General features: G+C 39.9%; 1 protein-coding gene across 2 annotated transcripts; it reads left to right on the top strand.

Annotated features, from left to right (window-relative positions):
* Window positions 1-38,723: 38,723 nt before the first annotated feature.
* Window positions 38,724-71,421, top strand: sybu.S (syntabulin S homeolog). 2 transcript variants are annotated; one of them, NM_001093953.1, is given in 9 exon segments: window positions 38,834-38,890; window positions 39,198-39,274; window positions 51,772-51,946; window positions 54,735-54,932; window positions 60,580-60,685; window positions 65,322-65,375; window positions 66,329-66,532; window positions 67,570-67,719; window positions 69,530-71,400. In NM_001093953.1, coding segments are annotated over 8 exon segments (1,965 nt in total). In that variant the 5' UTR covers window positions 38,834-38,890; window positions 39,198-39,250; the 3' UTR covers window positions 70,584-71,400.
* Window positions 71,422-72,089: the final 668 nt, after the last annotated feature.

The raw sequence follows: 72,089 nt of genomic DNA, 5'->3' as shown, positions 1-72,089 counted from the left end.
TTGAAAGATAAGCAATTATAAAATTCACTTGGCTGAACAAAACATTTTCCTATCTTATAAAATATCAAGAAAGAGTATAAAATAATATTTTATTTCGGGATGTACTGAAACCCTCATGATAAATGTTTATCACATGGAGATTAGAGAACACAATGGCCACTCCAGATAAATGTTCCGCTTGTTTACATGGTTGTTTCCTATCTCCTGGGGAAATTGAATCCCAAAGTGAAACAAATTCAAAAGCACGAGAGACTGTAGTTAATGGGATATTATATAGACCGGAAATCATTTTTGAAAATAGTAAGGGCTGTTGAGTTTAAAGCATAGTCAAGTGTCTTTAAAAGAGTTGTTCAACTTTGAATTAACGTGTAATATTATGTAGGTATTGAAATTCAGAGAAAATATTAGGGATGTACCGAATCCAGGATTCGGTTCAGGATTTGCCTTTTTCAGCAGGATTCGGATTCGGCCGAATCCTTCATGCTCGGCCGAACCGAATCAGCATCCTAATATGCATATGCAAATTAGGTGTGGGGAGGAGAATCCTGTGACTTTTTGTCAAAAAACAAAGAAGTAAAAAATGTTTTCCCCTTCCCACCCCTAATTTGCTTATGTAAATTAGGATTCAGATTCGGTTAGGTATTCGGCCGAATCTTTTGTAAAGGATTCGGCGGTTCAGCCGGATCCAAAATAGTGGATTCGGTGCATCCCTAGAAATTATACCGTTAGCTTTCATTTTTTAATACTTGTGGTTTTTGAGTTATTTAGCATTTTATTCCACAGCTCTCCAGGTTGCAGAGTGTCTGTCCTTGGGGAAAATTACTATGGTCTGTGTCAGGGCAAGTGGGTGTTACTATCATATATCACTGAATGAAGTAGAGTCCGCTGCAGCAGTTGCTATGGCCTACTATCGGTAGAAACTCCCTACCTTGTCAAATTGCCAGGCAGAAAAATACTTAAAATTAAGTTAATTGTTAGTATAACATGTCAATACTTAAAATAAACACCAAGGGGCAGATTTATCAAAGGTTGAATTTCAAAGTTATGTGATTTTTTTTTTTTAACTCTAATAAATTTGAATGTACTCAAATCTGAGGTTATTCATGAAAAAACTCGACTCCTTACATTCTATCAAATATGAATGACCCAAATCTTGATTTATTCTTGCTGCTAAAAACAAAAGTGGGGGTCATTTATAAATTGTGGGCAGTGCATATTTATTCGCAAATGGTTGTATTGCCCATGTTTTTTTCCCTGAATATTGCCCTACTGTGCCCGTCTTTCTGGTTTTGCAAATTTGCATTACGCAAAAATATCCACAAATGGCTCACAAATGAGATGGGTGTTCACTTGAGTGCGGGCACAGTGCAAGTTCATTATGTGCAAAAATAGCATTGACAGTAATTAAGATCTTTCTTAGCCACCAAAGTTGTGGCGTAACTTAAACGCACATAAATATTTGCAATTTGCGATTCTGGCATATTTAAAAAGCCCTTATGGACATTCTCAGAGCGAATAGAAATTTTCAAATTTGTCTGCACATTAAATACACCACTCTTATCCAGCTTTATAAATATAACCACACGCCAGGCAAATATATTCACTGTGCGAATCATTCTGAGCCCCAGTGCCTTCAATTCTGCCTTTATAATTTGATTTTCCCTGTTTATCTTTCTTCCATTGAATTTGACCAATGCATAGATAAGTACAGTACAGTGCATTCAGAAAAGGCATCAATACGTCGAATGGAAAATGAAACATTCAACAAGCTGATATTTGCAACACTTAAGGGCATACTTGATATATCAAAGAGAAACTAGAGCTTGTACATATTCATCAAAAGGTGAAACCAGAGCAAATCCCCTCCGTCCCTCAGGGTCATAATTATGGAGCTGTGACAAAAGCAGAGCACAAATACAACTCATAGCGCCATGTTTAATACCTGGGGTTTTCCGGAAAAAGGATCATTCGGTAATCTGGATCTTCAAGTCTCCTCAAGTCTGCTAGAAAATCATTTAAAAATTAAATTAAAACTACCTCAGCAGGAATGGTCACTAATATGGAATACTGTCTCCAGGATATCCCCTAATACTGCCATTAGAGAATCCACATATAAAGTGCTGATGCGTTGGCACCTTACACCGGCAAGGAAACATCGTTTTGATCCTTCCACTCCCGATTCTTGCTTCAGGGGTTGTACAGCAGTTGGGGATTATTTGCATATCTGGTGGACATGTCCTGTAGCACAACAATATTGGGCAGAGATTTATAACTTAATTGACCGAGTATTTCACACACATATAGTCCCCGAAGCTACTACGGCTCTTTTAGCCTGCCCGTCCAAGTCCCTTACGAAACTCCAGAATACTTTGATGAGACAAATCTTAGCTGCTGCACGAACCAATTTAGCGAAACACTGGCTACAATACACTATTGATACTCATGTTGTCATTGCAAAAATTACTCAAACACAGAATATGTTATATTTATCGGCTTTATTGGAAGACAGGGTAGAGAGACATATGCAAATTTGGGCCCCATGGGATTCGTTTCTGCAACCTTGAGCAAAACAATAAGTTTAATGTATGTTATACTACATGGAATTGTACTGATGTGTTCTACTTTCAATGTTCTATACTGGAAAAGATATTTACGTTATCCTCTGTCAATGTATCTATTTTTTGAAAAATAAAAGAGATTTTAAAAAAAAATTAAATTAAAACAATAGGTTGGGTTTGCTGCCAATAAGGATTAATTTTAGCTTAGTATAAGGTACTGTTTTTTATTATTACAGAGAAAAAGGAAATCATATTAAAAAATTTGGATCATGTCAATAAAATGGAGTCTGTGGGAGACAGCCTTTCCGTAATTTGGAGCTTTCTTGATAACAGGCTTCCGGATAATGGATCCCATACCTGTACACTTATTTCCCTACTTCTGGGCTGTAGTGGACCCGGGAAGCTAGTCCTACTAATACTCCTCGGTGGAGCTTCAGTCTGCTCACTAAATAACTGTTCCTATCTAACCGTAGAGCGAGCTATTAAAGATTATATCCTACCGCTGACCTACCTAGATTGCACTGGACTCTTCCTGCCTGCTCAGAGGTCATACTTTGACATAGGAAAATGAGCTTACTTCTCTTCTAGGCAAAGGACCCCCATTAAAGGAACTGTAACACCAAAAAATGTAAGTGTTTTAAAGTAATGAAAATATCATGTAGTGTTGCCCTGCACTGGTAAAACTGATCTGTTTGCTTCAGAAACACTACTATCTGTGTGTAACCTGAGCCTTTTCTCCTTTGAATGGCCACCCCCATTGCTACACAGCACCTTATTTATATAAACAAAAGTATTGTTTCTTAAGAAAATACAACAGTGTGCAGGGCAACACTGCATTATATTTTCATTACTTTAAAACACTTTTTTTTGACGTTACTGTTCCTTTAACTGTTTAAACTTATACCAAGGCCCACTTAGATGGCTAAAACTTAGGGGACTATCTAATTAAAGGGGAAACTAATTTACCAGTCACCTACATACATTCCATTGCAATTTACAGAACTTGTGCAGCTTTGTTTCCATACACATACAAATCCATTGGTGACTGTACAGTATAAAATTTCCCATGTTTTTTGCACACGGTACAACTATTTCCTGCAGGGCAAACACTTGGATCTTACTCTGTATGAAGAGCTTCCTTCTAGCATAGGTCTTCCCTAGAATATTCTCTAGCTTGTGTGTCATTTCAAAGTATTTGATAATTTGGGCCCCTGCTGTGCTTATGAGGCCTGACAGAGGGATATAAAGGAGGAATTGTTTACAAAAGTCAGTGAAGAGTTCAATGATCAAAAAACAGACACAGGCCCCAATGTCTTTCTTGCTTTGAGCACATATTGGTGCAGTTGATTTGGGAATGCAAGGGCCTGCACTCTTTGGATGAATACAACACTGCCTGTGTCCTGCAGCTTTGTATTCATGAGGGTAGATATTGTATATAGACAAACCTCATTCCCATCCCTAACTTGCATGTCATTCAGATGCACAAGTTAGAGAGCCATGTTGGCAGTAGGGTGCTCCCTGGCAGTTTGGAGAGACCCTCCTCCTGACCAGGTCCAAGGACGGTTAAAGGAGAAGGAAAGCTACCAAGCAGTTTATTATTAACCACAATAGTGCAAGCTATAACACTATATTTATTCTGCAGAATAACTGATTAAACAGTTATAGAAGCTCTCTGTTTTTTTAGGATAACAGCTGCCATATTAGCTTGGTGTGACATAACTTCCTGCCGGAAGGGGAGGAGGGAAAATGGAGAGGGAGTGAAGAGCAAACTGAGCATGCTCAAGCCCTAGACCTGGAGGTTTAAGTTAAAAACAGGAAGTCTGATACAGAAGCCCATGAGTACACAATAGAAGGAAAGAAATGTGGTGTTTCTTTTGACAGAGGACTCAGAGTAGCATTGCTTTGAGGGTTTACTAGTGTATTTTTATAGACTTTTCTGATAAAGCTTACTTAATTTTAGCCTTTCCATGGGGCAGTGCATAGCTGTATCCCAGGGCAACTCCATCTCATTCAGTGGGCACTGCCAATTAGATTCCTACCAAACCCCAGTATGTTGGATGGAGCATGATGGCACCCCTAGCAGTGTTTCTTTGTTGAAAAGAATCTCAATCGACATACAGAGTAGGGTCAACAGGCAGACAATCATATTGATGCCAAGCGACACCCAGCTCTTTACAAGACGATTTCCTAACATCTGGGAAATATTATTTGGAAAAGTAGTCATTTTTTTGACACAATTTACAATCTCAGAGGAGACATCAGCACATTTGGGGGGTGAGAAGCCCTAAGAAAATATTGTAGGAAACTAATATGGAATGTGTTAGTAAATCAGTCCCTAAAAATGCATTTTTACATATAAAGCTGTACAATGGATGATAATGTAAAGGTTTGCTAAAATGGATTTTACCATAAAGGCCTTAGGTGCTTCTGACAGGCTACTATTTAGCTCCCCTCGGGCAGCAAGCACTGGCCTGGGGTTATGAAAAGAACTCGTTAAAAACTGCATGTTCTATGTATTCCTAAGAAGCATGAAATTGTTAGATAGAAATAAAAGCAATTTAAGCAATTTTTCCTTTAACCTATCCCTGCTGGCTCTGTGGGATCTCTCTATATGCCTAGAACAGGATCATCTGGCCTGATGTGTGGCCTTCAGTAATGCTGGACTTGATATTGGCCTATGATAAATACATTTAAAAGAGAAAGAAAGTTCTTTTTTTGCTTGGGGGTGCCTTCTTCTTTCTGCAAGTGCTGTCAAAAGAAACACAGCATTTCTTTCCTTCTATTGTGTACACATGAGCTTCTGTATCAGACTTCCTGTTTTCAGCTTAAACCTCCAGGGCTAGGGCTTGAGCATGCTCAGTTTGCTTCTCTCCCCTCTCCCTTTTCTCTCCTCCCCTCCCTGCTGTAATCTGAGCCCAGAACTATGAGTGAGCAGGGAGAGACTCTTGCAGGAAGTGATGTCACACCAAGCTAATATGATAGCTGCTATCTTAAGCAAACAGAGAGGGCTTCTATAGGTATGCCCATGCGCATACCTTCCAACATTTTGGAAATAAAAAGAGGGACAAAAAAGTTGCAGCACACAGCGCGGTGCAATTTTTTTGTCCATACCCATTTTATAAAATTTGGCAGGTTATAAAAGTTTGGACATATTTCTGTGTTTTTTTTTCAGTTATTACAGTTTTGCTAATGAAGGTGAATTGCCCTTTAAGCTGTGAGTCTAACTTCTCCCAAGGGACCTGTTATCTTATATTGTTACAATTACTTAATTGTAACAAAAGTATCTTATCTGAACCTTGAGGATGTTCTGGGCTCTCTGCCAAAAGCCAATTAAGTTAGAAACTTTGTTTCTTTTTCTGGCTGTTCAGTGCAGAGAAAAACTGGACTTTCCAGTACAAATGAGGGACTGCGGGTTGAGCTGTCAAAAGCTGTCCCTCTGAAAATGGGACAGTTGGGAGGTATGCATGCTCAGAACTTTAACGAAGAAGTCAGCTATTTTGTTCTACTGCACATGCGTCTCCCCCGGGAAAGAAGGCCAGAAAAAAATCGCTCCATGGTGCTCACTAGTATAACCCCGGACCGGTGCAGTTTTCTGCTGATAGGAGCACCGGCCTGGGTTTTCAGGTAAGTAAATACAATCACTTGGGGGTGCCTAACATTTGGCATCCCCAAGTAAATACAGCCTTTTCTTCTCCTTTAAGAGTCTAGGAATGTCTTCATATTGGAGTCAAATTAGCATTCCTTATAAAGAGAAAGCATTTCTCCATGACCATGTGCAACCATAATTATTCTCCCTGACGGGCTACTTTTTGGTGTATTCATGGATTATTATTATTAACATGTATTTATATAGCGCCAACATATTGCGTAGCACTGTAAGGTAAATGTGATTATACAACTAAATCACATGAATTACATACATAGAACATATGGAGTTACATACATCACAATCAATACTGGTACAAAAAGGTGAAGAAGGCCGTGTGCATAGGCATACACTCTAAAGGGGAGGGAGTAATACACAAGGTGTGGGAGTGGGTGTTGCGTTTGGTAGTTAAAGTGGACCTGTCACCCAGACACAAAAATATGTGTAATAAAAGTCCTTTTCTAATTAAACATGAAATCCAATTTCTATTTTTTATGAAAGCATTCATAGCTGTTGTAAACACATTTAGAAATCTCAGCTGTCAATCAAATATTGTCTGCCACTCCTCTATGCCCTGGGCATAGAGGCGGGGCAGACAATTACTTTCACTTTCCATTCATTACTTCCTAGATGTCACTGCTCTCCCCACAATCCCCAATTCTCTTTACCATTTAATTGTGTAACCAGGGCATGTGAATGGACATCGGGTCCCTCATTCTGGTGCACAAACAAGATTCTGAGATGATGCAAGGCTTTCCTTAAAAGCAGTGTCCACAAAATGGCTGCTGCCTGCTTGCTATCATTTTGAATTCCCAGACTGAAGGAAACAAGATTCAAATAATTTATATAGTGTAATTAAAGTTCATTTTGCTTGACTAATGTGATAAAATAGGATTTGGAATAATTTTTTTGGGTGACGGGTCCCCTTTAAGCAGAGTGAGGGTAGGCTTCACGAAAGAAGTGCGTTTTAAGAGATTTCTTGAAAGCAGAAAGGATGGGAGAAAGTCGGACAGACCGTGGGAGAGAGTTCCAGAGGAGGGGTGCAGCCCTTGCAAAGTCTTGAATGCGAGCATGTGAGGAGGTAATGAGAGAAGAGTTGAGTAGCAGGTCAGTAGAGGAGCGTAAAGCGATTGGGTGAGTATATAGAGATGAGTTCAGAGATGTAGGGTGGGGCAGAGTTATGAAGTGCTTTGAAAGTCAGTGTCATTAATTTGAATTCGATTCTGAAAGGTAACGGAAGCCAGTGCAGGGATTGACAGAATGGCGAGGCAGAGGAGGAGCGGTTGCTGAGGTGTATGAGCCTCACAGCAGTGTTCATTATGGACTGGAGAGGTGACAGTATCTGGAGGGGAGGCCAATTAAAAGAGAGTTACAGTAGTCCAGATGTGATATGACGAAAGAGTGAATAAGAATTTTTGCAGCATCTTGGGTGATAAATGAACGTATTTTGGATATGTTCCTCAGGTGGAAGTGACATGATTTAATAAGTGACTGGATATGAGGAGTGAATGACAGGGCAGAATCTAGGATATCCCCAAGGCACCGGGCCTGGGGAGAGGGGGTGATAGTGGAATTGTTAACTATGATGGATACTTCCGGGATGTTACTGGTGTTAGTTGGAGGAAAGAGATCCCACTCTAAAGAGGCACTGCACCATTTAGTAAGAGGCTCACACTCTCCCCTTAAACCAGGTGTGGGATCTAGAATCCTTTTGTCCAGAATGCTCCAAATTACAGAACGGCTGTCTCCTATAGACTTCATTTTATCCAATTAATCAAATTTTTTTTTAAATATGTCACTGTGCGCATGTAAGTTCAGTAGCCAGGCAGATCTTCAGTGGAAAAATGTGTGCTTTATTTTTTAAGGAAATGCAGAAATCAATGTAAGTGCAAAGATGCAGTAAACACTTTTACCAGCAGGGGGTCAGCAGTGACCGTGCAAGCACACACCTGAGCTCCAGAACAACCTCTCACAAAGGCTTAACACAGACTCCCAATGATTTCAGTCTGCAGCTTTTTATAGCTTCCAGACTGCTCTATGCTGTACGGAACGCATATTAGGACATCATCAGGGGAAATACTTCTCCTGTATGCGATCTCCTATGCAAAAGGAATGAAACGTTGCCTGCTTTTTCACTCACCCCTCCTCAAAGCAGACATCACACCTCACTCCTCCCTTCTCAGCTGGCAGGTCCTGCTCCTCACTCCTCCCTCCTCAGCCATCCGACTTGGGTCCTCATTCCTCCCTCCTCAGCCATCAGTCCCGGCTCCTAGCTTCTCCTTTCTCAGCTGTCGCTCGTAGCTCGAATTTGACTGCTGCAATTAAAAAACCTAAAAACCTAAAATGCCTATTGGCTAAAACAAATGACAAGAACAAGTAACTATAATCTGGGCGCAGGGTTGAATATGCGCACCCTGAGGAGTGAGGAGCAAGAGCTCACAGCTGAGGAAGAAGAAGCTAGGAAAAATGGATGCATGGCTGAGGAGTGAGGAACGAGGACCCAGGACGAATGGCTGAGGAGGGAGGAGTGAAAAGTGAGGACCCAGGACAGATGGCTGACGAGGGAGGACTGAGGAGCAAGAGCTGACTGCTGAGGAGTGAGGTGTGACATCAGCCTCAGAGGATGGGTGAGTAAAAAAGCATGCCATGTCGCATTCCTCTTGCTTAGGACAGTGCATGCAGGACAACAATTTCCCCTGACTATGTCCTAAAATGCGTTCCGTAATGCTGACCCCATGTGATCAGCATCTACCCTATAAATTTTCATTAAGAGAGGCTGCCCACCCCTTTAGGAAGTGGCTCTAGGCAAGTGCTTCATGAAACTTTGTACAAACAATTGCACTATTATATATAAAAGTAAATCTTTCCATTAAGACTCAGGGTTTATTTAATGTTTAAATGACTTTCTAGTAGACTTAAGGTATGAAGAACCAAATTATGGAAAGATCCATTATCCAGAAACCCCGAAGTCCCGAGCATTCTGGATAACAGGTGCCATAACCAGAGTTACCCGAGTTTGCCATGTAATGAAGGTAAGGGTAATTATTGGATCCGATAGGTGAAACAGAGACGCATCAGTTATCAGTGCATTTAATGATATAGTACATTTAATTTACACTTGTAATAAATCTGAAAACTGTAAGGTCTTTATAAGTCCAAATTTTATTCAACCATCATAATTTGTGCTTGCCAGTTAAGTGACAGTGTTGTGTTATGTCTGTTTCATGGTTAGGCAACCTAAGCTTCATTGCATTTGGCTTTACACTGATCTAAACACCCCAACTGCTGAACAATATGGTCACAAACCAGAGTAATACTGGGATAATCCTGCAGATGGCAGCCTGTCCAAAGAAAATACACGGCTTTGCTAATAAAAAAATGTAATGTTCAGATAGCTGGATTAGCTCGGATTATCATGTGATTGAAGGAAAAAGGTATTCTTTCTTTTTCTCTCTCTGTTATAATAAAACTGTACCTTGTACTTAATCCCACCTAAAATATAATTAATCCTTATTGGAAGCAAAACCAGCCTATTGGGTTTATTTAATGTTTACATGATTTTCTAGTAGACTTAAAATATGAAGATCCAAATTATGGAAAGATCCCTTATCCGGAAAACCCCAGGTCCTGAGCATTCTGGATAACTGGTCCTATACCCAGTGGTGTAGCTATATGTTACTAGGCCCCACAGCAAATTCAATTTAGGGCCCCAAACTATTGATAAATTGGCCAATTCTACCAAGATATGTTAAAATTGTTCATTAATTAGGGCCTCACTGGGCCCCCTACACTTCTGGGCCCCCCTGCTCATACCTGTATTATGTTGCTGAAGCATTTAATATGAAGGGATGTTTCTACGAATAAGAATGTTTGTACTGTAACAGGAACAATAAGGGGGTTATTTACTAAACTCCAAATGCAAAAATCATGAAAAATTTGTGATTTGTTTTATAAAATCTGACTTTTAAAAAAAATCACGAATTTATCGGAACTTATTAAACCCCCGAGGATGGAAAAGTCAGAATCTGAAAATCCGGCATCTCAGACCTCAATGGGAGAAGTCCCAATGATTTTTTGTTGTGTGCTGGGTTTCATGCAATTCCCCTGAAGTTTTCGGAGTTTTCGACTGAAAAATCCCAAAAAATTTTAAAAATCAGATGAAAAATCTGAAAGAAAATCGCAAAATCTGATTTTTAACGATTTTTTCCCGCAAACAAAATTTTCGGGAAAGTGTATTAATACATAAGCCCAAAAAACCTGTGTGGATTTGGTCGGAGTTTTTTTCAAAAAATATTGAGATAAATTTGGACTTTGATAAATAACCCCCTACAAGTATTAGCAACAATGAAAATCATGCTTCACAGTCAGTTTAATATATGGTTGCTGGGGGTCACTGACCCTAGCAACTAGGCAGAATTCCACTTGGGAGACAGGACTAATAGATAAGCAAAAATAAATAAAAACACAGATGCCATTAGAAAATATTAAGGCCAAGTTACATTATTTTCATTTGCAAAATACAACGTTTACTCAAGGTTAAACCTTTGCTTTCATAGTTTCAAAGAATTGCATTATACATATAAAAAAAGAAAAATGGACACAATGTATTTCTATTTACTGCAACTGATTTCCACGTTAAGATCTAGGGTTATGTAATAATTTTCAAAATTGTTTCGGATTTTTCACCTGGAAACTCAGAATTTTGCCCAAAAACTTCGGGGTATTGGCAAAAACCCAGCGCACATCAAAAAATCATTGGGACTTCTCCCATTGACTTGTATGCATCGACAGGTCTGAGATGCCGGATTTTCAGATTCAGACTTTTCCATCCTGGAGGTTTAATAAATTCCAAAAAATTCGTGATTTTTTTAAAAGTCCGATTTTATAAAAAAAAAATCACACATTTTTCATAATTTTTGCATTCGGAGTTTAGTAAATAACCCCCCAAGTGTCAGTAGGAAGAGGTTACTTGCCACCTATTGCAAAGTGAAATATCTTCTTGGTTGCTATGGGTTACTTACAGGATTAAAATGTAAAGATGAACTATTTGGATATAGTGGTCCTTTAAGGTTGCCCACATCTAGAAACCCATAGCAACCAACATTTGTATTGTTTTTTTTCTATGGGTTACACACTATGGGTAATTAAACAAGCAGCAAACTATATATTACACAGTATCATATAGTGCCTTTTATTAGATATGGGTTTAGTAAAGTGTACAGCCTGTATATGGGACTGACAAAATATATGAACAGCTTTCAAAGGAATCAAAGTGCAATGAAAAGGACTGGTCAGTACATCTCTGCATATAAATCAGCCCAGATTTCCTAGTTATGTTAGTTTTCTTTTTTTTTTCAAATCACACAAGGAGTGCATGGAACCCTTAAAGAGGCGGTTAACTTTTAAGTTTAATTTAAGTATGTTATAGAATGGCTAAATCTATGCAACTTTTCTATTGGTCTTCATGTTTTCTTTTTATCCACATGTTTTATGCACAATATGTGAATAGCCCCAGAACTCACAGCTGGATAGCACACTGACAATTCCATGTACAACTATCCCAGAACTCATATCAGGATGGCACAGTGACTGTTCCATGTAAAAATACCCCAGAACTCATATCAGGATGGCATAGTGGCAATTCTTTGTTCCCTCAGACCATGTTCAACCTGCTGAGTTTATTTAGAAGTTCATGACAAATGTCCCATTGGTATCCTGATCTGCACTGGGTTTTGTTCAATCATTGATGCAAAGATTTTGTGGTTTTTCGGGTGTTCCTTCTTTGCTTAAAGGGGCCATGAAATATTTAACCTGTTATATTGAGTGCAGAATCAAAAGTAAGATGGTTGAGAAGAATGAAATCTGAAGAAGTCAATGGGCGAATGTTGAAACACATTAGATCCAAAATCATTGTTAAAGGGATACTGTCATGGGAAAAAAAATTTTTTTCAAAATGAATCAGTTAATAGTGCTGCTCCAGCAGAATTCTGCACTGAAATCCATTTCTCAAAAGAGCAAACAGATTTTTTTATATTCAATTTTAAAATCTGACATGGGGCTAGACATATTGTCAATTTCCCAACTGCCTCCAGTCATGTGACTTGTGCCTGCACTTTAGGAGAGAAATGCTTTCTGGCAGGCTGCTGTTTTTCCTTCTCAATGTAACTGAATGTGTCTCAGTGGGACATGGGTTTTTACTATTGAGTGTTGTTCTTAGATCTACCAGGCAGCTGTTATCTTGTGTTAGGCAGCTGCTATCTGGTTACCTTCCCATTGTTCTTTTGTTTGGCTGCTGGGGGGGAAGGGAGGGGGTTATATCACTCCAACTTGCAGTACAGCAGTAAAGAGTGACTGAAGTTTATCAAAGCACAAGTCACATGACCAGGGGCAGCTGGGAAATTGACAATATGTCTAGCACCATGTCAGATTTCAAAATTGAATATAAAAAAATCTGTTTGCTCTTTTGAGAAATGGATTTCAGTGCAGAATTTTGCTGGAGCAGCTCTATTAACTGATTCATTTTGAAAAAAAATGTTTTTCCCATGACAGTATCCCTTTAAGCTCCACACAAGATCAGCGGGACTGAGAGGTCAGCATTCTGTTAGCTTCATACATGATATCCAACTGGTTAAAGACCCTTAACAACATGAGTTTAAGTTGCCAATACTGAGTGGGTGAAATACAGAGGAGAAAGGAGATTTGGAAATAGTCAACTATGGTCTTTATGGTTTGAGAAAAGTTGAATAAGTACCCACATACAACACTGTAACTTTATCCAATATAACAGATAGTGGGGTCCTTTGAGCTGTTTGATGGTGTACAACTCCCCTCTACCTGTGACAAGCACATACAGGTTTGTATTGTATGCGATTAAATATAGGTAGTACATGGGATCTAGATAAGAGATCAAATATACACTATATATGCTTCATTTGTTGCTCTCTTATAACCTAGGTGCTGGAGATTTTATACTTTTGTTTTTGTGTCAGAAGGTTCTGAATGAGCTATACCAACTACATCAAAGAAGGTTCTGGGGATATTTTATTTGTGGCCGACGCCGTCTTATGTGTGAAAATTGAAGAGTACGATGTAGAAGAAGAGTAATGGAAAGAGTGATCAGAGGGGTAAAGATGGAGCAGTATTGGGGAAGAATGAGAAAGTAGGAGACAAAGAAGAAACAAGGAAACTGACAGGAGAGAATATAAGTAGGAAAAAGATTAACAGAACAGTAAAGATGTAAGGATAAAAAAAAATAAGATGAGGAGATTAAAAAGGGTAAAAGAACACATTCATGGAGAAAATTGGAGAGAAAAACAGAGACAGAAGAAAGACAGAAGGGGAAGAGGGGAATAAAAAGGGAATAGCAGAGGTAGAAGTTAGAAAGAAAAGAAAAAAGGCGTTTAAGCCTACATTACATATTTATATTAAAGCTACATGAATATGGAGGGACATAATCCAATTTAATACATTTTCACTAAATTTATTTTTTCATTTCTTGAATTTAAGGAGCACATAATGAACTAAACCTAAAGTAAAGAAATGTCCTTTATTTATCTTTAAAACAAAATATATCATCTGGCTCAGGTGATGCACTGTGAAGGCTATTTGCTTTGTACGCGCATTCTCCAGCGGCAGCATTCATCTAAAAGTACATCAAATATTTATACTATTTACAAATACGTTTTTAAGGGGAACATTCACTGCTCAGGGTAAAAAAGTTCCATTTGCAATACAATCTCAGCACTACAAGGTCATTTTATATTTAAAGTGTGTGTGTTGCTATAGTAACTAATTCTTATGGGATTATTTGCTGATTTTCATGAGTTTTATCATCGTTCTATGATAAGGTGGAACAGTTCAATGTGAAAGACGCACTTCAATTGCACAAATTCTTTTCAAGTCAAAATCAGCACAAATAATGCTGCCGATACAAGGAAAGTACACTTCTCTTTACATTCTTTTTTTCTGTGACTTTCAGACAAAGAAAAATAATAATAGTTTAAAATGATAAGTACATATCACAGAACCCTGGTTAATGTAAGGAGTGGGGATTAACCATGATGTTGGTATATTCTACTGTTATTAACAAGAATGGGCACTTGGGATAACTCAAAAATCCATAGCAAGGCATTCCAGAAATGGGCCCCCAGTACTCTCCCAGTACTGAGCTTCCCAATAACCCCCATTGGTAGTCTGCTCTATACTTCTTCTCATAGGACAATGACGCCTACATCTTAAAGGGCATGTAAAGGCAAAAAAATAAAATCCCATTTTTACTTTCTTTAATGAAAAAGAAACCTATCTCCAATATACTTTAAAAAATATGTACCGTTTTTATAAGAAACCTGACTGTATGCAGTGAAATTCTCCCTTCATTTGCTGCTGTGGATAGGAATTGTCAGATGGTCCCTAACTGCTGAGCAGGGAAACAATCATACTTATGAACAGCAGGGGGAGCCCCTGCCTTACTTCCCAGCCATGCAGAACTCAAGCAACAAGCCTTACGCATTTCGTGCCTTAGGGATCACTTAGATTTAGGCTAAATCAACTATGTATCAGAGTATTTTTATAAAATATATTATAATTAAGACTATATACAACTAGCCAGTGAGTTACAGAAAACATTGCAAATACCCACCAAGGCATTAAAAACAGATATAAAACCCACACTTTTAATTTTTCATATATGGGTAAAATGATCAGGCAATATATTAACTGTAATTGAGAAACTGTGATACATAAAAAATCTTTCTAAAAAGTTTGCAAAAAATGCTCTAAACAACATGTATGATAAACAAGTCATATTCAAAAAAAAGGGAATCAGGGAACATAAAATATAAAAGGGGAAATGTAAAAAAAAGTCGTAAGGAGAAAAACTATTTGCACAAATAAGAATAAAAATTAGCATTTCACAGTTGAATATTCTTCATTAGACTGTTATCGCATAGCAAACTTTAATTGCGCATTGAGCACTTTTAAGAAGTGCTAATAGGTAGAGTAAACATTTTGGAGCAAACGTAACTTTTTGAGTAAGAAGTTTTATTACATACACTGTGCAAACTATAAAAACTATAAAATGTGCAATCTTTCTTCCACTGTGGGAAATAGTCGCTAAACAGCTATTTGCCAAGGCTATATTAAATTTCTACATTCCCCCAAAGAGTGTCAAATGCTTTAAATGTACAAATAAATCACTTCAGTTTATAGTCTGGAGGAAATAAGTTCTGGAGCCCAGAGGCTTTGCAAAACTTTGGGTGGAAAATAATCTACATTCCTAGATCTGCTTTGTTTTTTTTACAGCCAGTCCTTTGACATTAACTGTCTTTATGCCTGCTCTGAGACATACTTTGGAGTATACCCAATATACTGATGGCCCTGCAATCTTGTCCTAACCTGCAAGCACCACTACTCCACAGATAACCTAAAGTAGTCACTGTTACACTGATCTGTCTCTTTATGACAGGCCCAAAAGGTGCAGCAGGCATGGACCCCTTTTTAGATGTTGTTGTAAACACTGTGGATACTTTAGAAGACAATAATGTAGGGATCCAGAGGGTTAATTTCCCTCTGTTCTTTAATATGAGAACCACATGTTGGGAAATCCCCTGCCTGTCCAGCTACAGGTTGAACTTAGAGTGAAGGGAGGGGCAGGAACCCTTGTCCCTGTGCAGTGTGAAACCGGAGAGTGTCACAAGGTGTCGCTGCTGTATCACTATTTAATAGAGGCAGATCCATGTGCTCAAATTGCCATTTTCTAGTTTTACTTTCCAGAAGAATGATGTGACTGTTCTGCTGGGGCAGATCTCAGGCTATGGGAGATATCACATGCTTACTGATGCCCTGTGTGGGCTCAGGGATAACTGGACCCTGATATTCATGAGAGATGCTGCCCAGGATGAAAGAGAGATTCTTGAAGATGGATGCCAGTCAGCTGGGGTTTAGTGTGCTCACACTGAGAATGGTGTTGGGAGCATGCCCATTCCAGCATGTTATATGCTTGGCTAGGAGAGGTTGGAGCCTCTGAGGATGTCATCTCTGTGGATGCCTGTTCCGGCTCTGAGTGAGCCCCCGGATGAGTTTGCCTGTGGGAGGGTAGAGAGATAAATGACCCAGCGTGTCTCCTGTTTGTAAACAGGCTTTGTTGCTGTGCCTGCCACATGGGAGCTAATTACCTCTGTCCAGCCAGAGAGGTATTTAGGCAGATAGCGCTACCTGGAAAACTTAAGAGCTCTTTGGGGGAAAGGCACTGAGTCTCTTTATCCACCAGGAGTGGAGTGTGGGAGAGATTGGACTGCAACTGGTTCCCCAGAGTAGTGGATCATTGTTATATGAATGTATATTTAATCTGCATTGTCCTTATAAAAAGTTTATATTTGTTATACAGCACTTGCTGTGTTTTATTATGTTGTTTTCCTAAAGGAGCCACCCGCAGGTGTATTCCTGGAACTCATTAGGTGGAGGCACTGCCATAGAGGTAATTCCCAGTACCCTTTCACCTTGCAAAGGGGACTCAGGACCTGAAGTTGGTAAGACAATGTGTGATGTATTACCTTTGGCACAGGGGGTGGCCAAAAAGGGGTTACACAAGCATAGGTCTGCTAAATTGAATTCAGACTATATATCCATTCAGTTTACAGCAATAGTAGAGAATGACAAAAGAAAACCAAGTCCTGAGATGATTGGTTTCCCCTGCAGAGAGATCCAGTATTAATAAGAACATACTGTAGAAGTTTAACTAGAGTGCTCTTTACCCACAGAAAATTGCTTTGTCCTTGAAATCTAGTTACTGCTGGAGCATCTGCCACTTGCTAAGAAAGTTGCTGTCAAACAAAATGAAAAGAATCCTGTTTCTTGTACTATAGAGCTTGACATAAAATCCAGTCATAAGATCATGCCCCTTAGCACTCATTTAAGAAGCACTTGTTTTGTTAAGTAGAGTAAGCCTAAAATAATGACTTTTTTCTAATTTTGAAAAGTTATAGTCAGCTTTGTGCTTAAATATGAATGTTTACATTTCCTTCCCCCAGCTTTTAGTTCACGTTAGTAAAGGCTTATCATTGGGTGTAAGGGGTAAGTAATGAACATTTTGATCTTTTGAAATGAGATGGAGACATGAAAACTATTTAGGGCCAATAGTAGATTACCGTAATCAAGATTGGCAACATCAGTCAGTACCAATAGATAGCATAACACAGACAACTGAATTAAAGGGTCTATAACATAATTATGTATGTTTTTAAATCAAAAATGTAGGGCTCCTCTCAAGAGGCTTTACCTGTTTGGACCTCGGCAAGTCTGTATCGCCCAATGTGGTGCATACTTGGTAGAGAACCTGGATTAAAACATGGATTATCTACACATAGTATAAATGTTGGCTAGCAAGGTAAAGACAACTCACAACTGATAGGTTTTTATACTTCTGCTTTGGTGTGTTTCATCTAAAGAAGGTTTCTGAGGTGGATAGTGTACTTAGGTTCAGTAGCGATCCTAGAGGGGGGCGGGCCCTGGTGCGTGACGCGCAGCCGGGCCCCGCCCCCTCCGTACGGCCCACATTTTCAATCTCGCTCGCACCCCCTGCTTGCCCGGTAGTTCCGCCACTGCTTATGTTTGGGGATTGATTCAGGAACACAGATGTATGAATGCTATTTATCAGTTTGGCTCTATCCACAATCCCAAATGCTTCTCCTTCTGTCACTAGTAGTGATGAGCGAATAAGTCCCGTTTCGCTTTGCCGTAAAATTTGCAAAATTGCAAAACGGCAAGAAATTTACAAAACGCATTGAAGTCAATAGGCGTCAACTTTTTTACGCGCCAATTTTTTACACGCACAACAATTTTTTCTCACTCCAAATGCATTAACCTCAATGGGCATTCTTCTTGTGATGACTTTTTTGTCTCAGCAGCTTTTTTGTCCAAATGTTTTGAAGCTAATGGGCGTTTTTCTTATGGTGACTTTTTTGTTGTGGCCAAAAATTTTGTGGCAGATTTTTGCCACAGTTTTGTGAAAAAATTTGCAGATGGCGAAGTGTGGAACTTCACCACGAATCCATGCCTGCCGAAAAAATTTGCTCATCACTAGTCACCAGTGATGATCGAATTTGTCCCATTTCAGCAAAAAATTTGCAAAATTCGCGAAATGGTGAAAAATCTGTGAAACGCGAATTTTGACGCCCCCGTTAAAGTCAATGGGCGTCCGAATAATGTTGACGCGCAACAGTTTTGACGCAATCGACTATTCAGACATCACGAATTTTCATGGGCGAATCTTTGCCGCAGTTTCATGAACTTATTTGCCGGCGGTAAAACATGCAAATTTGTTGTGAATTCGCGCCTCCCGAATTTATTTGCCCATCACTACTAGTCACTAGTTCCATAGAACTAGTCCATGTAGAGTTTTTCTTACCTAACCTATTTCTTACAGAACTTCAAGTTTAAATCATAGTTCTTTCATACTGTAACATAGGCTTCATAAGTCCTGAATAGAGAAATATTTTATAGGTTCACAAATTTAGTATTTTTTAGCGGCTAAACTACAAACTTTTTTTGTATTTTAATGTAACAGTGGCATGCTGACTTAAGAAAAAAAAGCAATCTCTAGATCAATATCAAACATTGCATTAGAATTCCAGTCTTGTTTCTTGCGTTCCCTCCTGGGCAACTAATAGAGAACAGATAGTCCTGATATAGAGCACCTTGCTGGCAGGAAACATTGTGATGCTTTAAAAGTTGTTTAGAATGATCTTGAACATACTTGAAATCTCTGAGGGCTTCACTGTGGATATAAAAAGAATTTTACTCACAGGGACCACGTCATGTCATTTATGTAGGTCATAATAAGCTCAGCATTCTCATGTTCTCCAAGGATGGATGGGACTTGGTGAGAATTTGGACTTTATATACTTTTACAAAAGGAAAGTGCAGTTCTTGATCATATTATAATAACTCTTGCTTAAGGAATAAAAGAGCCTCACTGTACCTGTTTTTATTGGGGACAATGTTGTTTGCTTTCATTCTTTTTTGTGCAAGGGTTTTTGGTTGTTTGGGAGATGTCCACATTATTTACAATATACAGTAAATCTAGTTGTGAATTTTTCTTTTACAGTGGTGCAGAAATGGTGCTGATATTTACTGTGTTTGTGTACACATGCCTCTGAGTTTCTATGTTTCAGATACACATTCTGGTCCTATATAAGAAGGCAGAGCTTTGTCTTTCACAGGATTCCTGAACTATTTTCCCCAGAGGCATCAAACTGCAAAATTGTAATCTTCCATATTCAGGTAAGAACAAGTGATGGTCATATCACAATGAAAAGCACAGTCATGCATAGGCCCTGCCTATAATATCACTTATTGTTTATCATTGTCAGGGCTGTGAACCCAAGAAGTCGAGACGTTAAACTGAGAAACATGCTGAAGTCCAATAATTTTGTAACCAATAGGTTAACAGGCTCATAGTCAATATTCAGGTAAAGATTAGGGAGTATAGCAACCAGAATGGTCGCTACAAAAAAATGAATACATTTCATGAACTTAGAGAATTAACTCATGTCTAGGTGTGTCTTCTATTAAGAATTGGAATGTGAAGCACAATGTTGAGTAGACATCAAAACAGAGTTTCAGGTGATGCTGTAGACAGACTGTAGACATACTTTGCAATCATGCCACCAGTTGTGTTTATCTCAGTAGATCACAGGTTGGTCCTCCCTGAAGTTGGTCCCAGAATCCTAGGTTTTCTTGGGGAAATAGGTGAAATTCACACACCAAGTGGAGGTACCAAACATCGGTGTTCTTCTCAAGACCAAATCTTTTCCAGTCATTAGATATGGTAAGATATGGATCTTTTCCACTTCATATTTTTTATTACCTTTCCACAATAAGAGGTGCAGAAGTTTGCAGATAAGGACTGTTTAAAAGAATTGTAATATCCTGCCTTGTGTTGAACCTCTGGGCTGTCTGACTTACCACTAGTTTACATGAGCAGACAGCTCTGGCCCTGCTTCACTCCCATTGCTATACGTGTAACTGCAAATAGGGCAGGGCTTTGTTCAGCTGTTATCTATCTGGTCCATCTGGTCCCATGTGATCAGTATAAGCCATTAGGCTGCCTATAAAGACCCCTGCCCTGCACTGAATCATTGCCCAATATAGGTTCTGTTTACTGGTTCCTGGTGTGATTATTATTATTGATATCTGTGTTTGACCCTCTGCCTGATTGACTCTGATATTATACAGGTACCTCAACTATACTTCTGCTCCTGATTTGGTACGTATTGCCTAATCCTTGTTATTGACCCGACCCGTCCCTTGACTATGCTTCTTGTCCTCTGTTCCTACCACTTGCAGTTCCCTTGCCTGCCCAGAAATCTCCCCCTGGTCCTCTCATACTAAGACCTGGTGGCATCTGAGAAGCTGAAGGCCAAAGGCAGCTGATACAGGCGGAAGACTGAGCCATGACTGGGGTTTGTTCTAGGTTCGTTACAAAAATATAGGCGTGGCAAGGGATACATGGAAACATAAGGGATGTGCATCTCAGATGGAAGCTGAAGTCTGTTGGTAGTAGGATTGATGTTTTATAGGATAAGGAAAGGATCATTACATTTGGGACTGAGTTTAGGAGAAGTAACACTGAAGTAAAGTATTTTGGTAGACAACTTTACTTTATCATCCACTGAGGAAAGGCCTTGTGTCTTTTTATCAACAAAGGCTTTTCATGCCAATTGCACTTTCTTCAAGTTCAGTAGCGCTCCAGATGACTGACATATGGGCTAAATTGTCATTGGCAGCAGGGATGTCTGAAACACATGAGTGAAATACAGAGGATACTAGCCATAGGAATGATGGTTCTGTGGAACAAACAGAAACATTGTTATTTGCAAATGCCACCCAAGAGAGGTAAAATATAAATATGACATCTTCCAAGGCTTAATTTATGCATTCAGAAGCTCAGTTGGATTGTGGGGAATAGGCAGAAGAGAACTAAAGTTGATCCCTAGATATTTGCAAAGTGATTTCCAAAACATGGAAATAGATCGAGACCCTCTATTGGGCACAAATTAAAGATAGGTAACAGTGAATCACATGGTCTCACTATCCTAGGTACAGGCCCATTTTCCACCATTTGCCACAAATAGCATCTAATATGCCAGTGTATTGTGCGTGCTCAACGCCAACCCCAGTCAACACAGTTGCATTTTTTGGAGTTTTTTTTGGTCACTCTATTATTAACTGTAAAGGATACAGTTAATCTAATTATCTTCATTGGGGTTCAGATGAAGCAACAGAGAACATTTTTGGTCCTACCAGGATACTCCTGCTTCTAAGACTGGGAATTCAATGTCCTATAATTTATTTAACAATTAACAATTCACCCCTTTTTAAGAAGATACTGTTATGTATTAAATATTATTACAGCTTTGCCCAAACTTTAGGCTGCAGAATTGTCTCCTTGTTGTGGAGCAGTACTCGGCAACATAGTAGATTGAAAATAATAAAAATATACCGTCATCTCCATCAACCTTTCAAAAAACAACAAGGAAAGCCAATAAACCCCCAGCAGGCTAGTTACTAATTCAACCTCATAGGGGAAAAATATTACTGGTTTAAGCAGAACCTTCCCCCTGTTCTGAGAATACAAGAACAAGAGAATCAATAACCTGCTGAGTGAGTGTAACTGATCTACCAGCCAATATTGCTTGTTATTTTTCTTTGCAATATCAAAAAATGTATAGAATGAATGTATTGTAGAACTAGTATGGGAAGCAACATGAGATGCCTAAGAGATATATTTGAATGTTTACCATGTTTATTGGTGGCAATATTCAACTCAACTACAGAGTTTGTTCCTTCATCCTCAAACCAAATCATTTGAAAATTATTTATCAACCAGTCTTATTTTTTGTAAATGTGGAATTTGTGAGGCTAAGGGGATGATTTAATAAACAGCAATATTTTCAGGTCAGGCTTTTTGTCGCCAAAACCCAAAAAGTCCTAGAAAAAACTCTATTTTTCGACAAAACTGGGGCAAATCCAAAAATACTCCAGCAAAAACCTTGTAGAAGTTAATGGCTGATGTATTTTTCTTAGCTGGAATATCTTATATTCTTTGCTTCGTGGTTTTTGAGGTTTTTAGATGTTTTGATGCCAGCTTTTGTGCGACAACTGAAAAAGTCATAGTTATCGTGCGACACGTTAAAGTTTTGGTTTTATATGACTTTTTCACGTTCATGCTTTTTTTAGTTCGGAATCCTTTGATAAATGACCGACGTTCGTGGAAATAAGATTATTCATGGTTCAAAAACCTAAAATTTGACCTTCATTAAATAGGCCTTTTAGTAACTGCAATTAAGTGAGCGGCAGGTGGAGTCAATGGATGGACTGTGGATGGATTGCAACCCATCTCCAAAAATATCTTATGCTTAATAGGTAGTGATGGGTGAACTTGTCCCGTTTCGATTCGCCGGGAAATTCTCAAGTTTCACAAATTAGATTTTGCGGGAAATTCACAAACGACTAAAAAATTTTGAAACTCGAAAATTGGCGCCCGCGTTAAAGTCAATTGGCATCCGAATAGTGTTGACGCTCTGCGATTTTGACGCGAGTGACTTTTCGGACGCATTCCAGAAATTTACACTGGAGTTTTTCAAATGTATTCACCGGCGGTGAAACATGGAAATTCAACGCAAATTCGAGCCACACCGGGGGCCTGTTGGAGCTGCTATAAGTGATATTGTTGGCATTTTTTAGGTACGCATCAGGAGCTGAATTCTGAGGGGGGCCCTGCAGGGGACCTGGCTACACAACCTGCATCCAGGCTGCCCATTGCTAGTTAAACCACTGTTTATTTATTATCTATAGAACTGAACATATATTGTAGCATTAATGATGGGCGAATAAATTCGCCTGTCACGAATTTGCAGCGACCGGCAAATCTCCAGAGAAAATTTGCCTGTGTCAAAAAATTATAAACGCGCATCTGAAGAGTCGCTTGCGTCAAAATCTCCATGCGTCAACACTATTCCGATGCCCATTGACTTTAATGCCAGCATCAAAATTGACAAGAGCAACTTTTCAGAAACGTGTCATTTTTTGGCGAATTCCCGCAAAAATTTGCGAAACGCCGAAAAAAATCACAAAAAAACGCGAAAATATAAATTCACACCCAGCGCTAATCATAGCTTAGGTAACGATATTTAGCGTCATGGTCATTGACTCCAGCAGGACAGCAATTTAGCACCTCTTGGTAGACTTAGCCATGTATTGTTCCATGTTGATGGTCACATTTATGAAGATGTAAATTGTGTAGCTGCAAGTAAAACCAGGTGCGCAGGTTTTTCCAAGTTTTGTGACACCTGCTGGCAGACGGCAATACTGCAAATAAACTGTGCCAGGCCTTTGTTTGCAGTCCCATGAGATTCAGAAATAATGGGCTAACGCCAGTGGCGTAACTAGATATTACTGGGCCCCACAGCAAATTATTTTTCAGGCCCCCCAAAATATTTAGCAGTTGACTTGTTTTACCAATATTTATTGAAACTGTACATGAATTGGGGCCTCATTGGCCCCTATAGCTCCTGGGCCCCCCTGCAGCCGCAGGGTCTGCTTCCTCTATAGTTACGCCCCTGGCTAACGCTGGCGAAAATTTGCCAGTGTGACTTCATTTTGGTACTTCGCCGATTTACTAACGGGCGCTGGTGCAATTACACTAGCGAAGGAGATAGACTCTAGTGCAACTTTGCACTCTAACGCCAACATCTAAACTTCTGATGTTCGTGAATTAGCGTTGTCCAGGCGAATTTACGCTTGGCGAAGTGTTGCGATGTGCGAGAAGCCAGCGCTGGCGAATATACACAGGTAAGTAAATTTGCCCCAATGTGTTTTTCCCTTAGAGAAGCATATTCTTTCATAAAATTCCAGCTTGATTGCTAAGTGGCAAGTGCTGCAACCTGATTGGAAGCAGGACCTAAAGTCCATATCTATTTTACCCTACTAATTGGCTACCAGTGGTTCTAGTCCCCAATCTTGGACTTCATTCTGGCCACTACAGGTCTCATTTTGTGTAAGCTTCTGGGTGTGCTGCTCCTTTGTGCCCCTCTTGCTGGTCCTTTCCTTTTTGATTGGCTTTGGGTCATCCAAGTTCTGCCAGGGGTTCTGATCTATTTCTCTACCTTGACCTGTGCCTGTCCTTTTGTTTGTGTCTGTCCGTTTGTCTTGTTGTTACAGCTTCTTGTCAAGACCTTGGCACTTGTTCATCTGTACCTCAACATTGGCCAACATTCTGGCAATTTTGTTTTATGCTAATGCTTTAGCTGACACCATAGCTGTGTGGACAATAGAAAATGAGTCACGCTGGTCACAAATCCTCTGTACAAATGAATCAGTTGCAAATAAATGCTTTACCTGTGATAGAGCCAGTGAATGATTTCATATCAGCAACTCTGTTTTATGTAGCCGGTGGTCTATAACATGACCAGCAGATGGCTGTACAATACCATTTTCCTTATAAAGTAACACCTACACAAAATGAAGTCCCAAATATAAATACAATGTGCCGCACATACAAACTAAATGGAGAATAAAAGGCCATTGGACTTGGTAATTAGTGATGGGCGAATTTATCCAGTTTCACTTCGCCAAAAAAATCAAGAATTTTCAGCGTAATTTGAGAAACAATGAAAACTTCCCAAAACTCAAATTTTGATGCCCGCGTCAATTTTGACATCGATGTTAGTCAATGGGCGTCCGAATAGTGTTGACGCATGATGGTTTTGGCGAAAGCGACTTTTCCGAAGCGTGCCTTTTTTTTTTTGATGCGGGTGAATTTTGACCAGCCAATTTTCGGTGGAGTTTCACAAATTTATTCACTGGAGGCAAAACCAGAAATACGCCGCAAATTCGCACCTGTCCATAATTGGTAATGTTATTTATACATGGATAGGAAACTGGCTACAGGATCCAGTGGTTATCAATGGTACATTCTCTACTTGGAGTAGGATTCTTAATCTCTCTTTGTAATGGGTCCACTTTTATTTAATTAGTTCATTAATGACTTAGGAGAGGGTTTTGTAAATAATGTATTAACAGTTGCACATAACACAAAAGTATGCAGGCCAATTACTGCCATTCAGGATGTGGCATCCTTGCAACAGGATCTTGACAAACTGCCAATTTGGGCAGCTAATTGGCAGATGAGATTCCATGTCGATAAATGTAAAGTCATGTACCTGGGATGTAAAAATATGCAGCCACTTAGACACTTAAAGGAGAACCAGGGTTTAGTTCTCCTTTAATGCAGACCTGCCAAAATGTCCCGTTTTCTGCAGGACAGTCCCAATTTTGACAGCACAGCCGAGGTCCTAAATTTTAATTAAAAAGTCACAAGTTTCTCTTTGATCTCCTGCACTGACGCCAGAACAAAGTTTTTGAAACTTAATTAAATAAGAGGCTTTTGGCAGAGAGCCCAGAATACTCAGCACCTGCATTTTCATACAACTGTAACAAATAAGTGTTTCTGAAAGGGCATGTAAAGTCTAAAATGGAATAAGGCTAGAAATGCTGTATTTTGTATACTAAATATAAACATGAACTTACTGCACCACATGCCTAATCAAACAAATGATTTATGCTTTCAAAGTTGGCTACAGGGGGTCACCATCTTGTAACTTTGTTAAACATCTTTGCAAGACTAAGACTGTGCACATGCTCAGTGTGGTCTGGGCTGCTTAGGGATCGACATAAACAAAGCTGCTTGAGTTCTGCATGGCTGGGAAATAAGGCAGGGGCTCCCCCTGCTGTTCATAAGTATGATTGTTTCCCTGCTCAGCAGTTAGGGACCATCTGACAATTCCTATCCACAGCAGTAAATGAAGGGAGAATTTCACTACATACAGTCAGGTTTCTTATAAAAACGGTACATATTTTTTAATTAAAGTATATTGGAGATTTCTTTTTCATTAAAGAAAGTAAAAATTGGATTTTATTTTTTTGCCTTTACATGCCCTTTAATGGGACTGCACTAGGCAAATCCATTATGGAAATCTTGGAGTCCTTGTAGATGATAAACTTGGCTGTAGCAAGCAATGCCAGTCAGCAGCATCAAGGGCAAATAAGGTCTTGAGCTGTATTAAAAGGGGCATAGAGTCACGGGAGGAGGGGGTCATTCTTCCACTGTATAGAGCACTGGTAAGGCCCCATCTAGAATATGCCGTACAGTTTTGGTCTCCATCACTCAAACAGGACATTATTGTATTAGAGAGGGTACAGAGAAGGGCAATTAAGCTGATAAAAGGTATGAAAATCTTAGCTATGAAACTGATAAAGGGTTTTTGATCCTGTAACATGTTGTGTCTTTACCCAATAAATGATTGTAATTAAAAGTAACTGCTTTTTGACTCTGCTTTCACATCTTTTTACCTTTCTCATCTGTGAGGAAAGACTGGCCAAGTTGGGGTTGATTACACTAGCGAAGAGGAGCTTAATATGTGATATGATAACTATGTAAAAAATATATGTAAAAAAATAAATATACTTCATCCTAAGTTACTGATATGTAAATAGATACAAAGACACTTACAGGGAATGGCAGGTACATGTTTAACAAATCTATAGCTAAATTTCTTGGAGATAGTTGTATCCACATTATAATAAACCAATAATGGCATGCTGGGGTCCTCTAGTGACCAAACAGAGGTATAACATATTACTTTAAAAAAATTCCCACATGCATGCTCTTTAGATAAAAAATAACATTTTATTAAATCATGTTAAAATATCAAAAACTCCCCACATGGAGCCTAACGCGTTTCATGCTTACCTAGCACTTAGTCATAGGCAATCTCAATCTCTGAGCAGGGCCGCCATCAGGGGGGGACAGGGGGGACAAGCGTACCAGACCCGGGCATGAAGGGGGGCCCGGCAGCGCTGCATTTTTTGAAGTTCCGGGCCCCCCTTACGAGCGCCCGAGCCGTACGTCCTCCCTCTGCGTTGCCGAATGCGGATGTGCCGAAAAGCCGAAGCCGATGCGCCGAAAAGACCCGAAGTCACGGAAAAAGCCGAAGTCCCGAAGCGCTGAAAAGACCCGAAGTCACGAAGCGCCGAAAAGACCCGAAGTCACGAAAACAGCCGAAGCCGAAGTCCTGAAACGGCGCAAAGACCCGAAGTCACGAAAGGAGGCGAAGTCGAAGTACTAAAGCCATGAGTTCAATTCTACTGAACACCAGTTTCTGTATTTTTTTTTTTTAATCCCCTGGCCACCAATGTATTATTTTAATATTCTATAGGCCCCTGCCACCAATCTTTTTGTAAAACATTTTTTTTTGGGGCCCGAATTTTTTTTTAACTTGTAAGGGGCCCCTTGCCACCAATGTTTTTTAATTTTTTTATTTTTTTTTAAAAAAAAAACATTTTTTTTTTAATTTTTTTTAACTTGTAAGGGGGCCCCTGCCACTTTTTTTTTCAAAAAACTTTTTTTTTTTTTTTAATTTTTTTTGGGGCCCCAATTTGTTTTTAACTTATAAGGGGGCCCCTGCCACCAATGTTTTTTTTTTGTTTTTTTTTACATTTTTTTTGTTGGGGCCCCAAGTTTTTTTAACTTATAAGGGGGCTCCTGCCACCAATGTTTTTTTTAAAAAACATTTTTTTTTTTTACATTTTTTTTTTGGGGGGCCCCAATTTTTTATAAGGGGGCCCTGACCATCAATAGCTTTTTATAACTTGTGTGGGGGGGTTACTTTTTTAGCACTTATGTCTGTGTGGTCTTTTAACTGCGATGTGGAGTGGGCGGCATATGGGGTGGAGCTTGGTCGTCAGTGTGGGCGGGGCCCAGGGGGCCCCAAAAATTTTGTTGTACAGGGCCCCGTGATTTCTAATGGCAGCCCTGTCTCTGAGATTGCCTATGACTAAAGGTGGCCATACACGAACCTTTAGACCGATTCAGCAGCTTATCTGCCCATGTGTGGGGGCTCCCGACTGGTCCTCCTGATCGATATCAGGCCAAAAATCAGGCAGATATCGATCAGTCAAGTTTAATTTTTTTGTGTGATCCAGGACTGTATCAGCTAGTTGATGCGGTCCTGCGACTCGTCAGAGCCCATTCGTAGTATCGTAATGCGTTTGATATTTTAACATGATTCAATAAAATTGTATTTTTTTGAAGTAACATGTTTAACAAAGCCCATCTTCCTAGAAGATACTTGATCAGTCCATTCTTTCCATTCTGAGAATTCTGAATGCTTCACGCTCCTGATTCCCTGCAGGAGCGTGAAGGTCTGCTTCTAGAATAAGAACAATAGCAGTAGCAGTCTAGCAAAGTCACTGGAAATTTGCATGTGGCCCAGCACAGTAAACAAAGGGTGCACCTAGTATTTTTTGCTTCGGGATGTTCCTATCTACTCTGTAGCAGGGATGAAAAGTGCAGGAGTACAGCCAAAATGCCGTGTTTTTGCACAAATAAAAGTTTAAATCAAGGATCGGAGTGCTGCAGCAGCAATTCTTTTCTTGAAGTACAGCCAAAAAGGACAGGATACAGCAAGTAAACGGACCCCTGATCTTATGGAAAGAAGATAATAGTCAGCGCCTCCCCTCTGACCCCAGTGATCATGATATTGGTGAAGTGATGAGGTACAGGGTTCAGTCCTTCCTATGGAACAAGTAACAGAGAACTGACATATACAGTAGTGTACCTTGAAAGCACTGAGCCCACTGAAAACAATTTTCAGAGGGGCCGAGCGCAAACAACCCCTCCTCCACCCTCCTGACCCGCTTGCTACCTACTACACATCTACTGTAGTTTTCAGCAAAGTTTACTGTAGGCAAGGGGCTGGGGGGACTACAATACAGCAGTGATTCTCAGCTTCCCCACTTTAAAGGGATTCTGTCATGATTTTTACGATGTAATTTTTATTTCTAAATTACACTGTTTATACTGCAAATAATTCACTCTACAATATAAAATGTCATTCCTGAACCAGCAAGTGTATTTTTAGTTGTAATACTGGTATGTAGGTGCATCTCAGGTCATTTTGCCTGGTCATGAGCTTTCAGAAAGAGCCTGCACTTTAGGATGGAACTGCTTTCTGGCCGGCTGTTTTTCTCCTACTCAATGTAACTGAATGTGTCGCAGTGGGACCTAGATTTTACTATTGAGTGTTGTTCTTAGATCTTCCAGGCAGCTGTTATCTTGTGTTAGGGAGCTGCTATCTGGTTACATTCCCATTGTTCTGTTGTTAGGCTGCTGGGGGGGAAAGGGAGGGGGTGATATCAAGCCAACTTGCAGTACAGCAGTAAAGAGTGACTGAAGTTTATCAGAGCACAAGTCACATGACTGGGGGCAGCTGGGAAACTGACAATATGTCTAGCCCCATGTCAGATTTAAATATAAAAAATCTGTTTGCTCTTTTGAGAAATGGATTTCAGTGCAGAATTCTGCTGGAGCAAAACTATTAACTTATGTGTTTTGAAAAAAGAATTTTTTCCCATGACAGTATCCCTTTAAATGCAATATTTCTTTTTACTTCAGTAGCATATTCTGAGCCCAGAGAGAACTGACATAATAAGGTCATTGTTGCCTCAAGATAAGAACCTGTCTGTGAATGTTAACATCATGATCTTTGATTTGGGGTCAGCGAGTCAGTCGTTTTTTTTTATCTGAAGCTTAGAAAATAACAAATGTTAGATTTGTATAGCCTTAGAGAGTCATGGAAGCATGCAGCGCACCTCAAATTAACTAGTTCAGCAAGGCTTTGTCTGGTCTGGGGAGTATCAAAAATGTTTAGTGGATTAAGAGCAGTTTATCACAGACAACATGAATATATGGATATACACTGGATAATTTTAGAATTTCCCTCCCCTCCCCTAGTTTGCAAATGCAAATTAGGATTCGCTTTGGCCGGGTGGAAGGATTTGGCCGAATCCGAATCCTGCTGAAAAAGGCCGAATTCTGGCCGAATCCTGAACCGAATCCTGGGTTCGGTGCATCCCTACTAGGGATGCACCAAATCCACCTTGTTTCTTTTCAACCAAATCCCTCAATTCTCCTTAATGGATTCAGGTAAATACTGAACTGAATCCATACCTTTGGCGCCTCGGGAAATTGCCGGCGTGTGAGTGGAAGTGGCTATGTGCGCACAAATTGAAGCCCGTATGGCTAATTGGATTTGGCTAAATCCTGAACCAAATCCAGGACCAAGTGCATCTCTAGCTCTTACAAAGCAAATAGATGCAGTTCCTCTTTAACTGTGGTCTCTGGATTTTAGACCACAAAATGTAATGGTCCCTCTGGTAATTACTGATTGAAGAGATGAGATCAGCTTGAGATGGAAATAACTGTTTGTTACTTTTACTGCCTCTCTTCCCCTCCCCAAATAATTCTACTGAAGAAGGCATAAGCACTTAATGAAAGGGACATTTTCCTCCCCTCCCTTTACATTTGGGCAATTACGCTTAAGACAAAGTTGGTTTATTCTGCAGTGTTGACATTAAAGGAAATTATTGCTGCCTCAGGATGCTTATAAAGTCAATATATTATTGCTGTATGTGGGTTATCTATGGCCCTCCATCACACAGGGAGATAAGTGGCTGCTACAATTGGTTTTTTGGTTTCATACTGGCTAATTATAATAAAACAATGAAACCTATTGCTAGCAGCAGCTACTATTACATCTGTGTAATAAGCCCTACAATTTTATATATCACTACATTCCCACTGTTGACGTGGTATTAGGGATGTTTTTCTGCATGAGTTCCTTTTGATTCTTTTAAATGGCTTTTGTTGAATGCATGTTAAGCATTAGAAGCAAAGTTTGATCCAGTTAATCCATTGGTTAATCCATTGGTGTGCAGTCTGGGCCTCACAGAAATTGCCTGACGTCTCTGTTATGGCTGTGGATTGCATGAATTTAGAGTTCAAGCCCAAAGTTTCCAATATATACAATTCCAGAGTCAGACTGGGGTAACAGGGGCCCACTGGCCACACCCAAACACAGATCAAATCAACCACCGCTGCTCGCTGCTCTGCCCCCAGGCAAATCTGCTCTCACGCTGCTGCACCACTTCATCACAACTACACACGAGTATGAAGAGCTTCGACCTGTAGATAACCCTTTTGCTGGGTAGGGTGCTCAAACAGTGAAAGGATCACCTGCCTGTGATCCAGAACATATGTAAGAAACCAGGTACACTGTGGCACACCAGACGTGGAGATTTAGTGCATCAACATTTCTTTATTGGCCCCAAAAGTAGATACATGTAAGGAAACGTGCCACAGTGTACCTGGTTTCTTACACTTCATCACAACTAAACATGGCTGTGTGTTCCACAGTGGAACACATGGTAGTGGAGCATAGAGAAGGGGTGGCTGGATTGCGGATTAGGCCCAACAGGGTCGGCACCTACTGGGGTGTTTCCCGGTATTCTGGTGGGCCATTCCGACCCTGCACAATACCTTTCTAAAGTAGCACTTGTGTTCCAATATTCCAACAATTTCTGGATGCTGCAAGTTACCCAACTACGTACTTGATATCTCCATCTCCTGACACACACAGTATAATTCCAGCACTCTCTACTTATTCCTATGGGTTTTTTTAGAGGTGTTTATCAAATGGTGAACTCTAACTTTCATCCATTGTAAACATCCCATAGGAATGAACAGAAGGTAGAGGAATTTTGTGTTGAGCTTTAATTTCACAAATCCAGGATTCGGGCCAGGATTAGGCCTTTTTCATCAGGATTTGGATTTCGGCCAAATCCTTCTGCCAGGCCGAACCAATTCTGAATCCTAATTTGCATATGCAAATTAGGGACGGAGAGGGAGATAACGTGACTTTTTGTCACAAAACTAGGAAGTAAAAAATGTTTTCCTCTTCACACCCCTAATTTGCATAGGCAAATTAGGATTCGGTTCGGTATTCGGCCGAATCTTTCACGAAGGATTCAGGGGTTGGGCCGAATCCAAAATAGTGGATTGGTGCATCCCTAATCATTTTAATTTTTAGGATTTGTTTGAATAAATGCCAAATATAGTACTAAAATATACTTGAGGCTGACACAAAGCGGCATATTTTGAGTTTATGGGAGTTTCTAAAACTTAAAATGCGGTGGGAAAAATGACCCAATAAAATTTATTTTAAAAAAAGCAAATTTTTCAAATTTGGGTGAATCGAATCAACCCGCAAACTCAAATCGAATTCAATCAAATTTGATTCGAGTTTTTTCAACAAAAAAAATTCGATTTTCAAAAGTCCACCAAATGACACCAAATTTGTTGTAGGAGGTCCCCCATAGGCTAAAACACCAATTCAGCAGGTTTTAGATGGCGAATAGTGGAATTGAATTCTTAAAGGGACTGTACATAATAAATTTCAAAATTTGAATTTCTAATTTTTTTTTAAACTCAAATCAAATTTGGACTATTCCCTAGTCGAATTACACTAAAATAAACTCAAAATTCGAATTCGAACATTGATACATCTGCACCAGAGTATTTATTTAATTCACAAGAACTGTTACAATCATTGTCAGCTGAAATCATCACCAGGTTCCCTTTGATGAATGTGACATTTTTACTTCGGTATAGTAATGGGTATATTTTACTAAAAGTAAAGATTTTTTTTCCCAAAGTTTTATGGCATTTCCATGTATAGATTGTTATAGTGTGAAATATGCCAAAACAGAGGGAGAGAGCTGCATTCAGTATATTAAGAATAAACATGCACTAATATTCACCTTGAACAAATCAGGCTTGTGTTGAAAATGTGCCCTGCCTATTCCTTTAAAAGATAAGTCAACCTTTAAAAAAAACATAAATGTAGAAGGTAGACTGATATAATGAATTTTGTAACAAAAGCACCACTGGCTGGTCGGGTTCTGTAACTGTACGGTCAAAAAAAAGACAGGAGAGAGAGATATGTTCAGAAGGAAAATTGAGAATTGTTCTGATGTTGCTCTGCTCAGGAAAGAGATCAGAAGCTCCAGAAGACCTTTCTTTCCTGAGCAGAGCAACATCAGAACAATTCTCTGTTCTCTGTCATAGGTGTATATTATGCATTTCTGAGTAGGTGATAAATACAGATGAAGCCAGTGGCTAGAGGTTCATAGCAGTCTGCCTTACATGGGGGAGCAGCCAGAAGTACTTGATCTTTGCATGAACTAATCATCATACCCCATACACACACATTGGTCAGCTTTATCAGAAGCCAATGAATCTGTCTGTATGATTTTGGAGTATAGGAGGAAACTGAAGTACCTGAGGAAACCCACAAAGCTCATGAGGATAGCACCAAAGCCGGACCAAGAATCCATTTACTCTTTTATAAACAAATCCTATGGCATGGTCCAATAAGCAGTATTTATGGCTTGGAGTGTTCACTATAAGCCGTATGTTGTTCTGTGATCACAAAAATGAGCCGCACACTGTTGGACTGGCCCACCGGGATTCCAGGAAAACTCCCAGTGGGCCCAGGTGTCAGTGGGCCTTCTGCTTCTAACCATTTAGCCTATTTCATGGTCATTCCCTATTTCTTTATGGGGGAAAATGCTTAATAATGGAAGAATATAGCAAGTAGACATAAAATACTAGAAAAAGTGAGTGAGGATAGGAGGAATGATGGTTTGGAAAGTGGGCCCATGGTCCCCTGATGGGCCCCTGGTAGTGATGGGTGAATTTCTCCTGTTTTAAATTAGCTGAAAACGGCGGAAAATTTGTGAAAGACGAAAATTGACACCTGTCTGAAAAGTCGATCGCGTTAATTTTGACACCAGAGTTAAAGTCAATGGGTGTCTGAATAGTGTTGACACCAGCCGATTTTGACGCAAGTGACTTTTTGGATGCGGTCCAAAATTTTTTTTGACGCAGGCGGATTTTCACAAATTTATTCGCCGGCGGACGAAACACGGCAATTCGAAGCAAATTCACGACAGGCATTTATTCCCCCATCACTAGCCCCTGGCATCCCAGTTGGACACTGAGCACACAGAATATTGTCGTGCGGGGCTCGATTTCTCCTCCCTGGCTTTCTCCTATAAGGAAGGCAGGGAGGAGAAATCGAGCACCGCACGATGGATCACCCGATTGCCTTTTCTGAAGAGGAGCACAAGCGGAGTATCTGTAAGTTATTTCTTAATAAAGACTTTGCGATTTTAAAGTTTAATATGTGTTGGTGGTTTTTTTTTTCATAGTATACTAACGAATTTTTTTTCGATGATACTGGTCCTTTAAATGCATTACCAGTGCAACTGCTGTTCCATTAAATGCATAATTACACTTACATTTCCCAGATCTCATCTCTGGGGGGGGGGACAGTACTTTCATTAGAGTCTATGGATGATGTTTAATTTTACATCAGTTTATTGTGGCAGTGCTCAAATAAATAATGGGTCTCTTTTGAACAGGTGAATAACTGGCGATCAGCAGAGCAAACTGTCAGATAATCCAGGAACCACATCAAAAGACCAATTGCATACATTTTTTCATAAATGAAGTGGTAATAAAGCTCATATAACAACTGATAAGGGTAAGTTTTTTTAAAGGATTCTAGACAAGGAAATAAAACAGGGCAGGGGATGTTGCTTATAGAATGTTACTTGCTGTGATGTAACGGTCTTTCCCTGAAATTAGACATCTAATTGCAATGAGGCAGAGACTGTTTTATAGGACACAATTTGCGTCTGTGCCCATCTATTTCCCACACACTGGTCAGACAGTTCAGCCGAGTAAAACTCATAGACGGCACCAGGGAACAGTCGGTCGATAGCTCTTATTGGCAATTGCTTGATGTTGACCTTGCACAGCAAATGAGAATTGATGTATACACAATAGAAACAATTCTTCCTATGGCACATTGTGTTTGGGCTAAAGGAGAACTTAAGCCTACGTAAAGAAGTTTTTTTTAAAAGCTTATATAAAGGAGTAGGTTATGTTAGAAAATGAGGGGGCAGAAGTCTTATGGATGGAGTTCTTCACCAATTGTAAAGAGTCCAGCAAATTAATTGTAGGCATCGCTATAGACCCCCTAATGTAACTGATGAAGAGGAGGCGAAGCTCCTGATGCAAATAGAAAAGGCTGGTAGTTTGGGTAAAGTAATGATAATGGGGGATTTTATTTACCCAGATATTGACTGGAGCAACAGTACTGCCAGATCAGTTAATGGGGACAAGTTTATAAACTGTTACATGACAATTTTATGGCACAGGTTGTTGAGGAGCCAACCAGAAAAAATGTTATTATGGATCTAGTGATCTCTAATGACCCAGAACTTATAGCAAATGTGCAAGTCATTGAACCCCTGGGTAATAGTGATCATAACGTTATATCATTTAATGTCTGGTGCAAAAAACAAATATATACTGGGGCAACAAAACCATGAATTTTGGAAAAGCTCATTTTAGTGCCCTGAGGGCTGCCCTACAGAGTATTGATTGGGGCATTAGGTTTTCAGCTAAAAACACAGAACAGAAATGGTTGTGATTTAAAATTATATTACATCATTACTGTTCTCAATGTATTCACTTACGTAGTAAATGTAGAAGCTCTAAGAATCATCCTATGTGGCTTAATATAGAAGGAAAGAAGTTAATAGGAAAGAAGAGAAACGCATTTAAAAACTACAAATCTGTGGGGACAGAAGCTGCATTTAATGAAAATAAACACTATAATAAATGTTGTAAATCAGCAATCCAGAAGGCAAAGAAATGAAATGAAGAGTGCATTGCAGCAGAGGCTAAGACTAACCCGAAAAAGTTTTTTCAAGTATATTAATAGTAAAAAGATGCAGGTTGAGAGTGTTGCTATAATAATAATGTACCAGTATGGTTGTAACAGATACAGAAAAGGCAAATGTGCTACAGTAAATCAGTTATTTTCTTCAGTGTATACAATAGAGGAGTTTGAGTTCCCAGGCTCACTTTATAGCTGCACTAATGGCTCAGCTCAATCTAGTCAGTGGCTGACTCAGGATATGATGTATAAGGCTTTAATAAAAAAAACAATAAGTAGCTAAAAATGTTGTACATTATTTTTGGGATCTGTACCAGCCCAAGGCAACCACAGCCCTTTAGCAGTAAAGATCTGTGTCTCCAAAGATGTCCAAGTAGCTCCCCATCTTCTTTTCTGCTGATTCACTGCACATGCTCTGTGCTGCTGTCACTTACTGAGCTTAGGGACCCACTCACAATATACAGTACACATAGAATAGAAATGTCACAATATAAGGCTGATTAGTAATTAATACAGATAATTACTACATGGCAGCACAGAAACCAGTGCAATTAGCATCAGAATTTAATAATCGGCCCTGTAGCATCAGCTTATATTACAGGGGAAGCTCATTTTCTGCTGGATAATTAGTGACGAGCCCTAAGCTTAGCTTCTCAACAGCTGCTCAGAGCCCACTGAGCATGTGAGTGTCACAGACACTTTCCAAGATGGTGACCCCCCTGTGACAAGTTTGAAGTCCTGGATCATTGCTGCTATTGACAAGCTGAAACTTTAGGCAGATGCAATAAATTCAGTATATAAAATATGGCATTTTTAGCCATATTCATTTTTTGGGGTTTATTTCTACTTTAATGGAGTTCTTATCTACCGCTCCTGCAGTGAACCTACTGGCATTCCTGGGGATAATTAAGTTTTCATTGGCCTGTTTGGCATTGAACTTAGTATCATATTTAAGGTTAATGGACTTCTCATGGACCATTTCTGCAGTGATATTGCTGGCACGTTTGGAGGTTAATGGGTGCATTGGCCATTGCTCCGCACTGGTCATAGTCAGGGTGTCAGGGAATTCTTAGGGTGAAATCCTGGGGGCCCACTGTGCCTTTCTCCTGGGGCACTTTATGTGATGCCGCCATTCCAGACTGGGGCTCATTTATCAACACTGGGCAAATTTGCCCATGGACAGTTACCTATAGCAACCAATCAGTGATTAGCTTTTTGAAACCAGCTGCAAGTAGAACAATGAATGCAGCAATCTGATTGTCCAGTGTTGCTAAATGAGCCCCACGGGTTTCCAGCCAAATTGGGCTACTAATTTAAAGCCCAGACGGGCTTTGAAAGTACAAACTAGCCAAGGTATGGATTTGGGCTACTTTTTGGGCTTTTGGCTGGTTTGTAACTTGGAAACCAGCCAAAGTTTTTCCTTGCAGTGATGTGCCAAGCCTGCGTCTCCCAAGGCATGTTGGGTAATGCAGATTAATTTGCCAACTTTCAAGTTTAATGTAAGACTACAATACCCAGCATGCAATGGGACTGACTTGTGTAGAATTCGGGAGTTACCAGATTTTGAGCTCTGTGCTCTACCCGTCATGCTTAAATATTCTCGCATTTTCTGGTGACTTTCCTCAATTTCAGACAATTTTGGGGCAAAAATCTGCTGGCCACCGAAATGTCTAGAGTTTGACCTGTTTTACCAATATTTATTGAAATTGTATGTGTATTAGGGCCCCCATACATGGGCCGATAAAAGCTGCCGACAGACCGAGTTGGCAGCTTATTGGCCCGTGTGTGAGGCCATCAGACGGTCTTCCATGATCTATATCTGGCAGATCTCGATTGGGCAGGTTAAAAAATCCTGTGCGTGTATGCGGTCCCGCGATCCTGTTTTGGATACAATATGATCTTATTGTGGGGCCCTAGGGCCCCAAGATCGGATCGCATACCTCCCAACATTTTGGAAATAAAAAGAGGGACAAAAAAGTTGTCACCTACGTGCGGCGAAATCTTTTTGAACGTGTCCATTTTTGTGGTCACACCCCCTAATTACCATGTTCATTTTACACAATTTGGAAGGTTATACAAGTTTGAACATATTTCTGTGGTTTTGCTAATGAAGGCGAATTGCCCATTTTAAGCTGTGAATAAGAGACCAAAGAGACCTGTTATCTTATATTGTTACAATTACTTATTTGCTTATTTTGAAATTGTTGCAAAAGTATCTAATCTGCTGCCGTGGCTGTTCTGGGCTCTCTGCCAAAAGCCAATTAAGTAAGAAACTGTGTTTCTTTTTCTGACTGTTCAGTGCAGAGAAAAACTGGACTTTCCAGTACAAACGAGGGACTGTGGGTTTCGCTGTGAAAAGAGGGGAATGTCCCTCTAAAAACGGGACAGTTGGGAGGGATCGACCCGATATCGCTCACTTCAATGTGGGCATATCAAGGAGAGATCCGCTCGTTTGCCAAACGAGCTAATCTCTACTTCTTATGGGGCCCCTATACCTCCTATACAAAATTTGTGAAACAGTGAAAATTTGAAAAAGGAGTACTTTCACAAAAATTCATTTATTTTTTTAGACATTTTTTATAACTGCATCTATTTTTAGGCTACTTTTGAAGAGCCTCTTGGCTAATTTTGGGCTGGTTTTGTAGCCGGCTTTGGCTGGTTTTTAAAATTACACCTGGCAAACCTGACTAGCTGTGCCTTTTATTTATATAATAATAATAATAATACACGGATAGCGAGTGAGGCTATTTCCCTGCACCTGCTCTTGACTTCTGCACACTAGGCTCCCCCCCCTGCCAAGCGCATCATGTGGACTAGCCCGGCAACGTGACTCCAGCAGCAGCAGCAGAGAGAGAGAGAGAGAGAGCGAGGCCGCCCCGCTGTATCTGGGGAGAGAGGTCTGGAGGCTGCAGGAGGAGGAGGGAGTGATTGGAGCTGCAGAAGTGCAGATTTTGCGCACAAGAAGAGACAGAGGTTGGAGGGTGAGAGCGGCTCAGACAGATGATGGGAATATAACAAATAGCGCAGCGCACACGGGATCCTACAGACAAGGGCGGGTGGGACATAACGGAAAGCGCATGTCGTGGGCACAATCAGCACTGGGAGCAGAATCCTAATAATAATAATCAGTCACATGGGGAGGGACCGCCCACTTACACCAAGGGGGGAGATGGGGCAACAACAAGTGTCAGTGAGATCAGGGGAAGGGAGAAGATCTGATTAATAATAATAATAATAATTCACAGACTGACTGCTCCTGCTCACACCAGTCTCCTCCTCCTCTTCCAGTTGTTCTCACAGGAGCTACAGACAGAAGGAGTCACTTACCTGCAGTCTCAGACATGGGGCCTCTGCAGCAGAGCAAGGTGAGAGCACAATGGCCACTGTTTCCTCTCAGGGATGGACAGACTCCCTCCAGCTGCTGTTGGACTGTAATTCTCAGCTCATTGGGGGGGATGCTGGGAGTTGTAGTGCAATGACACACTGGCTGGGAGTTGATTGATTCATTATCATGATATACCTATTGCCAAGCTGGGGTTGGAGTCCTTATGTGTTCTGTATCATCCATTTGTCATTTGTACTGCGGCTGTGAGCAAAATCATCAGCACATTGTTTATTATGTATTTGTGTGTCTGTATGTATTTATGTATATATCTCAAGCACAAGGGATAGCCACAACCCAAAATCCTATTTCCCTTTACAAACAGCCCTGCCTATTGAAATCAGCTCCCTCGTTGCCTCCACTAATTAATGTCAGTGATGTGACTGTTACCATCCTAATTGTTTGTTACGGAGATATATATATATATATATATATATATATATATATATATATATATATATATATATATATATATATAGAGAATATCAAAATTTGGTGAAAAAGAGATATTATTTGTTATTATTTGTTATTCCAACGTTTCAGTCTTCCTTGAGACCTTTATCTCTTTTTCACCAAATTTTAACACTTGAGTGCCTTGATTTACATGATATTCTATATGACTTTTCTGCAGTGTCCACCCAGGCTTTTTCCCCAGTAAGTGAGTGCAGCTATTTTATCTCTCTCTCTCTCTTTATTTCTCTCTGTATCTCTCTCTCTCGCTCTGTCCATCTCCCTCTCGCTCTCTCTCGCTCATCTCGTCATGTATCCATCATGTATCCATCATGTATCCATCCTCTCTCTCTCTCTCTCTCTCTCTCTCTCTCTCTCTCTCTCTCTCTCTCTCTTTATTTCTCTCTGTATCTCTCTCTCTCTCGCTCTGTCCATCTCCCTCTCGCTCTCTCTCTCTCTCTTTATTTCTCTCTGTATCTCTCTCTCTCGCTCTGTCCATCTCCCTCTCGCTCTCTCTCGCTCATCTCGTCATGTATCCATCATGTATCCATCCTCTCTCTCTCTCTCTCTCCCCCTCTCTCTCTCTCTCTCTCTCTCTCTCTCTCTCTTTATTTCTCTCTGTATCTCTCTCTCGCTCTGTCCATCTCCCTCTCGCTCTCTCTCGCTCATCTCGTCATGTATCCATCATGTATCCATCATGTATCTATCCTCTCTCTCTCTCTCTCTCTCTCTCTCTCTCTCTCTCTCTCTCTCTCTCTCTCTCTCTCTCTCTCTCATATATATATATATCTCCCTATCATCTATCCATCATCTCTCTCTATCTATCATCTATCTATCTCTCTATATCTCCCTATCATCCATCTATCTATCTCTCTGTCTCTCTCTCTCTATCTATATCTCCCTATCATCTCTCTCTCTCGCTCTGTCTCTCTGTCTCTCTATCTCTCTCTCATCTATCTATATAAGTACATGGTGTATATGTAGTTGGTAAGTGGTAGAAACGACACTTGTTAAGCATCACTGAGCAATGACATCACTGTAAGAATGACATCATTGTCATTCACCTGTGCCGAGGGGGGGGAGCAGTATTTGGTACATACAGATACAGGGGGATTGTGGTTATACGAGTGTATGTGATATTGTTCTAGACAAATGCTCTAAACCAGGTTATGGAGGAAGGAATGAAAGAGTGTGTGGCTTAGTGGTGCTTCGGTGCATCTAATTAGATGGCGTTTGTGTGCCAAAGAGACATCTTTATTCTTTGCAAAACAAATGAGAGGGAACGGCTTCTAGGTGCGTCGTAGGCAAATAAATAAATAAATATACTGTGTTGTTTTCCCTATAACCAAATGATCTGACCCACCCTGGTGTCACAATACAGCCCCAAACCTCATTACTGGCGTTTCTCCTCCGCTGGCAGTTGCATCAGTTCAGTGTTACATAAAGTGGCATTTTATCAGTAATCGGCAGTTCTGAAGGTTCCAATTGGCTGCCTTGTATTAGCTTCAAATAGATCCACAGATAAGTATTAATATCATCCATCTTCAAATAAAAATAAATTCCAGATTCTAAAAATCATTCTCATTTTTTATTATATTTGTCAGTCATTTCCAAAATATACCCCCAACTTGTATTCGACTTTGGGTGGAAAAATCACGAACGCAGCCGCTGCTGTTACCCATAGCAACAGACTTCACCTTTCATTAGTCTGCCCTGAACCAATCAAAACATATTTTCTGTCCAGTTGCCAGGGTTACATCATTGGGGCAAAATAGCACCCACAGACGGAAAAAAAAGGAGGGGGGGCGAATGATTCTCCATTCGGTTATTCTACATTAGGGAATTTCTACAGCACTGGGCACTAAGGGTGGATTTCACTCGAGGTCTTTGTTTTGGCAATAACTATGTTCCACCCTTATTTAATTATATGTTGGTTTTCTTGAATTTCAGCGTTTCCAGTCGGCCTTGGGCTATTGTGGGCTGGGCGGAGGGTGCCAGTCTACGGGCCTGGGCGTAAGATTAAACCTCTATGATATACATAGATTGTAAGCTCTATGGAGGCAGGGACCGCCTTATTTTGTATTTATTGCAGTGTTTGTCCTGATTGAACTGTTCATGTATTATAGAAAGTAACTTATGCATTTATATATTTATAGTACATGTTTAAGATCAGTTATCCGGAAACCTGTTATCCAGAAAGTTCTGAATTACGGAATGGATGTCTCTCATAGACTCCAGATTATAATCAAATGATCCAAATTTTGAACAATAATCTCTGTAATAATAAAACAGTAGCTTGTACTTCATCCCAACTAAGATATAATTAATCCTTATTGGAAGCAAAACCAGCCTATTGGATTTATTTAATGTTTACATGATTTTCTAGTAGACTTAAGGTATGAAGATCCAAAGTACAGAAAGATCCGTTATCCAAAAAACCCATGTCCCATGCATTTTGTATAACAGGTCCCATACATTTAACGGCAAGAGATGTAGGTGTATCTGCAGTTTTGCTTTCCGTGCAATATTTGCTGGTATTGGTGCCTCGCCCATATTCACAGTGCAGTGTGCCAGGCATGAATAGAAGCCGCTCTCTGCTTATAACACACAGCCAGTGTCTGTTCAACACCTAAAAATAATGTGCTGAATAGTGATGGGCAGATTTCTCCCGTTTCGCTAAAAAAATCGCGAATTTCCTGCTCAATTCATTGAAATGGTGAAAAATTTGTGATACTCAAAAATTGAAGCCCGTGTCCGAAAAGTCGATCGAGTCAATTTCGACGAAGGCGTTTAAAGTCAATGGCCGTCCAAATAGCGTTGATGAATGGTGACTGCGTTTATGAATGACTGCAAATCGCGTAAAATCGCCGTGAATTCAGTTAGTTTTTTTTTATTCTGCACCTCTCCTTTTGCAATTTCTGCAATCTGGTAGCTAGGGACTAGATTACCCTAGCAACCATGCATTGATTTGAACAAGAGACTGGAATACGAATAGGAGAGGGTCCTAGTAAGATGATTAATAAAACCTAGCAATAACAATACATTTGTTTTTTAGATGGGGTCGTTGACCCCCATTTGAAAGCTGGAAGGAATCCAAAGAAGAAGGCAAATAATTAAACAACTATAAAAAAGAAAAAAATGACAACCAATTGAAATGCTGCTTAGAATTGGCCGTTCTATAACATACTAAGGGACAAATTTATCAAGGTTGAATTTAGAATTCGAATTTTCAAGTATTTTTTTTATGGCCAAAACTGTCGAAACTGGGCGAATTTTGAGTTTATGGGAGTTTTAAAAAAAACTTGCATGAATTCGAAATTCGACCCTTGTTAAATGTGCCTCTAAAAGTTAACCCAAAGGTGAACCACCTTTGTTAACCCATATAGTTCAAGTCTACAACATGTGCGGTAGATGGGAACCTGATTTGGGTCTTTATTCTTATATAGGCGACCAGAATCTCCAAGTCATACAATGCCAAGCTGACGTAACTGTGTCTCTACAAACTCAAAAAATTCTCTATTCATTTTGTTAAAAAATATTTTTATTGTATCATATTGAAATCTGAATATCTCCACATGGAACACATCTGTGTCTCTGTAACCTGCTTTAAATAAATACAGGTATAGGACCTGTTATGCTTGGGAACTGGGACTTTCTGGATGACGGATCTTTCCTGTAATTTGGATCTTTCTAAATTTATGAAAGGTCGAGGTGAATTTTCGAATTAAAAAAAAATCGAATTTCGAGCTATTTGTGTGTACCTTGACTAGGGAATAGTCCAAATTCGAATCACAATCACAAAATTAGAAAACTCGAATATCGAAATTTACTGTCTCTTTAAAAATTCGACTTGGACCATTCGGCATCTAAAACCTGCCGAATTGCTGTTTTAGACTATGGGGAACCTCCTAGAACCTATTTGGAGTCAATTGATGGACTTTGAAAAATCTACGGGGTGTTTTTTGGGAAAAACTTTGATTCGAATTTAATTGTTAGCACTATTACTTTGATTCGTACGATTCGAATTCGGCCGAAAACGGAACTATTCGGCCAAAAAAAACCCTTCAACTTAATTTCAGTTTTTGATTTCGAATTTCAACGTTTTTCAAATTCGAAATTTGACCCTTGATAAATATGGCCCTAAGTCTACTAGAAACATTAAATAAACCTGGTTGATTTTGCTTCCGACAAGGATTGATTATATTTTAGTTGGGATCAAGCCCAAGCTACTCTTCTATTATTACAGAGAGAATGGAAATTGTTTTTAAAAATGTGGATTATTTGGATATTCGTCTATGGGAGATGGCCTTTCTGTAATTCAGAGCTTTGTGGATAACAGATCCCATGGCTGTAGCACCAGCTGCAAACAATTCTAGCCTTTCAACTTACTGCCATCTGATGTTCAAAGTGTCTCACACGTGTCCCTTACGTGTCTGTAATTTGTGCCCACGTGTTGCCTTCATTCACATTTCATAATCTGCTCACAAATACAGTAGAACCTTCTGCTCCCTGTTGGGTCAATAACAAAGTCCCCTGGTTTCATCACAAATCCATACTGCCTGCAGAGCATTTCCATGTAAATGATTGGCTTTTGCAGTAGTAATTGGGACCCCTGTGTTGCTGAATAGGCAGCTGTTGGATCAAGAACAAGATACTGTTTTGTTATTAGAGAAAATGGAATCAGTTTTGAAAAAATGGATCATTTGGATAAAATGGAGTCTTTGGTAGACAGTCTTTCTGGATAACGTGTTTCTGGATAACTGATCCCGTGCCCGTAGCACCTTGGACTTGCGACTAATCTCCCTGAACTGCCTCCCGCCAGCTAGAATCGAAATCACCGGCGGGATGGCAATCGGTGCATTTGTTTTCCGAAGTGCCCAAAGTTGCTTCATGAGGAATCGTTGGGCGACTTCCTATAGTCTTGCAGTTTTTTCCTATTAATAACATTGGCATCAAGCATAATTTAATAAAATACCGGCCAGGTGGCAACCCTACATGCGGCACTCGATTTCTCCTCCCTGCTTTCCTTATAGGAAATAGCCAGGGAGGAGAAAAGTGAGCGCCACGATGGATCGTTGCCTTTTCTGATGAGGAGCGCAAGCGGAGTTTTGGTAAGTTATTTCTTGATAAAGAATGTGCGATTTTAAAGTTTAATTAGTCTTGGTGGTTTTTTTTCCTGGTATACTAACGATTTTTTTTTTTTTTTTTTTAAAAATTAAAATTAATGCAATAGGATCTCCAATAAGCATCCCGCCTACTCTTTACACTTGAATTTTCATTCTTAGTTTATCCCCAACAAAGGCATTAAATATCATTCTACTACATATGAACCCCTAAACCGCTACCGCACCATAGCCACCCTTCTGACATATGAGTACAGTGAAATATTGGCAAACATGGCCCGGTTCTTTCTCTGTTAGATGATCGTGAGATAACGGATATGCTGGTATGGAAGAATCCTTTATTGGAATATAAAATGAATGCCAGCTCTGGAGACGTAGGGGGCACAAGAGAGTCCGTTATATGTTCCCATTAATACTGTTAACAATTATGCCTTTTAGATCTTATATGATTCCCGGTTCCAATAGTTTAAACCTCAGAGAATTGTTTCTGCTTCCAACTATTATCATTAATAATATCCAACTATTTGTGATCCTAATGTCATTGACTGGTCATCTGGAAGCATTAGAATTTAGATTAATGTTGCTGCTTTAATATCTCCAAACATTCTCTTATAAAATTAGGCCATTCCCCTGATTTGCCACTTGTTTTTTCTGGTCACACCTACTTCTTATATATTGCGAGAGAGAGAGAGAGAGAGAGATTGATTGTGCCTTTGGAAGCGATACATCTAAAAAAAGAGCCATAAAAATTTCCTACTGCCCTACTTAATTATATGGGGGAGTCCATATGTTATTTTCTATGTCAGGTGACTGTGCTATATTCACCCAAATCCCGCCGCACGTGTATGTGTCTGTGCCGGAGCTGATTAATGAGCCCCCGAGGCGCTGCCAGAAAATGCAGAATCCTGCTGTGCAACTGACATGGAAGGGACTAATACTGCTGATTATAATGGGTGCAGCGCTACATCAATTTAATTGCCTGTGGTGTGAGCATCAATAGGATACATTGCCCCCCAGCAATTTCATAGTGGCACCCTGCTATAGAATGAAAGCAGTGTCCTACTTCTACAAGAGAACAAGCAATCGAAATAGAGAGTAACGTCTGGTCTATGTAGGTTATGTTTGTGCCTTAGATGCCTTTAGGTGCTTGGCTGACCCCTGTGACACTATCAGTAGTGATGGGCGAATTTCTCCTGTTTCACTTTGCTGAAAAATTAGCGAATTTCCCACGAAATGCGCAAAACGGCGAAAAAATTTGTGAAAAATTAGTGAAACTCGAAAATTGATGCCCGCGTTTTATACGCGCATCCAAAAAGTCGCTCGTGTCCATTTTGACGTCGGCGTTAAAGTCAATGGGCGTCAAACTACTTTTTGGACGCACGTCGGAAATGATTTGACAGCGGTGAATTTTTGCAGGAGTTTCACGAATGTATTCACTGGCTGCAAAACGTGGAAATGCGCTATGTATTCGCGCCAGGTGAATTTATTCGCCCATCGCTAATGTTACTGATGGAGATTTATTGCTGCTACGTTGAATAGGAGAGGGACTGATAAGCAACAAAAGTAAGAAAAATGGATAACACTAGAACACGAGGTTGTGGATATAAAAGCATTTAGGGGGTACAGCAGTGAGGGGCCCAAGACAGAGGGACCTCTGAGACTGAAAAAGCATAATTTACAGGTTACATAAGGGGTGGGGCTTGTTGTATATGGGCATGGTTTGGGTTGATAGTGGGTGGAGTGTTGGGTGGGACCAGGGTACATCAGGGAGGTGGCTGTGCAAGGGACATTTTTATTCAATTGGGGCCTCATTTTACTTTGTTGGCAGGGACAACCTTCTAGGGGTCCAGGTGACCCATGGCTAATAAATAGAGTCCGCTTGGTAGATAGTGGGCACAAATAACCTTATAGTATGGGGCCCATGATAACTGATGGTGGCCCTTTAAAGGAACAGTAACTTTAAAAAAAGGCAAGCGTTTTAAAGTAATAAAAATATAATGCAGTGTTGCCCTGCACTGTTAAAACAGCTGTGTTTGCTTCAGAAACACTACTATAGTTCATATAAACAAGCTGCTGTGTAGCCATGGGGGCAGCCATTTAAGCACAGGATACACAGTAGATAACAGATAAGTACTACTATAGTTTATATAAACAAGCTGTTGTGTAGCCATGGGGGCAGCCATTCAAGCACAGGATACACAGTAGATAACGGATAAGTACTACTATAGTTTATATAAACAAGTTGCTGTGTAGCCATGGGGGCAGCCATTCAAGCACAGGATACACAGTAGATAACAGATAAGTACTACTATAGTTTATATAAACAAGCTGCTGTGTAGCCATGGGGACAACCATTCAAGCACAGGATACACAGTAGATCACAGATAAGTACTACTATAGTTTATATAAACAAGTTGCTGTGTAGCCATGGGGACAGCCATTCAAGCACAGGATACACAGTAGATAACAGATAAGTACTACTATAGTTTATATAAGCACACTGCTGTGTAGCCATGGGGCAGCCATTCAAGCACAGGATACACAGTAGATAAGTACTACTATAGTTTATATAAACAAGTTGCTGTGTAGCCATGGGGACAGCCATTCAAGCACAGGATACACAGTAGATAACAGATAAGTACTACTATAGTTTATATAAACAAGCTGCAGTGTAGCCATCGGGGCAGCCATTCAAGCACAGGATACACAGTAGATAACAGATAAGTACTACTATAATTTATATAAACAAGTTGCTGTGTAGCCATGGGGACAGCCATTCAAGCACAGGATACACAGTAGATAACAGATAAGTACTACTATAGTTTATATAAACAAGCTGATGTGTAGCCATGGGGGCAGCCAATCAAATTAGAAAGGGATCAGGTTACACAGCAGAAAGCAGATAAGCTCTGTAGAGCATAATGGTTATGGTTATCTGTTATCCACTATTTAACCTGTGCCATATAGACTTTATTCAATTTCCACCATTACTACAGAGCAGCTTGTTTATATGAACTATAGTAGTGTTTCTGAAGCAAATAGATCAGTTTTACCAGTGCAGGGCAACACTACATTTTTTTCATTACTTTTAAACATTTTAATTTTTGGTGTTACTGTTCCTTTAAGCATGCAGGGGAAAGCAAGCTAGCTTTACCAGTTGAGTGTTTATAAAAGGTAATGGAACACTTATCCTTTTCTTGAATCCCACTGTCTGAGGAGGGGGGATGAGTTAAGAGAGCCTGGATTGGTAATAGACCTCAAAGAAAATAAGTGCTTTCCGTCATAGCAGAGGGACCCCATGACCAGGAATGAGCTAAAGGAGGGTTCGATCCTGTAGTTTGAGGAGTGAGACATCTAATTAGTGATGTGTCGGAAGCAACTGAGGAGTGTATTGGGGCAAGTTCCCATGATGTGGCTTTCACCAAAAAAGAGGTCTTAGGGCAGAGAAGATTCACTGTAATCCTATTTGACAATTGAAGATATTGATTCTGTGACACTTGCATTTGCCCAAGTACCACTGGGGTCCATCTGATTTAGTACCACCCGGAGCATGTTCTCCATTCTGCTGAAGTCAATCATATAAGGACTCAATTAGGGAACCTGTAATGTGGCTGGAGAAGCCAGGAAAGGTTTTTACCCCCATCCCCATCGTTACAGAGAGCAAATTTCCTTTTCTGACGAAAACCACTTTATAAAGTAAAATCTGATGCAACAGTCGCAATATTTTTATTTTACATCCACTTTCTCCCTTGTCCTGCGCCATTGAAGACGGGGGTAGTTTTCAGGCCAACCAGCTGATCAGACCAGAGTTTAAAGTTGTGATAAGATGAAACACTCGGTACAGCCACAGGCTTAACATTTGGGCCGAGTAGTACCAGCACCACCCAAGGGCAACAAGAGGACAAGAAATCCTTTGGGAAATATCACAAGTAAAAGGCAAATTGGTAGCATGAAATCTACATTTATGAATCACTGTGAGTGTAGTAATGTGCTGCTTTCTACAAGGGGTTGTTCGCCATCTAACACTGTTTTTCAGACGGTTCCCCAAAAAGAAAGCCTTTTTTTTTTCCCCAATTGCCTTCTATTTTATATTTGTGGCCGGTCTTTTCTGATATTGCAGTTTTATCTTTACCCTTTTCATGGCTTTCAAAAGCAGCTCTTTGTTTTAAATGGATACATTAGTTGATACGTTTCTTATCTTGGTCCCTTCTGAGCAGAATCCCTGAGTTTTAATGAAAAGAGATTGTTCACCTTCAAGCGCTTTTGGTTTCAGATTTTTCACCAGAAATAAAGCATTTTTTTTCCAATTACTTTCTATTTTCTATATGTGACTGTGTTTCTAATATTGAAGTGTAAAGTTGAATTTTTCACCTTATTAAGCAGCTCTGGGAGGGGGGGGGGTCGCTGACTCTTTAACTGTTTTAAATGGATACATTTGTTATTTTAAATGGCACCTGCTGACAAAAATATCATCCCCAACCAAAGGTGCGGGCTAATCGAGCTAGTGCTTCAGTTGGCAGCTTAGTTATCCAGGAACATTTTGATCTGTTTTTCTACATTTAGTTGATACAATTAGTTGATCCATTTCTCAGCAGCATCTCTGGAGTATTAGCAACTATTGTATCAATTCTAACAGCTGCCTGTAATGAAACCCAGAGATTCTGCTCAGCTGGGCTTAAAGGGCACTTGTTGACAAAAAATATTTTATCCCCAACCAAAGCTGTGGGACTAAGGGGCAGATTCATTAAGAGTCGAATTTCGAAGTTAAAAATACTTCGAAATTCAAATTTTTTTCATTCGAATCCTTCACTCGAGCTTAGTGAATCGGCCCCTTTTAAATGTAGCAAATTGTAACAGGTCAGATGATCCTGGATCACTGAGTTGCCAGACTGAGACACTAGAGACACAAACTTTAAACTTAAATTTTGGGAAACAGTAAAAAATTAAAGATGGAAAGTAATTGAAAAAAAGTCTTTATTTCTGGGGAACAATCTGAAACCAACTGAACTAAAAAAAAGTGTTTGGAAGGTGAACAACCCCTTTAAAGGCAGCTTATCAGTGATGGACGAATTTGTCACGTTTCGTGAAAAAATTTGCGAAACACAAGTTTTGACGCCAGCGTCAATTTGCGGGCGTCAAAATAGACTCCGGCAACAATTTGACGCGTGCCTATTTAATACAATTGCATTAAAGTCAATGGGCGTTCGGTAAATTGGCGCCGGAAATGTCACAGTTTCTGTGGCAATTTCACTAATTTATTCAACGGCGGTGAAATGTGGAAATCCACCACAAATTCGCGTCAGGTGAATAAATTCGCCCATCACTACAGCTGATAGAATTGATGCAATAGTTGCTGATATTCCACAGATGGTGCTGAGAAATGGATCAACCGTTGGAACAAACTGTAAACTTTTAGAATCTGCTCCTGGATTATGTTGCCCGAATGAAGCACCAGAGACCACAACATTAAAAAATAAAAGGGTAAATGGAAAGTGATTGGGAAAAAAAAGTCTTTATTTCTGGTGCACAATCTGAAAACCACTGAATTGAAAAGAGTGTTTAGAAGAATCCATTTAAACACAACGTGGCTATTCAGTTGTAGGATTTAATTACAAAGTGATTACAGGAAGACCCTCGTTATACAGCCTCCCAATCTCCTAATTAGCAGTGTAACAAATGTCAAGGTCAAATTTAAACAACTGAACTGACTCAGTTCGTCAACTGAAACGCAACATTGAATCAACCCATTCTCCCATATAATATCACCAGCCTTGTTTCTCCCTATCCAATATTTAGCCACTGCTGTCTGTGTTACCTGGTTCAGCAGCTTTTTATAAGGATTTTTATCCTTGTTTCCCTGACACTTCTTGCTTGTTCTCTTGTTAAAACCCACTCCTATTGATGGGTCTCCATTGAAGGCAATTCTTTTTCACCGTTGTTTGAATAAAATCTATTTCTAAGGGATTCTGTCTGGCCAGTGGCCAAACAAGAGACAAACATTTATGAGAACAAGAGTCAGAGGCAGAGAGTTTTCTTTACAATATGATTAGCGAAGGTCAAATAAATTCAACAGGTGCAAATTTGTGGCTAATTAATTCACAAAACTGCTGCTTAAACTCGCCAGCGAAAATGTGACAGCAGCGAAAAATTTTGGACAAGAGCCGGAAGAGTCGCATCAAAACCGCAGCACGTCAGCATTATTCACACGTACATTGACTTTAACGCCAGCGTCAAAATTGACACAGGTGCCAAAATTTGCATTTGTTTCAAGAATTTCACAAGAAATTTGCAAATTTTTCATCGAAGCGAAATGGGACAAATTCGCCCATCACTAAATATGTTCATTTGCAGGAAATATTGATTAGCGGACTGGCTATGTATGGATCAAGGTGGAACATTGTCTCCCTATTGTATTATAGTTGTATATTTTCCTACCTGCCTGATGAGCAAATGAACAATATCCTTATAACATGGAGGGCCTTATTTATCAAAATCCGAATTTTTCTAATAATTTTAATTAAACAAGGTTCGAACAAATTAGAATCCACGATTGAACCTTATTTATTATAAAAAAATCTAGATTCAATCAGATCAAGGACAAACACAAAAAAATAGATTGAAAATTTGAATCATAAGCGTTTTTTCCCAAATCGCTTTACGAGAACATGAAAAAAGGCTACAGAGCTGGATTGTACAGAGTTGTGTGAGATGTTAGATAAAATAAGCCAAGACATGTCTCAGGCAGGTGAGTGTTGGGCTGCAGCTCGTTCTGGTTCTATAGAACAAAACTCCTTTTCACTTACCCTTTGCTTTGTCTGACTATTAGTATCATGTAGAGCTGTGATTGTGATTTTATGGGGTTTTTTTTTTGTAATATTACAATTTTTCTCTGTATTGTTTGGGTTAGAAGATGCAGGAGAGAGAGCTCGCTCGCAGCCGGATCCCTCGCCTGGTCCTGCGCCCTTACCTGCCCAAACAGAAAAAGTCCCCGTCTTCGGAATCTCCTTTCTCTGAGGAAGAGAGCAAATATTTTCATTCGAGACGATCTGCAAGGACCATAAGTAGCAACAGCTTCTGCTCAGGTATGAAAATCCTCGGTGTCAGACTTGGGGCCCAGTAACGAAACACTTTTAGAGCCCACTCTCCTAAATGGTCTAACAAGTGCTAAGACTGATTCTGGAATTTGCAGTTGGATCTGTTGGGCTGCTCTTGTCCTCCTGGTGTAAGGCTATTGGCAGGCCATAGGATTATATATTTTTTAATATATTTAATTCGGTGCTTAAAGGTTATGTAAAGTCTAAAATAGAATGAGACTAGAAATGCTGTATTTTGTATACTAAATATAAACATGAACTTACTACACCACAAGCCTAATCAAACAAATAATTTATGCTTTCAAAGTTGGCTACAGGGGGTCACCATCTTGTAACTTTGTTATACATCTTTGCAAGACTAAGACTGTGCACATGCTCAGTGTGGTCTGGGCTGCTTAGGGATCGTCATAAACAAAGCTGCTTGAGTTGTGCATGGCTGGGAAGTAAGGTGGGGGCTCCCCCTGCTGTACATAAGTATGATTGTTTCCCTGCTCAGCAGTTAGGGACCGTCTGACAATTCCTATCCACAGCAGTAAATTAAGGGAGAATTTCACTGCATACAGTCAGGTTTCTTATAAAAACGGTACACATTTTTTAATTAAAGTTTATTGGAGATAGGTTTCTTTTTCATTAAAGAAAGTAAAAATTGGATTTTATTTTTTTTGTCTTTACATGCCCTTTAAGCATGATATATATATATATGTGTGTGTGTATATGTACATATATGTATATATATATATATATATGGATATATAAATCAATTAGGGTTAACCCTTTCCTTTAACCCTTTCTTGTCGCAATTTCATACAACTCTGGGAACAGACTATCCGGATTAATTGTGCAACTGAAAGCAGTATTTGTCCTTTTCTGTTCCCCCGGTGATGCAATGTAGCAGAATTTAGTTGTCTACAAGGTCTGTTGATCCTCCTGCTTCTGCTGCATTGCTTCAGGAGTCAGGACCGGCAGCGCAGAGAATACAAACAGACAGGCAGATTCTGCTTTCAGTGGTTTATACATTGACAAATAACTTTGGAACTACCGATTTTATTTAATGTGTATTGGGACATAACATTTTTGCAGGGGGTGGAGAGAAGGTCCCTGAAAGGGTTTATGTATCCATATCATTTATTCCAAACTATGTAGGAACATTCCACAAATCCCATTTAAACTGTTGGCGGGCTGCTATATTTAGGATAATGATAGGGCACATTACAGGCTGCAGAGCAGTAGCAGAATGTCCCTTTGCTGACAGTTGGGCCCTCCCCTATCCTCCTCCTTATTCCATCTGTTGGTAGCCACGAGGCTCACGTGTCACTCAGTGGAAAACATTGTGCGGCTGCATCTGGCTGTACTTTCTGTTGGAATCTGTCGCTTCCTCTCGGAATCCCTTATGTACTTGCTCAACACAGTGACAGCTCAAGGGAACAGCTTCCTATTAGTCATTGGGTGACATTTGGAATGTAAATGAAACTGTGAAACTGTATCTCCTGGGTGGAATTAAGAGGGACTGGGGGAGCCATGGTCTCCGGCTGGACAACTGCAGGGCTGCTGTTTCCCCCACTATTGGTAAGGATTAAGGGGGTGGCTTTGGGGTTGGGGAGACTATTTGCACTGCATTTGTACTTATTCAAGGGTCACCAAACTATATATATATATATATATTTCTTAGACCTTAGCACCCACAGATATAATAACGGAAAGAGTGCAGGTACTGTCTGGACATTTATTTATTTATTTATATATATATATATATATATATATATATATATATATATATATATATATATATACCAAAAATACTGTACAAAAACCGCACTCACAGGACTTTATACAGGTGCAAAAAAGATCTGTTTATTTTTTACGACGTTTCGGCTTCTATTACTGAAGCCTTTCTCAAGTGGTGTGAGAAAGGCTTCAGTAATAGAAGCCGAAACGTCGTAAAAAATAAACAGATCTTTTTTGCACCTGTATAAAGTCCTGTGAGTGCGGTTTTTGTACAGTATTTTTGGTTTACATAATCTTTGAATACTGCACCCAGGCAGCTGTTTTTTCATGCATGAGTGCTCCAGTTTTGAGAGATTATATATATATATATATATATATATGGACGCATGGTACAGGTTTAATTTAAAGTGCTGTTCAACCACAAAACACAAATTTGACTAATAAAAGAAAAAATTCTCAATTCTGTAATATAAGCTGTTGCTACAGGGCTGATTATTAAATTCTGATGCTAATTGCACGGGTTTCTGTGCTGCCATGTAGTAATTATCTGTATTAATTACTAATCAGCCTTATATTGTGATATTTCTATTCTATGTGTACTGTATATTGTGAGTGGGTCCCTAAGCTCAGTAAGTGACAGCAGCACAGAGCATGTGCCGTGAATCAGCAGAAAAGAAGATGGGTAGCTACTGGGGCATCTTTGGAGACACAGATCTTTACTGCTTAAGGGCTGTGGTTGCAGCAACAACATTTCTAGCTACTTCTTTAGTTAGTTCTGCTTTAAAAGTGCTATAGCACTTTGAAGTTTTAAAAGCTGTGTCCATGGGTAATAGAGTTGATTGCTTGGTAGTTGGCGTCCCTGATTATTGCTAACAAATGTTAGTAATGCAGCTTTTAAATTAAACATGGGAATCCGTTTTTTAATGTTGCACATGCTATAGCCCTAACAGGTGACTTGGGCAAGTTTAACAAGTGGCCTGTGCCCTCTGTGTTTTCGTTTCTGAAAAAGTTGGTTTTAGATGCCTGAGCATGTTTCTGTTGCCTGCATTAGATGACACTGGGTGCCCCAGTAGCCAGTCTGTGTCCCCGGTGAAGACTCCCTCGGATGCCGGCCTCAGCCCTATGGAATTCTGCACTAGAAGCAAAGAGGATTTTGGCCGTAAGCGAGTTGGCGTCGGTACCTTTGCCGACAAAAATGTGCAGCCTTCCCGATACAAGAAGGAAATGAAGATTAGTCTTCTCAAGACAGGTATTTATACCCCCTTGTACTCCCAGCCTGTCTGTCATGTTTATTCTCCTGTATTACTGCTGCTGTCCGTGAGTTCAATATATCCATGCTATAGAGGTGAATTGTATAATAAACCGCAGAAACTCTTTGGACCTAATGAGAAAAAATTAGCCTTGAATACCTCCAGAGAAAAGGTAGATGTAACCACTTAATTAGTTATCTTGTAATAATTATTTGTGTCAGTTATAGATCACTGCCAGTTAATGGACTCATTGGCCCTTGATCACAATCTACCTGTAATCTAGTGTTTGGGAAAGGTATTGTAGAATTTGGATGGATTTTTAGATACCTTGGGGCAAATTTACTAAAGGCGAAGTGTCTAACGCTGGCGAAAATTCGTCGATTTACTAACGGGCGCAGGCATAACTTCGCTAGTGAAGGAGATAGACTCTAGCGGTACTTCGCTCCCTAACGCCTGGTGAATTTTCGCTCTGGCGAATGGACGTAACTACGCAAATTATCTAAGATGTGATTTTACTGAAAGTTTTTGGGGGTAACCCACTTCCCCCTACATTTCCTAACATGGCACATAAACTATATATTGCCTATAATTCTACTACGGGGCTAGTCTGAAAAAATGTAACTGTCAGGGTAGAAACTTCGCATCTGAACGTGTCAAATTTAACAGGCAGTAGCGTTTTCACGTCCTTTGCTCACCGCTCCCAGTGTCTGGATCCTCTCCTGTGTTTCCTCTTTGCTTTGGATACTTGGAATGGAAACGTGTGCCTGTAAATCATAGAGAGCGTTTTGCTCCGTCCGTCCATTAATTATGCTGTACTTACTGCTGTCCCGTAGACTGAATAAATCCATGTCTAAAAGTACTTGCGGATTAAATATACGGGTGGATGAGATCTATCATGTTTGATCGAATCCTGCCAATCCGTTCCATGACCTTGGCTTAGTTTTCAGATGGGGGCTTCAAGTTTATTTTATTACTAGGGTGCCCCCAACAGATTCCAGCCCTTGCAAAATGTTTAAACATTTCTGTTGGATACAAAACCAAGCTGTATTTTAAATGTTGTGCAGATCTTTCTTTTCCCCAGGAATTCATGGTTAGGAAATATTTTGTTTTTGTGCAATGTCACACTAGGGTGGGTTGATGCTCACATCACTACCAGCAACCCCAAAGTTCACTCTTGTTATGTACAGAGCGAGGAATACCTGCGTTTGCAAATTCCTCATTTATTCCCAGCTTGTGTTTTCTTTCCCACTTGAGACAGGAGAGACCAGACTGACTGCTGGGTGAATAGTGAGTCTGTTAGATGGCAAGCTCCTGTATAGTATAGGAAAGAGCGCTGTACTACATGTATAAGACAGCGAGGGGGTTTTACTACTAAAAGTAGAGGCCTGTCATTGCTGAAAGACTCCTGTGTTATGTATTTAATTTAGAAACATATACATATAAATATATGCCATAGTTGATGTCACAGTGGGTGACTTGCCTGGATTTTTCCACTACAACTGTGAAATGCTAAATAGTAAAACGATGTTTATGGGGGAAATAAATAATAAATCACGTACATAAAATGGGTTTACATTCACACGTAAACTTCATTCAATGCAAAGCTTATATGCACAGGTACAGCACTTGGCATTGTAGCGTCACCATCTCTGCTGAGATTGTTTGTTTCCTTTCCATGTTCCTTTGGGTTTCTTTCGTTTTCTTTCCGCAGTCCAAAAGCACAGCATTAAGAGAAAAGCCTTCAAATGCAGTTGGGAGCCAGTGGTAAGGAAAGGAGAGCTTTATTTGGGGCTGATGGCAATGGCTGTAGAATCTTTGTGGTACAGGTATGGGACCTGTTATCCAGATTGCTTGGGACCTGGGGTTTTCCGGATAACAGATCTTTCCATAATTTGGGTCTTCATGCCTTAAGTCTACTAGAAATTCATGTAAACATTAAATAAACCCAATAGGCTGGTTTTGCTTCCAATAAGGATTAATTATATCTTAGTATCTCCTGCTAAAAAAGGCCAAATTCCAAACCGAATCCTGGAATCGGTGCATCCCTGATATCAACACCATCCCTTCCCCCCCCCCCAGCAGCCTTAAGCTGGCCATAGATGTAAAGATTTTTAAAAGATATTTTCATTATCGTGAGACCACGATTATCACGAAACGATCGTTTAAATGTATAATTTGTCAATCAACTAAAAAGACCATTTCGGGCGATATTGCCAGGAAAACTGAGGGTAGCTGCCTGCTTGGCCCTGCAAACATAGATAGATTGCACTGGGGTCGATGAAATTTTTTTCCTCTGGCCGATCTATTTTCTGACAGATGTCGAACGAAAAATCGTAAGATGCACGATCGTTCGATTCCCACTAAATTCACGATAACTTGACGGATTGGTCGGATTGCACTGAAATTGATCTCTCACCAACGAAACATCTTCGCGTCTATGCGGACATTTACAATAGAGTAATGAGAGAGTAACCAGATAACAGCTTCCTAACACAAGATAACAGCTCCTTGGTACATATTAGAACAGCACTAAATAGTAAAATCCATGTCCCACTGCGACTCCTTCATCTACATTGAGTAGGAGAAACAACAGCCTGCCAGAAAGCAGTTCCATAGTGTAGCACTGACTCTTTCTGAAAGCACACGACCAGGCAAAATGAGCTGAGATGCACCTACACACCAATATTACAACTAAACAAAAATACACTTGTTGGGTTAGGAATTCAATTTTAAATGGTAGAGTGAATTATTTGCAGTGTAAACCGTGTCACTTAGAAATAAAAATGACACCATAAAAATCATGACCGTATCCCTTTAAGTTTATTCCTTACTGAGGTCTCCTACATCATCCTCTCCAGCACATCCACCCCCGCACCAGGTGGAGTCCAGAGAGACAGAACCATGTGTTCTCCCTCACCTTTCAAAACTTTTTACTGGGCCAACTGTAACCTATGGAGGTTATTTACTAAACTCCAAATGCAAAAAATCATGAAAAATTTGTGATTTTTTTTAATAAAATCTGACTTTTAAAAAAATCACGAATTTTTCGGAATTTATTAAACTCCGAGGATGGAAAAGTCAGAATCTGAAAATCCGGCATCTCAGACCTGTCGAGTTTGCATATAGGTCAATGGGAGATGTCCCAAATGATTTTTTGATGTGTGCTGGGTTTTTGGCAAAATTCACAGTTTTCGAGTGAAAAATCAAAAAAAATCTTAATTTTTCACTTTTTTTTTTATTCCTGCAAAAATTTTTGGGGGAAAGTTTATTAATAAATGATTTGGATCTTATTCGATTGAATTCTTATCGAAATATTTAAAAAAAAAACTTTGATTTTTCAAAGTCCACCAATTGACTTCATATAGATTCTAGGAGGTCCCCCATAGGTTAAAACAGCAATTCGGAAGGTTTTAGATGGAGATTGGTTGAAGTTTTTAAGAGACAGTACATGATAAATTTGAATTTTCAATTTTTTTTCAAATTGAATTTGGACTATTCCCTAATTGAAGTACACAAAAATAATTTTTCAAATTTTCACTTCGACCCTTGATAAATCTGCCCCTTAATGTAGTGTTTGTATCTGGTAGCTCTATTATTTAAATATGTACACACACACTCTTTCACTTTCACGCTATTCTTGTTATTAGTGTTTTTCAGAGTTTGTTTCATTGCAGTTTCTACTTCGAGGTTGAACTTTGGCTCTGGGCCCCTATTGGCACACCAGATTGCCCATAGAAAAATAAGGGGGTATTGGCCATAGTCCCCAGATTTTGTATGGCAGCAAATAAGTGATCATACTCCAAAATCTCACCTAAATGTTGTGTTTATAGTATCACAAATGAACAAATGCATGTCCTTCTTACATTGTACCCTAACCGGTTTTTAGTTTGGGAGTCTATGCCTCCCTACTACACAATCTGCAGGAACTACATATTTCATTGTGTGTTTGTATTTACTTAACAAGCAAAAACCTGACCACAATCCATTCTTATTAATATGATAATTAGAATTATAATAATCATGACTGTTGCATGTGGACAGTATAAGAATTTTTGCAGTTGGTCCTTTTTCTTTCTCCAAACCTTGTATTTTTAACCAAATATCTGGTTATTCTAGTTATACAGGTATAGGACTTGTTTCCAGAATCCTCGGGGAACCTAGATTTTTCCCTATAATGGATCTTTCCATAATTTGGATTCTCATAATTTGTCTGTTGGAGAGGCTTCAGATGGGTTTTTTTTTGCCTTCCTCTGGATCAGCTGGGAGATAGGCAGGTTGAAAAAAGTAAAAAGGTTAAACTTGATGGACGTGTCTTTTTTCAACCTTACTTACTATGTACGACAAAATCTTCTATATAGTAGGGTCTCTTAGTAGTACAATGGTTACTCACCACATCAAGGAAGTGGCCCAGGTGCACCGCCCTGGGCCCTCAGCACAAGGGGCGGATAAACCGAAATCTCGAATGGAAGCAGGCACTCAAGGGCAAAAACTTCCACCAGGCAGATGTTCCAAAAGTGAAAAAGTTTATTGTGTCAAAACAGCCCGACGCGTTTTGTGTTCCAAACACTTAATCATAGGTTACTTACTATGTAACTTACTATATATGTCTACTAGAAAATCATGAAAACATTAAATAAACCCAATAGGCTGGTTTTGCTAACAGATAACGGATCCCATACCTGCTTAATATCCCAAGGAACAAAATAGCAGTAGAAATTCCAAACTGGAGAGCTGCCGGATGAAAATGTCTTCACATCTGTGTAAAGAAGACCAACTGCAAATGGTGTTAGAATGTAATTGGTAATCTATTCAAAATATTCTAGGGTGAAGATGAGCTTCCACTTTTCTCAACTCGTACCATGCTTTGTGGGAAAGGATGTAAAGAGATAAATATTTTGCAAACTACTACATCTTTGTTAACTAATCCATCAAGCAAATTGACTTCTGCTTTGATGCACATTCGATTTACATGCACATCTAAAATTTAGGTAAACTAATTTGCAATTTCAGAGAGAGAGAGAGCGTGTCTCCTTCCCTAGAGGATTATATGGAGATTAGGCACTGGTGAATGAAAATGCTACTCATTAATATAAGCGGTCTATGGGTTGTACAAATAGGAGAGATTATAGTGGCTCCCTGCACATAGTGCAACCTTGCACAGAAGTATTTGTACATAGAAATTTTAATGATAGTAAGCACACAGCAGAGCAAACACTATGTCAACTCAGTCCTGGAGGTTGTATATTGGATCAAATTGAGAGAATTCATCAGTTTCCCACTCCAATATTCAAACTCTGAAAGGCTGCTAAAGCATCACTCTTGGTTATTAAAAATGAGCAGCTGCCCATTCCTAGAAGCATCCCTGATCTTCATGTCTGACTTTAATTATCCCTATTCTCTTACTTGAAGAAGCTGATTGAAGGTAAGTGCAGCTGAGATATAGATTTTCTGCTATGGGACAGGACATGGCAATATACAGTAGTTCCATTAACTGTACACGGCATAATGCAGTGTGTATGGTGCAGTAGAGTTCTCCTCCCCCATTGCTGAGCTGTCCTTTGGCTTTGCTTTGTAGGCAACATAATGAGAAGTCTCAACATAATGAGTGATTTTGCCTTACATTTGTTTGCTCTTTGCATTCTGTAGGTAGTGAAGCTGATTTCAGTTCATCGAGCAGCACGGGAAGCATTTCTGCACCAGAAGTTCATATGACGGCAATGTCCGGAGGGAAAAAGGCATCTTTTTCACGCAAGTAAGTTCCCCCTGGACAGACTTGGCCTCAGCTCCAGGTCAGATATTTTTAGCACTTATTTCAGAGATCTCTAACATAATCCGTCCTTTTACAAGTTGAGACATAGGTTCCAGCTGGGGGCCTGGGTCCTGCACATTTCCAGTATATGTTTATAAACCAGTTTTGGTATGGGAGGGTCCTGCTTCATGTTCTTCCACTATCTTAATCACGTTGCCCTAGCTTATAATCAGCCAAGCCTGCACAACTGATTGGCCATACTGAGCATATCCTGATCAAGCCTGTAGTACTACCCAACAAAAGAGATGGACGGAATTATTTTAGAGATTAGTGAATTATTTTGCATGAATCTGTACCAATGACAGTAAGTAATAACTTCGAAATTTGAATAAAAAAAGATCAACCAAAATTTATTTAAAAATCAAAGTTTTTTTTCTGCGGGTGAATAGGCTGTAGTATAATCATTCACATCGAAGTAAGATCTTATTCGATCTACTTCGATTCAAAGTTTTTCCAAAAAAAAAACCCGTAGATTTTTCAAAGTCCACCAAATGACTCCAAGAAGGTTTTAGGAGGTCCCCCGTAGGCTAAAACAGCAATTCGGTAGGTTTTAGATGGCGAATAGTCGAAGTTTTAAAGAGACAGTACATGATAAATTTCGATATTTGAATAGTCAAATTCAAATCGAATTGTGACCTATTTGACAGTCTATGTACACACAAAATAGCTGGAATTTTTTTACTTCGAATTTTTTCTTCGACCCTCTATAAATCTGCCCCTTCATTTTCTCTGAGAAATTAGAGTATAAACCATTGCAATCTCTGCCCTTGCTCTTACAGTCATAGGCCTGTCTCTGTTGTGTGACTATATTATATTGGTGCATTGAAGGGTAGAATAAATATCATGCTATCAGGACACCTTTTTAGTACTCGTATCTAGTGATGGCCGAATTTATTCGCCAGGCGCGATTCGCGGCAAATTTCTGCGATTTGCTGTTGGTGAATAAATTTGCGAAACTGCAGTCAAAATTCGCATTTTCGCCAGCGAATTTAAAAAACGTAAAACGTTTTTGACGGTTGCCGGAGTAAAAAAAAAACGAACGCTGGCGTCAAAATGGACGCTGGCGTCAAAAATGAGATACTGACGCTGTTTCGTGAATTTTTTGCCATTTCGCAAATATCGCGGGAAATTCACGAAACGGCGAAAGCCCCAAATTCGCCCATCACTACTCGTATCAGCTGAAAAGCTTTTCTAGCTCCAACACGAAGGACTGTGGACAATGGTGAAGCTTGAGCCAGTTCACTTCGTATAGAAGACAGTGGTCACTAGCACAAGCAGACTATGTTCTGGGTTTTTTATTAGGGATGGGCGAATTTGACCCGTTTCACCAAAAATTTGCCACTGGCGAAATGTCGCAGACGCCCATTAAAGTCTATGGGCGTCAAAAAAATGTTGTCGCGTGGTGAAATTGTTTTGACGTGCGTCTTTTTTTTTTTTTTTTTCCCGCACGTCGCCATACAAGTCTATGGGCGTCATTTTTTCGGCGAAACAAGGCGAAAAAATTCGCCCATCCCTATTTGTTATGCCCAATGGTAAAGTATCCAGTGGAAGTCTCAGGTTATTGCCTATCTGCATGGCCTGCCTGGTTAAGGAAACCCCTGAGATACCTTCAAGTTTTAAAGGAATGGTTCATTTTTAAATTTGCTTTTTAGAAAGATGAAGACCGTTGTATTACTTACTGGGAACCATTTTTTGTTTAGGTCAGTGGTTCCTTATAGTGTGAGGCCCAGTGGGGTTTTCCTTTAAGATTTTCAGGTTTGTGCTTCTTGGCTTTCCTTGATGTTCTTAGGGATATGACTTCAGATCCAACCGTTAACGATGTGACACACGGGAACTATAAACCGTGGCCAAGCAATTAGCAATTCAGCCAGTAAAATAATAGCATGACTAATTGCCATGATGCTAAGCATTACGATTGCATATTTATAATTAGGGATGCACCGAATCCACTTTTTTGGATTCGGCCGAACCCCCGAATCCTTCGCGAAAGATTCGGCCGAATACCGAACCGAATCCGAACCCTAATTTGCATATGCAAATTAGGGGTGGGAAGGGGAAAACATTTTTTATTTCCTTGTTTTGTGACAAAAAGTCACACAATTTCCCTCCCCGCCCCTAATTTGCATATGCAAATTAGGATTCAGATACGGTTCGGCCAGGCAGAAGGATTCGGCCGAATCCGAATCCTGCTGAAAAAGGCCGAATCCTGGCCGAATCCCGAACCGAATCCTGGATTCGGTGCATCCCTATTTATAATTAGTGTGGCTAAAAGCTTGACACGGCTGTCACTAATTGCCTCTTTTTCTTTAATGGAAAACAAGAATTCATCATCACACTTTTTATAATAAACATCAGAGAATGGCAAAGACCCCCCACAGCAGCCTTTGTACAACCCCCACTAGTCCTGTGTACATGATGGATTCTGGGAATTGTAGTTTTGTAATGGCTGGAGCACTATAATTGTGCCCCTCCCTGGCTGGCTGAATTATGGCAGGAATACAACAAGAATTACATCAACGTCTGAACTTTAGCAGAGTAACGTCATACCTCCCAACTGTCCCTTTTTCGGAGGGACAGTCCCTCTTTTGACAGCTCAACCCGCAGTCCCTCATTTGTACTGGAAAGTCCCTCTTTTCTCTGCACTGAACAGCCAGAAAAAGAAACAAAGTTTCTCACTTAATTGGCTTTTAGCAGAGAGCCCAGGACAGCTAACAAGTGCAAATAAGATACTTTGTAACAATTTTGAGACACAAAAACACAGTTTAGATAAGGAGAAATATTTTCAAACTTTCATAACCTGCCAAATTTTGTAAAACAAACATGGTAATTAGGGGGTGTGGCCACAGAAAGGGGTGTGGTCAAAAAATTGCTGCGCTACGTGCGGAAAAACATTTTTTGTCCCTCTTTTTACTTCCAAAATGTTGGGAGGTATGTAACGTGAATGTTTTAAGTGTGGTACTGCTCAGATTTCATATCTTTAGTAATAATCAGACAAATATGCCGCCTCCCTGTGAGTAAAATATACATTTAGCAGAATATTTTTAACCCTTGACAGATGATAATTGCTTGGTAGGTGCCATGTGATTCTTGACACTGAACAATTTATTGGGGATGCACCAAATACACTCTTTGAGATTCGGCCGAATCCTTGGTGAAAGATTCGGCCAACTACCGAACCAAATCCTAATTTGCATATGCAAATTAGGGTCAGTATTCGGATCGGCCAGGCACAAGGATTTGGCCAAATCCGAATCCTGCTGAAAAAGGCCGAATCCTGAACAGAATCCTGGATTCGGTGCATCCCTACAATTTATTAATAAAAGGCTAAATTATTAAATGCTTCTTAATCTCAGACTGTTTTATAACATTTTTACTAATACAGGTATGGGAACAGTTATCTGGAAACCCGTTATCCAGAAGGCTGTCCATTTTATCCAAATTTTTAAAAATTATTTCCTTTTTTCCTTTTTGATTTCCTTTTTCTGTATAATAATAAAACAGTAGCTTGTACTTGATCCCAACTAAGATATAATTAATCCTTATTGGAAGCAAAACCAGCCTATTGGGTTTATTTAATGTTCACATGATTTCCTAGTAAAGGGATCCTGTCATCAGAAAACATGTTTTTTTCAAAATGAGTCAGTTAATAGTGCTACTCCAGCAGACTTCTGCACTGAAATCCATTTCTCAAAAGAGCAAACAGACTTTTTTATATTCAATTTTGAAATCTGACATGGGGCTAGACATTTTGTCAATTTCCCAGCTGCCCCTGGTCATGTGACTTGTGCCTGCACTTTAAGATCTACCAGGCAGCTGTTATCTTGTGTTAGGGAGCTGCTATCTGGTTACCTTCCAATTGTTCTTTTGTTTGGCTGCTGGGGGGAAAAGGGAGGGGTGATATCACTCCAACTTGCAGTACAGCAGGAAGAGTGATTGAAGTTTATCAGAGCACAAGTCACATGACTTGGGGCAGCTGGGAAATTGGCAATATGTCTAGCCCCATGTCAGATTTCAAAATTGAATATAAAAAAATCTGTTTGCTCTTTTGAGAAATAGATTTCAGTGCGGAATTCTGCTGGAGCAGCACTATGAACTGATTCATTTTGAAAAAATTTTTTTTTACCATGACAGTATCCCTTTAAGGTATGAAGATCCAAATTAGGAAAGATCCCTTATCCGGAAAACCCCAGGACCCGAGCCTTCTGGATAAGAATCGTGTGTGTGTGTGAAGGGGAAAAAATGTTTCTTCCTTGTTTTGTGAGTCATGCGATTTCCCTCCCATGCAAATTAGGATACGGATTCGGTTCGGCCAGGCAGAAGGATACGGCCAAATCCGAATCCTGCTGAAAAAGGCTGAATCCTGGATTCAGTGCATCCCTACAAATAATTGATTCTGACAACCAATAAAACGTTTTTCCATGTTAATTACTGAGGATTCGGGGAATTCTGCTACAGGTGTGTTTTCTTTCTGTATGTGAATGTTTTGCTGCAGTAAATGAAAGGCTAATTGTCCCATAAAGCCCTGTTTTGATAGATCTAGTAATAACATGATACCTCTTTCCTATCTCTCTTCTGCAAGGCTGCCCTACAGACCCGAGCCTCAGAAACGTGCTGCCAGGATTGCGTCTGAGAGGTGACTGCCCGTGTGCCTCCGATAACTCATGTCACATGCACGTGTAGTGTCGTTTCCCACTTACAAGATGAGCACTGCATGTTCAGTCACTCAGTCTCTGCTTAAGCTTAAATAAATTATCTTCAGTTATCGAGGTCAATAGAAGAAAAACAAAGCACCGTTTCCATCTGTAAAACATAAAGGGGAAACCAGCCTTCTAAACCGGCAACAGTTTGTTTTAAAAAAAAAACCTTTATCAAAGCCATTTATTTGACTTTTATTTTGTAAGTGGTTGTTGTGTTGTGTTTTTGTAATGTGGTTTCATTGTGGCACATCTGCTGTGTGTTCCCCATACCCAAATCAAATCAAATATCACACTTGACAAAACCACCATGACAGCTGCTCATATGTATTCTCTAAAGGGATCCAGTGTTTTGGCTGAAATCTGTTCAGGATCAAGTAGGATCCATTAGTAGATTGGAAAATGTAGTTGGTTGATGATGCAGTGGTGCATACATGAACTCATCAGCTAAACAGGCAGCTATAGGCCCCTCCGGAATCCTTCCATTGGTCTGAATCTTCTTCTATTGGCTCAAATGGACAGGTCTGGTCCTGACATAGTGTAACCAATGCTTTGTAAAGCACAAATGCACATGGGCCAGAATTAAGGCATTTTACCTTGTGGTGGTTCTTGGGAAATAAAAACCCTAAAAAAATGCCCCTTGCCACAGTAAACCGAGGAGCTCCAGCCATGGCAAAATCAAACCATTGCATTGAGCAAAATGTCTGAATTCTACCCAATTTACAGTTGCGTTTAGCCTTTGCTCTGAGCAGACCTCCATCACCTGTTTGCTTGTTTGTGTAGAACAATCCTGCAGTCCTTAACATATTAAGGATTGTTATCTGTTTTGGATGCATGATTTCAATAACAAGACATGTCTGTACTACTTACATTTTTGGGGATTTTCTTTCAGTCGTATTTCTCATGGAAAGGGTAATACACCCTCGTCCAGCAAACCTGGAAGCAGCCCACCTGGTGCGCGGGACAAGGAACTATTCTCAGTGCTGTGCCGGAATCCGGTGAACCCTGTTAATGTCCATGATCCCTACGGGGTTTCATCTGCCAGTAGCAGCAACTCCAGCTCATACAAGGGGAGCGATACCAGTCCGACTCCACGGTAACTATTTCAGATGCGTGGCTTGGTTTTTTTTTATTAATGGAGTTTGGTGATTTTTTGACTGGTGTTTTAGAAAAAGACCATATCGCCTTGTAACTAGGGTGGCAAAAATGATTTGGCAGCAGTGGTGGAGACTGCTCCTCTAGACTCAAGACATTTACTCCCAAACTACTAGGACCAAAGTAGTGGACATAGGGGTCCAGCCTGGATGGTTAGGATGAGATATGGGCAAATCACTTTATTTTTCATCTTTATACTTCTGGGACAATAGCATCGCAAAAAAGTAGGTGCCAATAATAACCTTCTAAGGTCTGCTTACATTACTTCTTTGCAAATCGTAAAAAGAAGAAAAGTTGCTGGGAATTATTCTTTCTTTTAAAATGCAAAATTGTGGGTTGAGTTGCCTTTTAATGAATCTTAATTATTTGCATTCATTATCCTTCCCAAGGGGAATTGCCTGGTTTGCACTGAATTGCAGTATCTTATTGGTTTGGTGTTGTAAAATATACTGTATGGTCAAGGATTTCAAAAAATCTTGTTTTGTTTCTGTAATAATTCAATTAGGCCTCACTATCTTCTTCTCTTCATTCTCTCTTCATGGCAGGAGTCAGGAGTTTGATATTGAAAGACTGTTAAGTCTATCATAGCCTTTGGGGTGCACCTTTTTTGTAGATGTATTAATAAGTTAACTCTTTTTAAAAATCTCCAGAAATCGTGTCTCTCTACATGTAGGATTTGTGCCAAAGTGAGTTGTTTTGTTAGATTCTGTTTGTGCCCCCTCCCCCCAAAAACATATATTAGATATAACTGTCCGTCAAATCAGAATTCTGACTCATGCATGGAAAGAGACAAAGACTAAGAGCGGATATTGAAGAATAACTTTATGTTGGAAATTTTTAGTTAATCATATGTAGAAAGTTTCTTATTTCAGCATGATAAAGCTTATATTAAATTTCCATTTTCAAGATAGTTCTCCATTAAGCATTCTGCTACTCATTATCGTCACCAACTAAAACTCTGCACTCTCTCTTTCACAGACGTACTTTGCGATATGCGTCCTGTGGTGATAATCATGGCGTAAAGCCACCATCTCCAGAGCAATATCTGACTCCGCTGCAGCAGAAAGAGGTCTCAATACGGCATCTGAAGGCGAAACTGAAGGAATCGCAGACAACCCTTGAAGACAGGTATTTTCTTCTTTTTCTACTGAGTGAACCTAAATCTATTAAAGAGAACATGGCCCATATGGGGAATAAAAAAAATCCAGAAATGACAATTGCCTTACCGCACGAGCCATAGCAATCGGATTTCTATGCCCAAGCCACTATTGAACGCAATAGGTCAGGCTGCTGCCTGCTCTTCCAAATCAAGAGTGCTTGGTCAAACCACTCCTAAAATGGGGTTCTGTAACTCTCAGAATAGGGTGAAATATTCATATCCAGCCTATTGTGTCTCCGAGATGACATTCTGATCATGTTTGAAAACATCAGTATCACTTTAATGCAGTGGTTTCCAAACTTGTGGAACTGGGGAGGCCTGGAGCAGTAGCAGGGGGTTCAGCCTAAAGGCCAATTAGGGTGAGAGTTGGGGGTTATGTCTGTTTTCTCTGGAGTTAAGGTAGAAGGGCAATTAGGATGAAATTGGGGTGAGCACTTTTTTTCTATCCTATATATTTTTGGAACTATGGCTGATACATGTGGGGGCACATTTACTATGGATCGAATATCGAGGATTAATTAACCCTCAATATTCGACCATCGAAGTTAAATCCTTCGACTTTGAATATCTAAATCGAACAATTTACCGCAATTTGTTCGATTGAACGATTTTAATCCATCGATCGAACGATTTTCCTTCGATCAGAACTTGCTAGGAAAGCCTATGGGGACCTTCCCCCCAAATGACCCTCCCCTAACATTGGTGCGCGGTAGGTTTTAGGTGGCGAAGTAGGTGGTCGAAGTTTTTTTTAAAGAGACAGTACTTCGACTATCGAATGGTCGAATAGTCGAACGATTTTTAGTTCGAATCGTTCGAGTCAAAGTCGTAGTCGATGGTCGAAGTAGCCAAAAAAATACTTCGAAATTCAAAGTAAAGTAAAAGCAAAGTAAATGTGCCCCCAATTGTTTCCTATATCTGTAAACTTATTAAGTGGGGCCCTAAACAAAAGCTGATCCTTCAAGAGGGGCTTGAACCAAATTAATGATGCTTCAATGTGTTTTTTTCATGACAAAACCCTTTTAGTATGTAGAAGCTCTGTTGTATGCCTTACTTAAGGTGGCCATACACATAGAGCTTGTTTGGTGAAATTTCAGCCAAACTAGCGGCTCTCACCCCGATATGCTCACCTTGAGGTAGGTGACATTGGACTGATCCGATCATGGGCCTAGGGCCCAACGATCAGATCATAATGCAGGCAATACTGGAGGTCGGATCGCGGGGCCGCATCAATGAACAGATGTGGTCGCGATCCAACGGGATTTTTAGTCCTTGTGTACAACTTGTAAAAGATCCAGGCTCAGCCTCTTAATGGCATCTTTGTGGAATGCATCAATCCTTTCACACGGATGTGTCAAACATCCAAAATTATCCACTTTTTCAATGAATGAAAGGAGAGCACTCACTCGCAGATTAACTGCTGATAATTATTTATTATTCACACTGCTTAACACGACATGTTTCGGGCTATTAGTGCCCTTTCTCAAGAGAAACATGTCGTGTTAAGCAGTGTGAATAATAATCAGCAGTTGATCTGCGAGTGAGTGTTCTCCTTTCGTTCATTGAAAAAGGGGATTTTTAGTCCTGCCTGATCGTCATCTGGCCGACTTTCAGCCAGATATCCATCAGGGAAGCCCATTGGAGGGCCCACACATGGGCAAATAAGCTGCCGACTCTGTCTGTTGGCAGCTTTTATCAGCCCGTTTTTCGTCACCTTTACACAAGAATTGGCTTTCTTTATGCTGTAGATGTTTAACATTGTACTTCATTTTTTCACTGCAGGGAAGCAGAAATTGTAGACCTAAAATCACAGTTGGCTCGTATGCGGGAAGACTGGATTGAAGAAGAATGCCACCGCGTCGAGGCTCAACTTGCACTAAAAGAAGCGCGAAAAGAAATAAAGCAGCTAAAACAGTTCATTGAAACCATGAAAAACAGCTTGGTAGAGAAAGACAAAGGAATACAAAAATATTTCATAGACATAAATATTCAGAATAGTAAATTAGAGACCTTGCTGCAAAGTATGGAGTTGGCCCAAGACTGTGGTTTCAGGGATGAACCATGTATGGATTATATTTGTAACTCACCTGGTGCATCCCTGACTGAAAGTGCCATTTATGACAAAATGTCAGAAGGACTTTTACTTGAGGACCAAGCAACGGAGGAAATGGCAGATTGTGATCTTCTCCTGAATGATGACCTTGCAAACAGAGATGATTTGTTTGATGAGATAATGATGGAGACCACCAGTGAGCTGGACAGCTTGACAACATTTGGGATATTCAATGAGAAGCCAAATTCCAACAGGATCCAAAGTTCACACTGGATGGAACAAGCTATTCAGACTGACGTTGTTCCTTACAGCCTTGATTTTGAAAATACCATCCTCAAGATCTTCAAAGCAAATAATGAAGGCAGATCAAATTTTTTACGTGGTCTCCATTTTACATGTTCAAATGGGCCAACAACATTAATAGACTTGACTCCAGATGATCCAAACTCTGCTATTCTTTTATCTCCTGACCCTCTAGATAAAGACAGCGTTCTTGGCGATAAAGAAAGTTGTGCAACGAAAGAACTGGACTTTGAGGGAGTTCCTACGGAAGGGTCTGGTCAAGGAACTGCACAAGCTTGTGTGATTGATAGTCATTGGAGCAACCATTTTTTCACAGATCTGTTGGCGGTGGCTGTGCCTATAATCCCTACAGTCTTGTGGGCACTGAATACTCAAAGAGGAAACCCTGACCCTGTTTACAACATTGGCGCCATGATGCGTGGCTGTTGCTTGTTGGCTTTACATTCCCTTAGAAAATCATACCGCACCACCCGCATCTAAGAGTGGGTGGGGGCCCAACTTTTCTCCACATGCTTTATCTTCTTTGTCACTTAGAGCACTTAATCAGATTGATTCATTCAATTTGTCCTAAATGCACGTAAAGAAACCTTTTTGTTTTTTGGCACTTTATCACCCAGTTCACTTTAAACAAAAATCTATTTAAAAAATTAAATATATATATAAATATATAAAGAGGAAAATAAAATTCCCTGAATTGCACTAAAAAAAATAAATTTCAAATGAAATGCCTCATGCTAATTTTCTAAAAATTTAAGAGCCTAAGTCTTGCACTTAAAAAACATGTTTCTACGTTGGGCGCCTGCTCCCAATAGAATTGCTTAGTTTGTCATGATATTTGCATGTTTTTTTTTTTTTTGCTCTTTTTTTCTGCTTTATATTTCCGTATGGGAAAAATGTTTACAGCTTTCAAGGACGCTTGCATAATGTATCCTACATTTGGTGTACTTGTGCATTAAGTATTAATGTTCAATGGCGGCATTCTGCCTGAATTGCTTCTGTGTTTGTTCGTCACATCCCTTGAGTTAATTGCGGCTTGTGCTATGCTGTAGCTTGTGTATTCTCGGCTTGAAGTTGTGTGAGCGCTATCTGTGATTCCCTGTGTGAACTGTCTTGTTTCCTTGGCAACCCGCGTACGTTACAGCATGTCTGTTCCTGTATTCGCATTTCGAGAGCTAAATGCCATTTTGTTTACAATATGAAATAGTATGGTGAAGTGTAAATGTATTTATAGATTGTACATGTTTAAAAGTGTATAGTAACTCTAATAAAATACTGCAAGTGGGCCGATGTAAGATTATTGATGGATGCCTATTTCATGTGCACTGTACTTTTTTCTGTAGATGGGTTTACTGTCCGCGTCCAGTAAAATGCTCCAAACAGGATTACGACGAACGCATTTCGTTTTATACGAAGCTGTATATGTGCCGCTGTTATTTCTCTACTTTAATCCTCCTTCGTATGTTTTTAATCCAGTGCCTGTACACAAAGATCTTTTTAATATACTTACTGTTAAATAATTATATCACAAAGCTTTCTGTTGTCTTTTGGGGTTGTAGCACATGGTGTAACTTCTTCGAAACTGGTAGACAATGCCGAATTGGTGGTTAAAACCCATCATGCATGGATCCCGCCAGTTCCACTTGCAAGAAAACGGAGAGTGAGGTTGAAACAAAAGAGTAACAGGAAAGATACAAATGTTTCTGTATTAGGGTAATGGCATATGGGGTGTTTGTCGGCGTCTGGGGGAGAACAGCTTCGCTTAAAGCCCACTCTACATCTCTCAATTCCTAATGTTATACACTATGACTAACACTCTGCTTGACACAGAGCAGTGAGGGACCTCTACACAAGGAGGTCCATGGGCAAAATGCCCGAAGAGCCATAGCTTTTAGACAATGTTCTGCCTTCCAGGGCCAATTGGTTATCTTTGCCAAACTCCTGACTTCTTAGGGAGTGTTACCCAATGCCAAGCTTAGAAAATAATAA

The sequence above is a fragment of the Xenopus laevis genome, chromosome 6S, assembly GCF_017654675.1.
Source record: "Xenopus laevis strain J_2021 chromosome 6S, Xenopus_laevis_v10.1, whole genome shotgun sequence".
Taxonomy (NCBI): Eukaryota; Metazoa; Chordata; class Amphibia; order Anura; family Pipidae; genus Xenopus; species Xenopus laevis.
This window is presented reverse-complemented; position numbering and strand designations above follow the sequence as displayed.

What these genes read in the sequence shown, in the direction of transcription:
- sybu.S (XM_018268731.2), top strand. Translation starts at nt 39,251, where the DNA reads ATGGGGCCTCTGCAGCAGAGCAAG. An exon ending in TAGCAACAGCTTCTGCTCAG is followed by an intron (nt 51,947 to 54,734) that starts GTATGAAAATCC and finishes TGCCTGCATTAG; the next exon opens with ATGACACTGGGTGCCCCAGT. An exon ending in CAGACAACCCTTGAAGACAG is followed by an intron (nt 67,720 to 69,529) that starts GTATTTTCTTCT and finishes TTTTCACTGCAG; the next exon opens with GGAAGCAGAAATTGTAGACC.